We start from the raw sequence: 72,089 nt of genomic DNA, 5'->3' as shown, positions 1-72,089 counted from the left end.
TAAAATGATTTGTACAGCATCCATATCTCGATCCATATAGATATTACAGATTGTTTTATTGGCTAAAAAATTTTTAAATGTGTATTTAAGCGACTTTAAATATAAGAATAGATTATAAACAAGCCTTAGTGCGCACTCAGTGTGCACTAGTGCAAGCGACCGAATTCGCTATTAGATTCGAATTTCTGCGCCTTTCAAAATCTGTAGCCGCGCGAGTGTAGAAGGCCAGACCGAGGGCCAGACTGCATTTGCACAACTTGCTGTCCAACTTCTTGATTCCATGCTTTCCTATTTGATTCAGTGTACAAGAAAATCAAGTGATCTTATTAGAACTGAATGTAGAATTATTTAGAAGTAAATAAATATTTTTTTAGCAATATAAGCATGTGTATCTTATCATTATTTGGATGAAATCGTTAACGCTGCTATTCTCACCATACTAGTTTGAGACTTTGAAAATCTTCTGGCGCAACATTTTTCATTCTAGGATTCTAGGGATTTTTAGACATTTAGTCTAAAGTAACGGCTGCAGCTGTTCACTGAGTTTCTTCAGTTATCTGCTGCAGTGTTTTTTCTATTTTTCGTAGTAGAAAAACTACAACAGATAACTCAAGAAACTCAATAAACAGCTCTAGTTATTACTTTGTAATGTAAAAGAAAAGTAGGGCAATAAATGTAGCTTTTAAACAAGCTTTGAAAATTTAATTTTTATTTCTGAACTTACACATTAGGAAACTGACTACAAGTAGTAACATTATTAATTTACTACTTAGACTTCTGAAACACACTGCAATTAAACTTATGTCAAACTAAAACAGCAGAACAACAAAACTAAACATAGATACATTTTCAATCTTTAAACATCATCTGAATAAAATATAGTATAAGTAGTATGACTATGCCGGTTCTAACCCAGGTGCTCCGAGGGGGGGGTGAGGTGCGCGGGGAAATGTGGGTGCGGGGTAATGACGTCACCCCCGGGACTTACCGTTATCTGTTTACATAAACAGAGATAACCGTTATCTATGTAGATAGTAATAACCATATTTGTTTATGTAAATAGATAGCCGAAGGGGGGGGGGTAACCCTCGGTGCCTGAGTTAGAACCGGCATAATATATATAATTCGCGGGCCTGACGTCACCGCAGGGCAATATCGCAGGCCTGACGTCACCCGCGGACCTAAAATTCGCGGCGCGCGGGCCTGACGTGGCGTTCGCGGAACTGTCCGCCGCCGCGCGCACAAAGAAATAAATTTGCTCACTCCCCTCGACCTCCACTTCGTCCTCACCTGTAAAGGTGGTGGTGCTCGAAGAGGATTACCCGGGGAGGCTGTCCGTGGGAACGAACTCCTTGAAGAAGACGTTCATCCACGTGCCCCACGTCATTTTTTCTCACTCACAATGTTTGCTAATCGAGAGCTCGGCTACGACTGAGGAACAAAGGGCTGTGCGAGAGCATCCTCCGTCGCACTGCGTATTTACAATTAATCGCATGTATAGAGAATGACGAGTATCTTTTATACGTTCCCCGATATGTGGGGGTAGATTTTCATGAAACGATGATTCAAGGGATCGATTGCCGCTGCATGACGCAAGCTTAGACAAAGAAGATGCGGATAGGCAAAATATCGATGCAAATATGACCTGTTGTCAAATACATGATCCCCGATATAGGTGAGGGGGGGGGGGTAGATTTGTTGGCAAAAACGATTCAAAACAGGTATCAACCGCCGCTGCATGATGCAAGCTTAGACAAAGAAGTCGCAAACGTCGGTGCGAACATCCCTCGATATGTGGGATAGATTTTTATGAAACGATGATTCAAAACAGGCACGGACAAGTTGCATTAAACAAATCGCGAGGCAATGACGATGCTTCCCCCAGTTGAATAAAGGGACAAAGGAGTTGCAGATAAAATATATAATAAGTCAATTAGTGCTCAGACCTCAGTAGATGTCTCGGAAGCATACCGAATCGGTCGCAATATGCAGTGTTAAAAATGGCTGAGCGTATTGAAGACGTTGAGTTCGAAAATGTTGGGAACATAGATAATAATATGGACATTGATAATGAATCGTTCGAAAATATGCGACTGAATTTTGAGAATTTAATAGACGAAGAATCTGACGAAGAGTTACCCGATGATAATGATTGCAATCAGAGTGAACATCCTGAGAATTTTGTGGAAAGAGTCATGTCAAATGCGCAAATCCGTGCTTTGAATCAAAGTACAAAATATTGTATGATTCATGTTTATTATACGTCGCATGATTCTCGATCACTGTGTGCAACGTGCATGATTGAAAGGGCGCAATATACATGGAGAGTAATGCGCATTATTCGAGATCATGAAACAGGTTCTTTTATTGCGTTAAACGGTCGATCTTGTACCAACTGCAGGCAATCAACGTTTCTGAAGATTCCATGTGACATGTGCCCAATATGTGTGTCTACGCAATAAGAAAGACATTTATTATCAGTCAACGCATAGATGTCGATTTCTGAAGCAAAGTTTGCACAAGATCAATATCGCGTTCAAAGCATCAATCGATATTGTAATCGATCGTGTAAACTATATACGTGTAAGTGCTGCTTGACATTTTATAGTGCGTGTTAATAATTGAAAAATGGAAAATAGTGAGCAAGTGGAACGCGAACTGCTCGAGCAATGCTCACAGGTCACAAATTTAGCAGAATGTTTCACGTGGTTGCAACGATGCGACGAGTGCCTTGCGCAGCTCGAAGAATGTTGTAGTAGTGCTAAACGTCCACGGCTCACCGTCGGCTCTAAACAATCCATAGTGGCGAGAATCGCGCGACTCGCGGGTGCAAAAGCGCAGTTAGAAAAGCGTTTCGTGCACTTTGGTGGTGGTGATGGGCACGCTAGTAGTAGCGCCGATGACAAAAAATCGCTTGTGTGGCGCGAGATCGACGTTGCGTTTGAGTCACGTATTCTTACGGGTGCTGTAATAAACGCGGATTATATTGAGCCGCGGCATTTCTTGGAAGACGCTAGTGATTTGGTGATCAAGCAAGTGCGAGACGTTATCGCAAAACATGGAAGTGTAAAAGTGAACACTGTATTCAACGGTGAATTTATAAACATTCGTGACGATCGCGATAATAAAAGTCTGGCGACGAAAAACTGTGAATTGTACAGAGCATCAAATTTGCGCGAGTGGTATGAACGACGCGTTATTGAAGTAATAGTAGCAATGCTCGACGAGTTTCAGGAACGCGATAGTGGTTGGGCGTTATACCGAATACAGAACTTGATGGTGAATATAAACAAACTTAATCCCATGCACGCGGGATGTTGCATCAAAATGCCGATGGAAGCAAGTGACAAACGTGCGGTAATTAATGTGCAATCGAAAGACAATGCTTGTTTTGCATGGTCGGTGGTGGCTGCCCTATACCCCGCAAAAAATCATGCCGACCGGGAATCGTCGTACCCACATTATTCGACTGTTTTACAGTTTGATGATATACAATTTCCAATGAAAGTGAAAGACATTGGAAAATTTGAACAATTAAACGACGTGTCGGTGAACGTGTACGGTACCGAACTTGATAGAAAAGAAAAGATACAGTACGTTGTACCGTTACGTCTGACTGAAGATAAAAAGGAGAAACACATCAACCTTTTTTACGTGGAAGATAAACATGACGTCACCCACGGCCACTTTGCGTGGATTAAGAACCTGTCGCGACTGGTCAGTTCACAGCTGAGCAAAAACGAACACAAGAAATTCATCTGTGATCGGTAAGTGTAATAATAATAATAATATTAATAATGATAATATTAATAATACATGTATTAAAAATATTTATTACAGATGCCTGCATTACTTCCACTCTGAAGAAAAATTGCAGTCGCACGTGGTGGAATGCAAGAAAATAAATGACTGCGCCATCATTCTACCGAGAGAGGACCAGAAATGGCTAGAATTCGACTCATACAACAACAAGGAGCGCGTCCCCTTTGTAATTTACGCCGATTTGGAGTGCGTATTGAGGAAGATGGAGAATGAAACAGAGAACACGTTGAGTTTCGCGTATCAACATCACAAGGTATTTAGCATAGCTTACTATGTTAAATGCTCGTTCGACGACGCGTTATCAAAGTATCGCTTTCGCCGCGATAAGGACTGTATCGCGTGGTTCGCGAAAGAATTAGAAAATTTGGCGCATGACATGAAAGCCCGAATATCCGCCAATGTTCCAATGGAACAATTAACAAGACAGCAACAAGAGGCATTCTTGAACGCGACGAAGTGCCATATATGCGAAAAACCGTTTGTATCAGATAAGCGCCTTATCCGTAACGAGTGGCTTGATAATCAACGGGTGCACGATCATTGTCATCTGACCGGCAAGTACCGTGGTCCCGCTCATAATAAATGTAATCTAAATTATAAGAATACGTACGTTATTCCAATCGTTTTTCATAATTTGAGCGGTTACGACGCGCATTTTATAATAAAAGAAATTTCTACCGCGTTCGAAGGCAAGATTGATCTACTACCGGTAAATAAAGAAAAATATATTTCTTTTACTAAACATGTCGCAGCTACTGGCGTGGGAACAAAATCAGGCGAAGTACGAAATTGTATACGATTTCGATTCATTGATTCATATAAATTCTTAAGTTCGAGTCTCGAAAAATTGGCGTCATTTCTAAATATTGAACAATTAAAAATTACTCGTTCTGAATTTTCATCGTTATCGAACGAGGATTTCGAATTGCTCACACGCAAAGGTGTCTTTCCGTACGAGTACGTTGATAATGTCGACAAACTTTTAGAAACGCGTTTACCTCCGCGTGAATCGTTCTACAGTTCACTCACCGAGCAGACGGTATCAGAGCATGATTACGCTCATGCCGAGAACGTATGGCAGCGGTTCGCAATTGAAACCCTGGGCGAATACAGCGATTTATATTTGAAAACGGATGTTTTATTATTAGCCGACATTTTTGAAAACTTTCGTGATAAAAGCATGCAGAGTTACGGTCTAGACCCTGCGCATTACTATACATTACCAGGCTATACATGGGATGCAATGTTGAAAAAAACTGGTATAAGATTCGAATTGCTTACGGACATTGAAATGGTACTTTACGTGGAACGTGGGATCCGTGGCGGATTAAGTCAATGTTCGGGCAGATATGCAAAGGCCAATAATAAGTACATGAAATCGTACGATCCGTCAAAACCATCAATATATTGTCAATATTACGATGTGAATAATCTTTATGGATGGGCAATGTGCCAGCCGTTGCCATACGGTGAATTTAAATGGGTCGAAAACGTTGAAAATTTTGATGTAAACGCGATCGCATTAGACTCTAACACCGGGTATATATTGGAAGTCGACCTTGCATATGAGAATCATCTGCACGATCGACACAGTGACCTACCGTTCTGTCCTTCGAGCGATAAGCCTCCAGGGTCAAGGCAAAGTAAGCTTTTAGCGACAGTGCATGATAAAGAGCGTTACGTCATCCACTACCGCAATCTTCAACAGTGCACGCGTCATGGGCTTCGAATCGTAAAAATACATCGCGTACTTCAATTCGCTCAATCCACTTGGCTCAGAAATTATATAGAACTAAATACAGAATTTCGAACGAACGCGAAAAATGATTTCGAGAAAAATTTATACAAATTAATGAATAATGCAGTTTTCGGTAAAACCATGGAAAATGTACGTAATCACGTTAATATAAAATTAGTAACGCAATGGGAAGGCCGTTACGGGGCAGAGGCCATGATTGCTGCTCCGAATTTTCATAGTCGCAGCGTTTTCGCAGAAAATCTGGTTGCCATAGAAATGCGTAAACTATCGGTAAAATTTAACAAACCAATATATGTCGGTATGTGTATTCTCGACATTTCGAAAATCTGCCTTTACGAATTTCACTACGATTATATGCTGCCATTGTATAAAGATAAATGTAAAATACTCTATACAGACACAGACAGCCTCATCTATGTCATTGAGTGTGACAATGTGTACATGGATATGAAACGTGATATCGCGAGATATGACACGAGCGATTATCCCGCCGACAATGAATATAATATACCTCTTGCGAATAAGAAAGTTCCAGGGCTAATGAAAGACGAGAATTACGGCAAGATTATGACCGAATTTGTAGGGCTAAGAGCAAAAATGTATGCGGTGAAAGTAGAAGGGAAAAAAGATACAAAAAAGGCGAAAGGTGTAAAGAATAGCGTTGTAGAACGAACTATAACGTTTGAAGATTATACGCGTTGCTTGCACGACGGGATAGAAATGACTCGTCAGCAAGCGTGTATACGTTCGAAGCTCCATGATGTACACACAATCAAAGAGAAAAAGATTGCTCTCAGCCCGTTCGATGACAAGCGTTACATCTTGCCTGATTCTACTGAAACATTGCCTTGGGGACATTGGCGTATAACATCGTAACACAGTTTTTATACTCTTTAATACTTTATTTATAACATTGTGTATTACTATAAGACAATTAATGCGATGCTTATTACTAATTTAAGTTGATTCTGCGTGACTCATTAAACAATATATAACAATGTAAGTTGATAATACTTCGTGACTCAATATTATTGTAACAATAAAAGGTGATACTTTTGTGTGACTTATTGTAAAAAAAAAATAAAAAAAAAATGAAGGGTGACAATTTTGCGTGACTTATTATTGTAATAACATTTAATGTAGATTAATTTTTGCGTGACTTAGTACGAGTATATTCTTTCCGCTCTTTTGTATATGTTTGTGTATTTTTCTTACAAATATATGCGTGTATAAAATCAAACAACGTCTCTTTTATTTATCCACGAATTATGCAATCCATCGAATCCCTGCCATTTCACGTAGACTCTATCTCCTTTCTTCCTCCGAATTTTCTCGACAAGGAAAACGTCCGGTTACTTCGCTTGATGTAATTCATGTTCGTAGAAAGCGCCCGCGATGTTTTTTCCACGATAATCTTCGAAGAGGTGACAGTTAATGCGATGCTTAAGCTTATTACTAATTTAAGTCGATTTTGCATTACAATGTTTATTACAAATATATGCGTGTATTACAAAATATGTATGTATATAAATCAAATAACGTCTCTTTTATTTATCCACGAATTATGCGATCCATCAAATCCCAGCCATTTAACGTAGACTTTATTTCCTTTTTTCCTCAAAATTTTCTCGATAAGGAAAACGTCCGGATACTTCGCTTGCAATTGTACATAGTTCAAGAGCGATGCCAAAAACTGTTCAAACGAGCGACTGATGCAATACTGATCGTTAAATGGTAATGTTTGCAGTTATTAATGTTGTATTGGAAACGTATAGATGGAGAGGGGAGGCTTCCCCCTCTTTTCAATAATTGCATCATCATCATCATCATCATCATCATCATCATCATCATCGTTATCGCTTGAACATGTGACTACACGTTTTTGCGTTCCGAAAACATACAAGAACGTTAAACGAAATATGAACAACCTATATGAAACATGAAAAAACGTTGGAGAAACGTCTGACGTATGTGAAACATGTATAAGAACGTTAAACGAAATATGAACAATCTATATGAAACATGAAAAAAAACGTTGGAGAAACGTCTGACGTGCGTGAAACATGTATAAGAACGTTAAACGAAATGTGAACAACCTATATGAAACATGAAAAGAAACAGGTTGATTGTGTGTACATCGTGGAGCTTCGAACGTATACGCGTTCAAAATTTTCTCGATAAGGAAAACGTCCGGATACTTCGCTTGCCATTGTACATAGTTCAAGAGCGATGCCAAAAACTGTTCAAACGAGCGACTGATGCAATACTGATCGTTAAATGGTAATGTTTGCAGTTATTAATGTTGTATTGGAAACGTATAGATGGAGAGGGGAGGCTTCCCCCTCTTTTCAATAATTGCATCATCATCATCATCATCATCATCATCATCATCATCGTTATCGCTTGAACATGTCACTATACGTTTTTGCGTTCCGAAAACATACAAGAACGTTAAACGAAATATGAACAACCTATATGAAACATGAAAAAAACGTTGGAGAAACGTCTGACGTACGTGAAACATGTATAAGAACGTTAAACGAAATGTGAACAACCTATATGAAACATGAAAAAAAACGTTGGAGAAACGTCTGACGTACGTGAAACATGTATAAGAACGTTAAACGAAATGTGAACAACCTATATGAAACATGAAAAAAACAGGTTGATTGTGTGTACATCGTGGAGCTTCGAACGTATACGCGTTGCTTGCACGATAGGATACGTGTATACGTTCGAAGCTCCACGATGTACACACAATCAACCTGTTTTTTTTCATGTTTCATATAGGTTGTTCACATTTCGTTTAACGTTCTTATACATGTTTCACGTACGTCAGACGTTTCTCCAACGTTTTTTTCATGTTTCATATAGGTTGTTCATATTTCGTTTAACGTTCTTGTATGTTTTCGGAACGCAAAAACGTATAGTGACATGTTCAAGCGATAACGATGATGATGATGATGATGATGATGATGATGATGATGATGCAATTATTGAAAAGAGGGGGAAGCCTCCCCTCTCCATCTATACGTTTCCAATACAACATTAATAACTGCAAACATTACCATTTAACGATCAGTATTGCATCAGTCGCTCGTTTGAACAGTTTTTGGCATCGCTCTTGAACTATGTACAATGGCAAGCGAAGTATCCGGACGTTTTCCTTATCGAGAAAATTTTGAACGCGTATACGTTCGAAGCTCCACGATGTACACACAATCAACCTGTTTCTTTTCATGTTTCATATAGGTTGTTCACATTTCGTTTAACGTTCTTATACATGTTTCACGCACGTCAGACGTTTCTCCAACGTTTTTTTTCATGTTTCATATAGATTGTTCATATTTCGTTTAACGTTCTTATACATGTTTCACATACGTCAGACGTTTCTCCAACGTTTTTTCATGTTTCATATAGGTTGTTCATATTTCGTTTAACGTTCTTGTATGTTTTCGGAACGCAAAAACGTGTAGTCACATGTTCAAGCGATAACGATGATGATGATGATGATGATGATGATGATGATGATGATGCAATTATTGAAAAGAGGGGGAAGCCTCCCCTCTCCATCTATACGTTTCCAATACAACATTAATAACTGCAAACATTACCATTTAACGATCAGTATTGCATCAGTCGCTCGTTTGAACAGTTTTTGGCATCGCTCTTGAACTATGTACAATTGCAAGCGAAGTATCCGGACGTTTTCCTTATCGAGAAAATTTTGAGGAAAAAAGGAAATAAAGTCTACGTTAAATGGCTGGGATTTGATGGATCGCATAATTCGTGGATAAATAAAAGAGACGTTATTTGATTTATATACATACATATTTTGTAATACACGCATATATTTGTAATAAACATTGTAATGCAAAATCGACTTAAATTAGTAATAAGCTTAAGCATCGCATTAACTGTCACCTCTTCGAAGATTATCGTGGAAAAAACATCGCGGGCGCTTTCTACGAACATGAATTACATCAAGCGAAGTAACCGGACGTTTTCCTTGTCGAGAAAATTCGGAGGAAGAAAGGAGATAGAGTCTACGTGAAATGGCTGGGATTCGATGGATTGCATAATTCGTGGATAAATAAAAGAGACGTTGTTTGATTTTATACACGCATATATTTGTAAGAAAAATACACAAACATATACAAAAGAGCGGAAAGAATATACTCGTACTAAGTCACGCAAAAATTAATCTACATTAAATGTTATTACAATAATAAGTCACGCAAAATTGTCACCCTTCATTTTTTTTTTATTTTTTTTTTACAATAAGTCACACAAAAGTATCACCTTTTATTGTTACAATAATATTGAGTCACGAAGTATTATCAACTTACATTGTTATATATTGTTTAATGAGTCACGCAGAATCAACTTAAATTAGTAATAAGCATCGCATTAATTGTCTTATAGTAATACACAATGTTATAAATAAAGTATTAAAGAGTATAAAAACTGTGTTACGATGTTATACGCCAATGTCCCCAAGGCAATGTTTCAGTAGAATCAGGCAAGATGTAACGCTTGTCATCGAACGGGCTGAGAGCAATCTTTTTCTCTTTGATTGTGTGTACATCATGGAGCTTCGAACGTATACACGCTTGCTGACGAGTCATTTCTATCCCGTCGTGCAAGCAACGCGTATAATCTTCAAACGTTATAGTTCGTTCTACAACGCTATTCTTTACACCTTTCGCCTTTTTTGTATCTTTTTTCCCTTCTACTTTCACCGCATACATTTTTGCTCTTAGCCCTACAAATTCGGTCATAATCTTGCCGTAATTCTCGTCTTTCATTAGCCCTGGAACTTTCTTATTCGCAAGAGGTATATTATATTCATTGTCGGCGGGATAATCGCTCGTGTCATATCTCGCGATATCACGTTTCATATCCATGTACACATTGTCACACTCAATGACATAGATGAGGCTGTCTGTGTCTGTATAGAGTATTTTACATTTATCTTTATACAATGGCAGCATATAATCGTAGTGAAATTCGTAAAGGCAGATTTTCGAAATGTCGAGAATACACATACCGACATACACTACTCAAAAGAAAATAGGGAACACTTTCCAGACACCAAAAATTAGGCTATTTTCAAATGACTGTAACTCGGTGAAAAATCATCGTAGATAAAAAATAAAAAAAGCATTTTGAAGCTTGAAGATCCAACTTTAACGCTCTATCAGCAGATTTTCAAAATTCTTTTAACTTCCTTGTCTTATGCAGTAAAAAAGCACACCCTGTTTTGTTCCTTAAAATTTCGTATTTTTGACACTTTGCAGCTCGACCAACAAATTTTTTTCGAACAATTCAAGTAAAGCTTCATAAACTACAACATTTTGCCTACAAAATGCTTTTTTTAAAATTTCTCTACGATTTTTTTTGACCGAGTTACGCTACTTTGAAGCTAAACCTGCATTTTTTACAAATGATATCCGTACTCCGTGAAAAATCATCGTAGACAAAAAATCAAAAAACCATTTTAAAGCTCGAAGTTCCAGCTTTAACATGCTGTTAATGGTTTTCAAAAATTTTCTCAATTTCTTAGTACTATGCCCCAAAAAAGATACACTGTTTTTTCCTTAAAATAACGTATTTTTAACAGCCTGTAGCTCAATAAAAAAATTTTTCTCGACAAATCCAATGCAAGTGCCATAAAGTATGACATTTTCTCTACAAAATGCTTTTTTTAAAGTTTCCTCTACGATTTTTTTGACCGAGTTACAAGACTTTGAAGATATACATTTTTTACAGTACATTTTTCCGAAAAATGACGTCTACCGCCGACATTAGCATTACCCAATGTGCACCACGTGGAGGTTGTCGGTCGGATTTTTGCACATCGTGTGTGTGTGTGTGTGTGAGTGTGTGTGTGTGTGTGTGTGTGTGTGTGTGTGTGTGTGTGTGTGTGTGTGTGTGTGTGTGTGTGTGTGTGTGTGTGTGTGTGTGTGTGTGTGTGTGTATGTATGTATCACAGCAGAGATAAGGACCCCGCAGTTCGTCACTTCTGCAGTATTTAATGACTCCAAACCCTCTCTGCTGTGTGTGTATGCGCTCGCGCGCATGAGAGTTCAATAGTGTGTATTTCCTCCTCTCTGATCAATTACTGCTTGCAAGCGTTCTCGCATATTTATACATCTTGCAATACGATCTTGCGGAATGTTGTGCCAAATTTCCGTTAAAATTTCTCCCAATTCTTCTAAATTTCGCGGCTGTTCCTCGCGACGCCATAATCGTCGTTCCATTTCATCCCAAATGTGCTCGATTGGATTTAAGTCCGGGCTATTGGCGGGATGATTTAACAGTCTAATTGCGTGTCGTTGAAAAAAACGTCGCGTTATATTCGCCGTATGAGGTCGAGCGTTGTCCTGCATAAAACTAAAGTTCCGACAGGTTCGATTTAATAGCAAAACGTGTGGTCGTAGAATATCGTTGATACAACGAACACCCGTCATTGCCGGAGGTGGCAGGATCACTAGATCACTTCGTCTTGTAAGTGATATACACCCCCACACCATCACGGAACCGCCGTTGTAGGATCGTATTGGCATAACGCAACGTCGATCATAGCGTTCATTTCGTCGATGCCAAGTACGTATACGAGCATCATTGCCATAAAGGCAAAAACATGATTCGTCGGAGAAATATACATTTCTCCAATCCCTAGCGGTCCAATTTATGTGATCGCGCGCAAATTGATAACGTACTTGGCGATGTACGAGTGTGAGTCTTGGTACTTGTGCACGAACACGAGAACGAAGACCGGCTTCTCTCAAACGGTTGCAAATTGTTTGTTCGCACACATGGCGCAAATGAATGTCATTACGAATGTTTCTTGCGGTAATTATTCGTCTTTCTAATGCATAACGAACAATGGCTCGATCTTGTCTATTTGTCGTTAATCGAGAACGACCACTACCTTCACGTCTCGTGTAATTTCCCGTGTCTTGATATCGTAACCAAGCTCTACTCACTACGGACACAGATGCACCAATATCTTGCGCCACATAACGCATACTAAAACCTTGTTGCAAAAGCGCAATTATGCGTGCAACTTCTACGGCCGATAAATGTCTACGCGGCATTTTGAAAATTCCGTGTCGCTTATCACACTGCGAGAATCGCCGGCGTACTAAACAAAATTTTATTGTATTGAGCATGCAATGTTTACATATGGTCATCTTTGTCTAAAAAGAGATTTTTTTTAGACTAAGACGACTATATGTTTACAGTTCACAGGATTGGAGAAATGTATATTTCTCCGACGAATCATGTTTTTGCCTTTATGGCAATGATGCTCGTATACGTACTTGGCATCGACGAAATGAACGCTATGATCGACGTTGCGTTATGCCAATACGATCCTACAACGGCGGTTCCGTGATGGTGTGGGGGTGTATATCACTTACAAGACGAAGTGATCTAGTGATCCTGCCACCTCCGGCAATGACGGGTGTTCGTTATATCAACGATATTCTACGACCACACGTTTTGCTATTAAATCGAACCTGTCGGAACTTTATTTTTATGCAGGACAACGCTCGACCTCATACGGCGAATATAACGCGACGTTTTTTTCAACGACACGCAATTAGACTGTTAAATCATCCCGCCAATAGCCCGGACTTAAATCCAATCGAGCACATTTGGGATGAAATGGAACGACGATTAAGGCGAGGAACAGCCGCGAAATTTAGAAGAATTGGGAGAAATTTTAACGGAAATTTGGCACAACATTCCGCAAGATCGTATTGCAAGATGTATAAATATGCGAGAACGCTTGCAAGCAGTAATTGATCAGAGAGGAGGAAATACACACTATTGAACTCTCATGCGCGCGAGCGCATACACACACAGCAGAGAGGGTTTGGAGTCATTAAATACTGCAGAAGTGACGAACTGCGGGGTCCTTATCTCTGCTGTGATACATACACACACACACACACACACACACACACACACACACACACACACACACACACACACACACACACACACACACACACACACATCACACACACACACACACACGATGTGCAAAAATCCGACCGACAACCTCCACGTGGTGCACATTGGGTAATGCTAATGTCGGCGGTAGACGTCATTTTTCGGAAAAATGTACTGTAAAAAATGTATATCTTCAAAGTCTTGTAACTCGGTCAAAAAAAATCGTAGAGGAAACTTTAAAAAAAGCATTTTGTAGAGAAAATGTCATACTTTATGGTACTTGCATTGGATTTGTCGAGAAAAATTTTTTTATTGAGCTACAGGCTGTTAAAAATACGTTATTTTAAGGAAAAAACAGTGTATCTTTTTTGGGGCATAGTACTAAGAAATTGAGAAAATTTTTGAAAACCATTAACAGCATGTTAAAGCTGGAACTTCGAGCTTTAAAATGGTTTTTTGATTTTTTGTCTACGATGATTTTTCACGGAGTACGGATATCATTTGTAAAAAATGCAGGTTTTGCTTCAAAGTAGCGTAACTCGGTCAAAAAAAATCGTAGAGAAATTTTAAAAAAAGCATTTTGTAGGCAAAATGTTGTAGTTTATGAAGCTTTACTTGAATTGTTCGAAAAAAATTTGTTGGTCGAGCTGCAAAGTGTCAAAAATACGAAATTTTAAGGAACAAAACAGGGTGTGCTTTTTTACTGCATAAGACAAGGAAGTTAAAAGAATTTTGAAAATCTGCTGATAGAGCGTTAAAGTTGGATCTTCAAGCTTCAAAATGCTTTTTTTATTTTTTATCTACGATGATTTTTCACCGAGTTACAGTCATTTGAAAATAGCCTAATTTTTGGTGTCTGGAAAGTGTTCCCTATTTTCTTTTGAGTAGTGTATATTGGTTTGTTAAATTTTACCGATAGTTTACGCTTTTCTATGGCAACCAGATTTTCTGCGAAAACGCTGCGACTATGAAAATTCGGAGCAGCAATCATGGCCTCTGCCCCGTAACGGCCTTCCCATTGCGTTACTAATTTTATATTAACGTGATTACGTACATTTTCCATGGTTTTACCGAAAACTGCATTATTCATTAATTTGTATAAATTTTTCTCGAAATCATTTTTCGCGTTCGTTCGAAATTCTGTATTTAGTTCTATATAATTTCTGAGCCAAGTGGATTGAGCGAATTGAAGTACGCGATGTATTTTTACGATTCGAAGCCCATGACGCGTGCACTGTTGAAGATTGCGGTAGTGGATGACGTAACGCTCTTTATCATGCACTGTCGCTAAAAGCTTACTTTGCCTTGACCCTGGAGGCTTATCGCTCGAAGGACAGAACGGTAGGTCACTGTGTCGATCGTGCAGATGATTCTCATATGCAAGGTCGACTTCCAATATATACCCGGTGTTAGAGTCTAATGCGATCGCGTTTACATCAAAATTTTCAACGTTTTCGACCCATTTAAATTCACCGTATGGCAACGGCTGGCACATTGCCCATCCATAAAGATTATTCACATCGTAATATTGACAATATATTGATGGTTTTGACGGATCGTACGATTTCATGTACTTATTATTGGCCTTTGCATATCTGCCCGAACATTGACTTAATCCGCCACGGATCCCACGTTCCACGTAAAGTACCATTTCAATGTCCGTAAGCAATTCGAATCTTATACCAGTTTTTTTCAACATTGCATCCCATGTATAGCCTGGTAATGTATAGTAATGCGCAGGGTCTAGACCGTAACTCTGCATGCTTTTATCACGAAAGTTTTCAAAAATGTCGGCTAATAATAAAACATCCGTTTTCAAATATAAATCGCTGTATTCGCCCAGGGTTTCAATTGCGAACCGCTGCCATACGTTCTCGGCATGAGCGTAATCATGCTCTGATACCGTCTGCTCGGTGAGTGAACTGTAGAACGATTCACGCGGAGGTAAACGCGTTTCTAAAAGTTTGTCGACATTATCAACGTACTCGTACGGAAAGACACCTTTGCGTGTGAGCAATTCGAAATCCTCGTTCGATAACGATGAAAATTCAGAACGAGTAATTTTTAATTGTTCAATATTTAGAAATGACGCCAATTTTTCGAGACTCGAACTTAAGAATTTATATGAATCAATGAATCGAAATCGTATACAATTTCGTACTTCGCCTGATTTTGTTCCCACGCCAGTAGCTGCGACATGTTTAGTAAAAGAAATATATTTTTCTTTATTTACCGGTAGTAGATCAATCTTGCCTTCGAACGCGGTAGAAATTTCTTTTATTATAAAATGCGCGTCGTAACCGCTCAAATTATGAAAAACGATTGGAATAACGTACGTATTCTTATAATTTAGATTACATTTATTATGAGCGGGACCACGGTACTTGCCGGTCAGATGACAATGATCGTGCACCCGTTGATTATCAAGCCACTCGTTACGGATAAGGCGCTTATCTGATACAAACGGTTTTTCGCATATATGGCACTTCGTCGCGTTCAAGAATGCCTCTTGTTGCTGTCTTGTTAATTGTTCCATTGGAACATTGGCGGATATTCGGGCTTTCATGTCATGCGCCAAATTTTCTAATTCTTTCGCGAACCACGCGATACAGTCCTTATCGCGGCGAAAGCGATACTTTGATAACGCGTCGTCGAACGAGCATTTAACATAGTAAGCTATGCTAAATACCTTGTGATGTTGATACGCGAAACTCAACGTGTTCTCTGTTTCATTCTCCATCTTCCTCAATACGCACTCCAAATCGGCGTAAATTACAAAGGGGACGCGCTCCTTGTTGTTGTATGAGTCGAATTCTAGCCATTTCTGGTCCTCTCTCGGTAGAATGATGGCGCAGTCATTTATTTTCTTGCATTCCACCACGTGCGACTGCAATTTTTCTTCAGAGTGGAAGTAATGCAGGCATCTGTAATAAATATTTTTAATACATGTATTATTAATATTATCATTATTAATATTATTATTATTATTACACTTACCGATCACAGATGAATTTCTTGTGTTCGTTTTTGCTCAGCTGTGAACTGACCAGTCGCGACAGGTTCTTAATCCACGCAAAGTGGCCGTGGGTGACGTCATGTTTATCTTCCACGTAAAAAAGGTTGATGTGTTTCTCCTTTTTATCTTCAGTCAGACGTAACGGTACAACGTACTGTATCTTTTCTTTTCTATCAAGTTCGGTACCGTACACGTTCACCGACACGTCGTTTAATTGTTCAAATTTTCCAATGTCTTTCACTTTCATTGGAAATTGTATATCATCAAACTGTAAAACAGTCGAATAATGTGGGTACGACGATTCCCGGTCGGCATGATTTTTTGCGGGGTATAGGGCAGCCACCACCGACCATGCAAAACAAGCATTGTCTTTCGATTGCACATTAATTACCGCACGTTTGTCACTTGCTTCCATCGGCATTTTGATGCAACATCCCGCGTGCATGGGATTAAGTTTGTTTATATTCACCATCAAGTTCTGTATTCGGTATAACGCCCAACCACTATCGCGTTCCTGAAACTCGTCGAGCATTGCTACTATTACTTCAATAACGCGTCGTTCATACCACTCGCGCAAATTTGATGCTCTGTACAATTCACAGTTTTTCGTCGCCAGACTTTTATTATCGCGATCGTCACGAATGTTTATAAATTCACCGTTGAATACAGTGTTCACTTTTACACTTCCATGTTTTGCGATAGCGTCTCGCACTTGCTTGATCACCAAATCACTAGCGTCTTCCAAGAAATGCCGCGGCTCAATATAATCCGCGTTTATTACAGCACCCGTAAGAATACGTGACTCAAACGCAACGTCGATCTCGCGCCACACAAGCGATTTTTTGTCATCGGCGCTACTACTAGCGTGCCCATCACCACCACCAAAGTGCACGAAACGCTTTTCTAACTGCGCTTTTGCACCCGCGAGTCGCGCGATTCTCGCCACTATGGATTGTTTAGAGCCGACGGTGAGCCGTGGACGTTTAGCACTACTACAACATTCTTCGAGCTGCGCAAGGCACTCGTCGCATCGTTGCAACCACGTGAAACATTCTGCTAAATTTGTGACCTGTGAGCATTGCTCGAGCAGTTCGCGTTCCACTTGCTCACTATTTTCCATTTTTCAATTATTAACACGCACTATAAAATGTCAAGCAGCACTTACACGTATATAGTTTACACGATCGATTACAATATCGATTGATGCTTTGAACGCGATATTGATCTTGTGCAAACTTTGCTTCAGAAATCGACATCTATGCGTTGACTGATAATAAATGTCTTTCTTATTGCGTAGACACACATATTGGGCACATGTCACATGGAATCTTCAGAAACGTTGATTGCCTGCAGTTGGTACAAGATCGACCGTTTAACGCAATAAAAGAACCTGTTTCATGATCTCGAATAATGCGCATTACTCTCCATGTATATTGCGCCCTTTCAATCATGCACGTTGCACACAGTGATCGAGAATCATGCGACGTATAATAAACATGAATCATACAATATTTTGTACTTTGATTCAAAGCACGGATTTGCGCATTTGACATGACTCTTTCCACAAAATTCTCAGGATGTTCACTCTGATTGCAATCATTATCATCGGGTAACTCTTCGTCAGATTCTTCGTCTATTAAATTCTCAAAATTCAGTCGCATATTTTCGAACGATTCATTATCAATGTCCATATTATTATCTATGTTCCCAACATTTTCGAACTCAACGTCTTCGATACGCTCAGCCATTTTTAACACTGCATATTGCGACCGATTCGGTATGCTTCCGAGACATCTACCGAGGTCTGAGCACTAATTGACTTATTATATATTTTATCTGCAACTCCTTTGTCCCTTTATTCAACTGGGGGAAGCATCGTCATTGCCTCGCGATTTGTTTAATGCAACTTGTCCGTGCCTGTTTTGAATCATCGTTTCATAAAAATCTATCCCACATATCGAGGGATGTTCGCACCGACGTTTGCGACTTCTTTGTCTAAGCTTGCATCATGCAGCGGCGGTTGATACCTGTTTTGAATCGTTTTTGCCAACAAATCTACCCCCCCCCCTCACCTATATCGGGGATCATGTATTTGACAACAGGTCATATTTGCATCGATATTTTGCCTATCCGCATCTTCTTTGTCTAAGCTTGCGTCATGCAGCGGCAATCGATCCCTTGAATCATCGTTTCATGAAAATCTACCCCCACATATCGGGGAACGTATAAAAGATACTCGTCATTCTCTATACATGCGATTAATTGTAAATACGCAGTGCGACGGAGGATGCTCTCGCACAGCCCTTTGTTCCTCAGTCGTAGCCGTGCTCTCGATTAGCAAACATTGTGAGTGAGAAAAAATGACGTGGGGCACGTGGATGAACGTCTTCTTCAAGGAGTTCGTTCCCACGGACAGCCTCCCCGGGTAATCCTCTTCGAGCACCACCACCTTTACAGGTGAGGACGAAGTGGAGGTCGAGGGGAGTGAGCAAATTTATTTCTTTGTGCGCGCGGCGGCGGACAGTTCCGCGAACGCCACGTCAGGCCCGCGCGCCGCGAATTTTAGGTCCGCGGGTGACGTCAGGCCTGCGATATTGCCCTGCGGTGACGTCAGGCCCGCGAATTATATATATTATGCCGGTTCTAACTCAGGCACCGAGGGTTACCCCCCCCCCCCCATTGGCTATCTATTTACATAAACAAATATGGTTATTACTATCTACATAGATAACGGTTATCTCTGTTTATGTAAACAGATAACGGTAAGTCCCGGGGGTGACGTCATTACCCCGCACCCACATTTCCCCGCGCACCTCACCCCCCCCTCGGAGCACCTGGGTTAGAACCGGCATAGTCATACTACTAGTATAAGTAGTTAAAATCAAATAGAAACTTGCAATCTTTAAACATCTACTGATAAACTTAAATACTAAACATCTTTGATACGTAACTTATACATTAGTGAACTGACTACATATTGTAACAAGTGTTAATTTACATAGACTTCTGAAACACGCTGCAATTAAACTTATGTTTAATAAAAGCAGCAGAACAGCAAAATTAAACATAGAGATACTTTCAGTCTTTAAACATCTGAACAAAATATATCACAAGTACTTAAAATCAAATAAAAACTTAAAATTTAAATACTGAACATCTTTGATATGTAACACATGGTAAACTAGTTACTTCATGGTAATGTCAATTTACTATAAAAGACAAAATCACACTGCAATTAACTAACGTCAAGCAAATGCAGCAGAATAACTAAGTAAAAACTTACTTACTAATTATCTCTGATAAATACTTTGAAATTGGTGACAAGAGTAGACTAGGAATCAATAACTAAGAATTAGAGGCAGCTACTAAAAGCTCATCGATCTTATTTATAATATCATCATTAAGTCTCAAACTACCGTCTACAGAGCAAGGGCGAGGCAAAGAACAAATATAATTTGACAAATTAAAGAAGGAATGTTGTTTTCTGGACGGAATAAGAACACCACTTACAGATATTTTAAACCATGTACACAAACATCCTATACCCTTAGCATTATTTAAAGGATCCTTTGTTGGTGCAAAGGTAGCTGAGTAGTTTGTAGCTTTCCCTGTTCCTGTTAAGTAAGAAAAACTTAAGACACGTCCAATTAAAAGTTCACAATTATTGTTGGGATCGTTAAAAGCACACCAATCACCCAGATGAACATTCTCACAGTGACATACGTTATTGATTGTTTCTACATGGCCTTCAAGATTAAAATTGTCCTCTTTTTGCTTCACCCTGTGGACACGATCAGAACTAAGCCTAGAGTGACCATTACTTAGGAGCCAACAAAGCGTTGTTTTGCGAAGAACAATCTCTTTTCCAGTATTGTCGACATAATTTACAAATGGACTTTGAAGATTCAACTGTGCTTCTTGTTTAGCAGAAATATCTGCCAGCAATATGTCTTCTTCAGTGTCTGCTTCTTCACTTGCTGGCACAGTAAGATCGAAAATAGGCTCGTCCTGAGTGACTTTAGGTTTTAAATGGTAGAGATGAAGAGGCAGAGGAGGAGGAATTTTTTGACTTATTTTTGGTTTCATGCCTAGAATTCTAGCTTCAGAAATAGCAAATGCTCTGGCCTCCTGAATTGACTTAATTATATCTTTATCACAAGGGAGTTCACATATTGGCAAAGTTGAGGGATTTGGTTTGTTTCTTGGAAAAACAACATCAGAGGACAGCTCTTGCATAAGGTGTAACTTAAGTTGGATTCTCCTGATTTTGTACAAGAGATCAAGCATATTAAAGTTAACAACTGTGCTAAAAACAGTTGTAAAAGACCTCATAGCACGGAAGAATCCTTCACATGGTTGGGAACTGAACATCCATGGTAGGAAAAGCTCTGGTTTCCCTTCTTTTCGCAGTCTTCGGATTACAGCTACAAGTGCATGTGCATTAAGTTTTATACATAGATAGGTATACGTAGTCAAGAAATTTTTATTTGTGCTGTAACCATTTTCTTGAAGCCATCGCTTCCAGATGCGGAGAAAAAATACGCTTTTCCAAATGACACTTATACGTTCAGAAGGAGTAAGTTTTTTTAGGAGATATGCATCAGAAATGTTTCTCATAACTTCTAGGTACATCTTCGTAGCTGCAGCGCCAGGTATATTGGATAATAGATGTGACACCCTTACTGACATAATTTTCTCTGCAGCATTGAAATTCATCTTGTCATCAGCTTTCAAATAAGACTCAACCGAACCGTGCTCTAGCTTGGATTCCTCCTGCATGAGTATTCTCAAATGCGTTGGAGAAACAACATGGCTACCCTTAGGCAAAACTATTGAAGGTTTTAGAAATCTTGTTTTCAGCTTGGTTATAATGTGCACGGTGTCTTGAATATAGGACGTCTTCTGGTCAATATCTTGAACAAACCAATCATACCACACAAGCGGATTGTCAACAGTCACTGGGAAGGCATTTGACTTCATTGCACTCAACAGTCGTGTATCAGCGTCTGAGGAGAATCCAAGAATGTCAATTCCATGAACAGAGGCCTCTTCCTTTATCCACTTCCACCGTTTCAAAACCACATCTGAATCAAATCTGTTGTTTGTTCCAAATACACACAAACAAAATGCAGGAGCTGTTGAAAAGAGAGGTTGGGCCATGATACCATAAGCGTAGTTCGATTTGGAACATGAATTAAAATAACCTTTAATAATATTGCTGGATGTAGCTTTGTAGTGGAACGTAATAGGAAGTCCTGTATAAGAGGTGGGAGGAACAAAACCAACAATCGTGTTGGATGACACATCATACCTAATCCTGCTTAGAATTCGAGTTCCATCTTCGCTAATCATTACTGCTGGTGGGTAACCGCCATCTTCAAGATGCCTTTTTAGTTCTTTGAAACGAAATTCCCCTTCTATAACAGGCTGAGTGGCAGAATTAGTGACCTTGCTCAAAGTTGAAATTGAAGGAAGTCCGAGGTTTTTCTGCAAAACTTCATACAGCCATCTACCGCCTACAAGGAATACAAGACTAGCAAACTTGGGAACAATTTCTTCTTTGTACCTAAACCCATGGACATTTCTTGCATTTTCCGTTGCTGTTCTAACGAGAGCACTAAGAATTTTTGATGGTATGCTAGATAGGTGGTCTGTTTGCTTTTGCTCTACCAACTGTTCTGATAAATTCAATAAAGTTTTCCGAAGTTCTGAATTTTCTGTCAACAGCTTCTCGTGATTATTTAAGCAGGGAAAAAATGATGTGATGCAAGGATAATTCTGCGATACCCTCTCTAGAGATCGCTTATTTCTGGCAGCACGGGAATACTGTTCTAATTTCCACTTATTTGAACAAGGTTGGAGCTGAGATGACTTCACTGACTTTGCACGGAGGTGTCCTGCTCCTTGGATGCCCCCGGAGAAACAAAATTTTCATTTTCATCGTCAGAAAGGAGATTATAATTATGTTGCCTTCTTATTTTGGGATTCACAACATCATCATCATCAAATTCACCATCTTGAGGAACTGTAGATGAAGACCCTGAATTTGAAACTAGGCTGTGAGACATTTCTGCATTTGAAGTGCCTGCAACTGGTCCTCTTTCAAGCATACTCTTGATGGTAATCTGTGGAGCAGTTTTAACATTTTCGACCGAATGAAAGCGTAAGCAATGCCGACGATAATTAGACAAGAGCCACCGTCCCTGATTAAAATATACAGTTACATTTGAATGCTTTTTAGTTGCACAGTTTCCAACTCTACATACAGGACAATTAATTGAAGCACTGGAAGGCTTTTCATTCTTATGTGCAATGGTGAAAACTGGTTTCTCTAAAACAGACTGATCACTCTCAACAAGATTCTTTAATCGATAGATTGATGACAAAATGGAAGCTGCTAACTTGTCTTTTTCACATTGATGGGCTGTGGTTGCAGGCACAACAGACAATTGACGTGATGATTGTGATTCGGATCCTTTATTCTTACTTCTTCATAAGATTTCCTGCTGATTGATTCTTTTCTTGCAGAAATCACTTACTTGCTGAAACATAATTTTATGGCCACTTGCTATTGTAAACAATTTTGGGCATTTAGCAAACATACCAAGGTAGTTTTCTTTAATTTCAGGAGGACAAACTGAATTGGCATATTCTGACACAACATTGCGTGCAAAAGTTTCAAGTTCTGGCAAATGTTCAGAAGCTTCAAAGCCTTTCATAGAATGATCATTGTTAAACCCTGTCATATTTAATAGATTCTTCAAGTACATAGGTAATATTACACCTGTTTCTTCTTCTATGACTTCCCAAAAGTCCTTGCTAGTCTTCTCCACCTCTTCTACTTCCCCCTGATCGTTTCTTTGCTCGATCAGCTTCTCTTGCTAGTTTTCACTTTCATCCTGAATCCTGTGTTGTTCCAAGCTCTTCTCTACAGTTATATTTTCAGCCATCTTGTGCTTTTTGTTTATTGTAAAAAGCTGTAAATAAGAATGTAAGTGGAATGTGTCTATTAATTAAATTAATTAATTTTATAAAATAAATTGTTTTAATGCCTTAATAAAAAATCTACATTGCACGAAAACTAATAAATTTTTTAATCTAACACAGTGCTTACATTTTATTAAACATTTTAATAATATTTTATAATATTTTATAATTAACAGGGGGGGGGGGTTAAATATACATTGCACAATCAAGTGTAGTAAATGTGGCACTGATGTAATTATTAATAAACATTTCAAATTTCGTGCATATTTCTATCACAGCGCATGCACAGTTCATTACAATACGCCGAGATGACAGATGTCCTAACCTGTACAATCGTCAACTTTGGTGCTTGATATCTCGGTACGCGAGGCAGTCCGACACTTTTTCCTGCCAGATTCGTTCATTTTGAGTGAAAACGCATCGAATGAGCCTAGGTTCGTCAAAATCGGAGGTGGAGGGGGGTATTCTGAATTACCGTATTCTGTATCACTGCGTGATTGTCCTAAAAATTACTCACCACGAACGATCTCAAGTCAAACTACCAAACGCTTTGGCTCACACAACTCACAACTGCTCACAACGCTTGCTACGCTGCTGAAAGCCGGGTGCCGCTCGCGCTGAACGTAGTGAACGTTCGCTTCTGTGTCAGCAAAGCGTGTTGGCGGCACAAAAGTCTTGCAGCGTCTTGCAGGGCGCGCAAAACAAACGTTTTACCCACCGAGTCCAAAAAGATTTCGCAGGATAACAAAAAAAATGTGTGAAGGATTTCATAGAACTTTACTCGGATTTCAATCGGATTTCAATGATTTCAATCGAATTTCAGAGGATTTTAGTCGGATTTCAGGAGATTTCAACCAGATGTCAAAGATTTCAGTCGAATTTCAAGGATTTCAGCACGATTTCAAGGATTTCGTGGATTTCAGTCGGATTTCAGCCGGATTTCATGGTGGCCTGTACACCGGATTTCAATAGTTGTGAACCCCTCGGGTCTGTCTTATTGTGGAGACAACTAATTGATCGCTGTACAGAATAATACGTAAGTAAATGCGTGTCCAAACTTGTTCACGCAAGCACGCGCGCACGTGCGCGCGTGCGTTTGCTTTCTCTCTCTTTCTCCCTCCCCCCCCTCTCTCAGTAACAAAAAAAGTACTACTGTTTCTAAAAACTCGAGATGTAAATACTTTTGTAGATTTCGTGCAATTCTTTGTTCAATTCTTTGACTGTACAAAGAATTTCCCGGCACTTCTCTTATTAAAATCATTAAAATTAAGATAAAAATTAATTACATTTTTAAGTTAAAGCTAGCATTGTGATGTGATAGAGAGAGAGAGAGAGAGAGAGAGAGAGAGAAAGTGAGAAAGGAGAAATACTTGTGTTGTATCAGTTGAGCGCAGCAGGCACCTCACGACACACTCGCACGTAACGGTGAATGTGCCGCCCCTGCGTACCATCTGTATTCGACCCTTGATACGCTAACTTAATCGGCTGATATTTTAAAATCTAAGCGCCTGACAAATTTTTGGCAAAGGAAAAATCGTTTTCGAATTCGACCAGGAATACGTCCCTTAAAAGACAACGGGTTATTCTGAATCACCCTGTATGTTTTCAGCCATCGTGCAAAAAATTTTTAAAAAAGAAAATCCTTGTAAATCACTATTTAAAAGGTGTTAAAAATTTAAAAATACTTGATTTAACATAATTAAAGAGTGTAGAATTAAAAAATATCAATTATGTTGTGATATCTTTTGCGGTTTATTGTAAAAATTGTTCCAAAATTCAAAAAGACTCGTATCCAAATCGGACTTTTACGTCGGAATTGCAGCTTGATCGTAACACTGGTTACCGACCAAAACTGGTCCTAGAAATGTTAAATTAGTAAAATATTGTTAACCGAAAGGATTTCCGGATAGATGCCACGTGCGTGTTGGGTACTTTGCCGACGTTTCGCAAACATTGCAGCTTGCATAATCAGGGCTGAGAGTTCCGATATTGAGCTCCCTTTGGTTGTGGTAGTTCTTATATATCCTCGTTGCACCCGGTGGGAGTTGGGGTGGGGAGTTTGACTTGGTCAGCCAATCGGAGCGTTTTGATTGACCGGCCGGTCAATTAAAAAATCAATCAAAACGCTCCGATTGGCTGACCAAGTCAAACTCCCCATCCTAACCCTCACCGGGCGCAACGGGCATATATAAGGACCACCACAACCGAAGGGAGCTCAATATCGGAGCTCTCAACCCTGATGATGCAAGCTGCAATGTTTGCGAAACGTCGGCAAAGTGCCCAACACGCACGTGGCATCTATCCGGAAACCCTTTCGGTTAACAATAGCAATGGCCACGAAAGCCTCAAGACTAGTAAAATATTATTAGTCATCAGACTCAGAATAATTGAATTTTATTGATTTCAACTCTAATTATGTAATAATAATATCATAACATGACCGAAAAACGTCTAACTATATAAACTGTTACTAATTTGTTTTTTTTAAATAAAATTTTCATTTTTTACTGTCAAATTGCTCGTTTTTATTTAATTCTAAAAAAAATACATTATAATCTTTTGAAATTTTATTTAAAAGTTGATAAAAATAGGAGTGTCCAATTTGATCCAGGGAGTGGTCCGATTTGGAACCAGTAGTTCAAAATCGGACCGGATAAAGCGTTTTTACATTTTACGTTATAGTTCAACACGGATGAGAGATACGTCAAAATGGTCTGAAGCAAAAATGAAGAGAATTATATTATTTTCCATTGGCACCTTCAGTTTTACGATGGGACTTTATTTGCGCCTTATAAAGAGCAAAAACTGCAGCTAGATCCGATTTACCCCACTCTCCCCTATACATATATAGGATTCTCTGTCTAAATTTCTTTATAGTGAACAAACTTTATAGTGAAATTTTCATATCACAATAAAGTGTTTATGTAAATTATAAAAAGGAATAATTCACGGATTTTTGAAATAATAAATAGGATAATGTGGCAAACATCGAGTGTAGTCGATGCGTGTGTATTATACTTGAGTACAATTTTCTTACAATTTTAGTGTAGTATCTGTAATCGAACAAAAATTATTTATTTTACTGATGATTCTCAAGTTACTTCTCAACAAAGTCAGTATTGAGATTTAAGAATTTGTAATAATAGCTGCAGAAAAAGCAACTTTGCAACTATTCTAAGATTCTTTAGTTATTGGCTTATACTTTTAGATTCAACTGGAACTCAGGGAAAAAGCCAGCAGACGTATTAAAGAATCTTACAACAGTTGCAAAACTGTTTTTTCACTGAATGCAACCAATGTAACAGTTTTCAATACTAGTAATATAAAAAAAACGTAATATAAAGAAACCTGGATTCGGGTCATTTTATTTCAACCACCGTCTGTATTTCAGACTTCATTTTGCCATTGTCAAAACTTGCCAAAATCTAAATGGATCTATCACATTTCAAAAATAAAGAAATAAAGTATGATATGAAAAACATCTGAAAAGTTTTCTAAAAAAATACAAACTTGTCCACCTTGTTAAGATATACCAACGATTTTGTTGAAGCAGTAATTGTGTTATTTTGGTTGATTATAATGTTTCGTTTATTTGTTTCTGGAATGTGGTGGACCAATTTGGATGCCAAAGTTTTATGAGCGATGATGAAGTCAAGGTGTGGTGAAATTATGGTTCCGATTCAAGGACATATTTTTTATATCATTAGTTTTATTGAAAAACTAATGTTACGTTACTATAAGCGTTTAAATCTCAATGGTGACTTGAAGCAATTTAAAAATCAAGTTAATAAAATAAATAAGTTTTCTAACTTTTCTTTCATTTTATTTTCTTGGGAGAGGGAAACTTACTTTCAAGATGTTCATCGTACTTTTCAAAATAATACATATACAAAAAATATTTGAGAAATGTTAATAATATCAAATAAAACTTACTTGATTATAATGATACCAGCAGCCATGAATATTAGCATTTGGAAACAACTTTTTCCAAAACTTTTAAAGCAGCTGGTTCATAGTCGCTCATAATAAATCTGACATTAATTTTCAATTCTGGAGCTAACTCTAATATTTTTAACCACATTGCTTCATATAATACACTAGTCCGTCCTTTGCATAAACAAAATATTGTCCCAACTGCCTAAAAGTAAAATTTAGAAAACATATATTACTAAATGTATACATTTTTACATACTTCATTTAGTTTAAATTATAGGAAAATGAATTAAAACTTACTTTAGTCATATATCTAATATGAATGGTATAAAGTTGATCTATTCGCGGATAACGGGGAACAATCTAAAATAAATTAATAGAAAGATTAATGAATTTCGAGAAAATAATAATAATCTGACAACTTACAGAAAAGGTTCTATCGACAAACATTTCTTTCGTTTCTTGAAGTGCTGTAATGAGTTTATCACTTGAAAATATAAGAGCTATACTTTCATCTTCTGCAACTATGCTTTCTTTATAGATATTTTTCAATTGACAAGTAGTTAATTTTTCAGATAATGCTTCAAGATTATGCGGTATAGTAGGTCTTTGCTTAGCTCTCTCACGATTTATAACTTTTTACAGAAGTATATGATACATGTACAGCCGTTTCTGCATTTCTACAAAACATAATTACTAAAGCCATACACAACATCAAAATAACGTTATATATCAACGTTTACTAGAAAATAGAAACATACATTCGACACACATTATTAAAAATCTCTTTCAATGGCAATAATGATTCTCGCGACAAACACAACATTTTGCTTCGCAACTTATATTTTTCCAATATTTTGTAATATGGTGGGTGCTCTTTATGCATAGTTTCAATATGCACTTGTCCATCAATAATTTTTGCCATACCAGGACACTTTGTTACACGACGAGTTGAACATCGATAGGTGTTCTTCAGCCGCTTATCGCAATTATAAGTGTATCCATCGTATATATAAAGAAGCATCCTTTTCTGTCTACCTTCGATTGTCTCCATGTTGTACGATCTATTGCGACAATTCATAAAAAAAAAAATTTAATTTGCTACATTATAAAACAACAGTAGTAGAAGAATATACGATGCACATATTTTATAGCTTGCAATAATACTAAAGAGTTAATAGATATTGCTATATTAACAAAAATTGATCAGAGAAATAATCTTTTTACTACGAAGAAAGGAAAAAGGAATTCTGCTGCGCATTCTTTATTGTTAGTTACATTTTCAAAATTTTTAGTACCTGAACTGTTTTTATATCAACTACTATTTCTAATTGAGCATGCTGTGAATTTCATTTTGTCTTAGTCTTTTAAATCTCACCTATAACACTTAGACACCCAACAAACATCAACAATAGTAATATAACAAGCTAATATTAGGAGTACAAATTGAAAACCGTCGTTTTTTGTCAAAATTTGAGGATTGATTGTTGAAAAATGGTTACATACTTATTCTTGAAAGTATTGTCCATCGCTGGCCACTACTTTCTCCCACCTTTCGGGCAGCATACGAATCCCGCGTCGAAAAAACTGCTCGTCTTTTGCGGCGATCCACGAATCGACCCAGTTTTTGGCCTCTTCGTAATAATGGAAGTGCTGCTCAGCCAGGCCATGCGCCATTGATCAGAACAAGTGGTAATCTGAAGGGGCGATGTCAGGAGAATACGGCGGATGAGGTAAGACGTCCCATTTCAATGTTTCCAGATAGGTTTTAACGACCTGAGCAACATGTGGCCGAGCGTTGTCGTGCAGCAACATCACTTTTTCGTGTCTTTGCTCGTATTGTGGCCGTTTTTCCTGCAATGCTCGGCTCAAACGCATTAGTTGTGTTCGGTAGCGAGCTCCTGTGATGGTTTCACCCGGTTGCAACAGTTCATAATAAATCACGACGAGCTGGTCCCACCAAATACACAGCATGAGCTTCGAGCCATGGATGTTTGGCTTGGCCGTCGATGTTGATGCATGGCCGCGGTAGCCCCACGATTTTTTTCGCTTTGGATTATCATAATGGATCCACTTTTCATCGCCGGTTACAATACGATGCAGAAAACCCTTCCGTTTTTGCCGTTGGAGCAGCTGTGCGCACGCGAAAAAACGCCGTTCGAACGTCTCTCGGCTTTAATTCGTATGGCACCCAGTGTCCATGCTTTTGGATCATTCCCATGGTTTTCAAACGATGTGAAATAGCTTGTTAAGTCACGCCCAATGAATCTGCAAGCTCCTGTTGCGTTTGAGATGAATCTTCATTCAGTAGAGGAGAAGCGGGTATTATGGCTACTGTCGACAATATGGTTACCCCTATTATCTCCGTTATTAGATGACGTATTCTAACAATTGCTTACAGAGTTATTCATTTAGTAGCCCGCCGTTTTTTAGTGATGTTAATATGACAATACATAATAAGTGACAATTGTTATAAGGCATTTTTACTTTTGAGCACTTCTAAACTTTTTCAAGGTTCACCTTTAACCTTTAAGTACTCATACTTTCTCATTATTCGTAAACTTGAGTGTATTATCACACGAATGTTCATACACTTAAGTGTTTTTTTTATTATTTACCTTTTTATTCAGCTATACATATTTTGAATTATACAAAGTTAAAACAATAACATGGAATTTCATTAATATGGCCTTTTAAGCGAAATTTTTATATTGAAATATTTCTTCGATAAATCGATCATTCTAGAGAGGTGTTTAGAAACATTAAACATTATTTTATGCTTGTTGTTTAATGTTAAACAGGGATAAAATGACATTTCTAACTAAATTTCTAATGGTATTTTTAAAGTTACTGAACGCAAGAAAATTCTATATTAGGAAAATTCTAAACAATGGAAAATTAAAAATACATCATTTTGTAACAAGATACTGTGTTTCTTCTAAACTAAACTAACTTTTTTAAATTATTCTTATGGATAGCCATATTACAACCACTTTTTTTCTGCCACCGATTATGCAGAGCATTAGATTTTTATAAATCACGTCCTAAATAATAAATATCTCATTACTTTGAGCCTAGAATCTGTCAAACAACATTTTGACGAATGTAATCGTTCAAGTTTCAATAGAAAATATTAATTATAAACAAAATGATTTAATAAAATGAAAATGGGTGCCATATTACCCTCTTCTCCTCTAATGTTTCCAATTGTGCGTCTTCAAACTTTTTCACCTGTCCGGGACGCTCCTTGTCTTCTACGCCGAAATCACCACTTTTGAAGCGTTGGAACCATTCTCGACACGTTCTTTCACTAATGGAAGCCTCACCATAAGTTTTTACAATCATTCGACGCGCCTCAGCCGCAGATTTTTTCGAATTGAAGGCAAAAAGCAAAATTTCCCGCAAATGACGCTTATTGGGCACAAATTTCGACATTTTCGATCACAAAAAAATATATAACGCCGATAAAAATTCACAACTGCAATGATAAGGAATTGTTGCCAGATGCCCAACCTTACATTTAAAATTTTTGATCTAACGTTTGGCGCCAGCATTTATCGCTGGCGCCATCTACTGGAAAACGGCGGTTTTCAATTTGTACTCCTAATAGTAATATAATATTACAATTTGTACTCAACCATAAATGTTGTGTGCATGTGTCTTACACTTTGACTAGATAAATATATAACAGATGGTACTAAGGTTTTATTAATATGTGCTGCATATGCATTGCTATAACTTTGAAAAAATGTTTGCAAAACAAACAACATCATTGCTTATCATTTTGGAAGTATTCTTACTGCTAAATACAAAATAAGGTTATATTACACGACAATACTCTAGCCTATTATCTTCTAAATATCTGTTGTTAACAACAATCATATTTAAACAATATAAAATATTGCAGTTAATCATCAACATCTCTTTCAGAGATAGCAGAATTATAGCTATAAAATACATAAATTTAATGTATAGGTTACTGTTGCAGAAGACAACTCCCAATTCTTTTAACTTACATTGCGCTTTTACAAGTATAATATCAATTAGACCAAATTATAGATATCTACAACACATTAAACTTTGCATGTGGTTCATTTTGCAATATATGTGCAAAACTAATGTTCATGAGCATAATTATCTTACCTCACTTATTTCATTCGCAATAAGAAAATTTCTGTTCTCCTCTCTCTTTCTCTCTCAAATTTAAGTGTAATTTTATAAAACTGAATATGATAATAAACATTTAATGTAAAATATTTCCATTTTTTATTCTTATTTTTACATTAATGACCGAAGAAATATTTCACTACTTATCTTTAAAAGTAGTCTTTTGTTCTGTCCTACACACGTATATATTATACACGCGTGATATAAAATTTGAAAATATAAAAACACGTTTTATCTAAAACAGTTATTACTCACATAGCACGTAATATTGCAGTGATATCACAGCAATATCACTTTTTCATTGCAATATTACAAATGAAATATTGCAGAAATATCACGAAATCTTACTGTGATATCACAGTAATATCAAAATGTCCGCGAAAACGCATCACAGTAATATTACTGTGATATTTCACAATATTTCTGTAATATTTAAATGATATTGCAAGGAATTAATTATTATTTTAATTATTTTAATTAATTATTTTAATTTTTTTTATTTTTATTATTCTTAATATTATTTTCATATTGTTACATGTAATATATATTAGACATTAAAAAAAATAATTGTATTTATTAAAACAGAATACAATAATGTAAACGTAATAAATGTTTAATTTACAAAAAATATCTCTTGTGTTCTTTTTCATTTTTGTTAAAAAATGATTTAATTTGAATTATAATTTTAATTTATGTTCAAGATTAAATAACAACACAAAATATTATTTACATGTAAAAATATAAAATTTTATGTGGAACAGCGTTCCACATGCACATCACATTGAGAGAAGAATCAGAACGAGTATTCGTCTCCAAATTACAACAAGCAAAAATTTTCCTTAAAATCTCACTGAAGTGTGAGCTAGCGAGTCGGCCGCGGTGGCGTCTAGATATAACACCTGTGGCTGCACTTGACTCACGAGAAGTTTCCAGCGGCCACTTAGGCCCAGTTTCACAACTTTGGATTTAACCCGAGCTTAGTTGAACTACCGTCAAGTTTAACGCCACGGTTAAACTTCTATCGTGTTTCACAACCAGATTTTAACTCTAGGTTACGTAAACCTATAATCTATGCGAAGAAACTTCAACAGACTTATCTTTCTTCTAGAACAAGTAGTGTGATTGGTTGTTACCGAAGAGTAGGGAATGAGATATTACAGGTTCTATACACCAAGACAAAAAATAATGAATAAATTTAAAAGTTTTAAAGTTTTCTTCTTACATGTTTCCAAATCAGTTTGAACTAAACAATTAAATTCAATTGTTACTGTAAAAATTTACACTTTATTAATTACATTAAACATTGGAACACTAATTATAAAAAAATTTCTCATAAAATAAAGAACAACAGATTAGAATAAAAGATGAAATTGAGTTTTGAAAAACATAAATAAATCTAAAAGACTGCCACTCGAAATAAAAAAAAACTGTTCTTTGGAAAAACACATATATGGTCATCGTAATTATAGTATGTAATCTATAAGTACTAATTTAATAATATTACAAAACTATTTTTATTGTTCTGTTTTATGAGAAATTTCTTCTTTGATTTCTCTTAAGACTGCAGTAACAGATTCCTTGGTTAAGCGAAATCGAGCATAAAAATCAATGTCATCAAATTCTTCAAAATATGACGGTCGTCTTCTAATTATTCTCGGGCGTCGATTTATTTATGATTTGAACAAAATCTTCATCGTCAGATGACGATAACATATATTCCAGAGCCATATTTTGCAACATAACCTTTTTACAATTCCGTGGAAATATCAGCCATGAAGTACAATACTCGAAAGATTATTGAAAGCAGTGGCGCTGCAGTATTAAACCTCGGTTATCTACCTTAAACGCCCGAATTTCGCCGTTCAACTTTAACCGCAGTTTAACAACGTTAACCGAGGTTTAAGACAGTTGTGGGACACAATATTTACCGTAAACCAAGTTTAAAGGTTTAAACTCCGGTTAAACTAAGTTGTGAAACTGGCCCTTTTAGCGGTGGTGCCAGCACTCACTTGTTTGCGTGGAGTCTTATACATACGGCGGGACCGCATAGCGGCTGTGCACGCGCTTGCTTGTTTCATCGTATGTTGTGACGATCGGTGACCGAGCCGTAATGTTATATAAAAACATATAATTAATGAACATTGTAAAATACCTAATTAATGATGGAATATATATTCATATTTTTTAATAGAGAAAAAAAAGCGAAATCTAAAGAAAAATTTGTTGGAAATTTAATATTTTAATTAACTTGAAAAACCTTTTACTGTGGTGTATAATAGTCTAATCAATATTAATGAATAAATTATTTTACAAAATAATATACCAAGCAGTAAATATTAAACGACGTAAAAATGTATATTTTTTCAAAAACTTCTAAATATACCTTAAAATATTTATTGTCAAGTGAATAATAAATGTGTATTGACAAAACTTTTTGTAAACATTTTCTTTAAAAAAATTCCTCATAATAAAAATTTTTAAAAATTTAAATCGATTTTTGTGCTCCTGTAAAAATTATAAATGGCAATAAGACAAATACAAAGGTTTTTCTGTAATTTTTTAATAAAATTATTATTGATCGAGTTGTAAAACAATAATTAAATTGATAGATTACATAGAAGAGCGTACATTATAGTTTATATATACAGTTTAAGGGATAAACTAAGTAAATATCTAAACTAATAATAAAGTTAGTTAATTTTTTTTCTTAACTTTCACTTTTATTCCACGAAAGAGCAAAGACATAATTATTTTATTTGTAAGTTGATTTCTTCTATAGGATACCAAAATTACCAAAAATATTATGGATATTGAAAATATCAAAATTAATCAAAAAGATAGTGACGTTGCATTAACAAGACAAAATAAAAGTCATTTGACATTACCTTGTTCTTTGAAATTAAATATTGCAACAATATATTGCACTGGAATATTTTAATGTTATTATCACTGTGTAATATCACAGTAACATTTTTGTGATATTTCTGTGATATTAGTGGAATATTTCAATGTCATTATTACTGTGTAATATCACAATAATATTTCTGTGATATTTCACAGTAATATGTAATATTTCTGTGATATTGCAATATTTCTGTAATATCACAAAAATATTACGTGCTATGTGGGTAGTAATATTAGGGTTAGAATCGAATGAAAGTTGTAAGAGTCACAAACAAAAGAATTTTAACAACGAAGCATAGATTTCAATAATAAACTAGATTGCTAACGTCGTCATTGGGATCGGCATGATTTGTGTATATACAATAGGGTTTCCGGTGTACGCGAGAAAATGGCCGCTGCCACCATATGTAAGAGTAGGCATTGGCTACGTTCAGCAGAAAAAGCAGCTTTGCAATTATTGTAAAATTAAAACACAATTAAATTAGAAATATGCTAATGAGAGTCAGCGCGGGTAAAAAGTGCGCAATCGCATTAATAGGTTTGTTCTTTTTAGCTGAACTGGCTGCACTAGTTCAGTGTTTATCTTTCTTCTTTCAACGTGAATGGAAGAAGATAAACTAAACTAGTGCAGTCAGTTCAGCTAAAAAGAACAAGCCTAATATATAATCATTTATTCATTTCTCTTACAATCGAATGTTTCGACTCACTTTGGAGTCATCTTCAGCGTATCAATACAGGCTACGTTCCAAAATTCACTGCCAGTATTAAAAAACTGTGGTATACGTAACTTAAACTATAGATTTTTAGTGCTTACAGTAAATTTCAAAATACAGCCATAAGTAATAAAAGTCAAAATATCTAGCCATTAGCAGTCACTGAACACGGGAAGCAGTCGAGTTACCAACGGTTTGCCAAATCCGTCATGGCAAACATGCTTTCCCTTTACCCGTGGCCGTGCGTAGGTTATTGTAAAATTTTTTGATATGATTGGTTTGTTCATTTAGATCCGGCAAGAATCAAGGGCAAGAACCAGTCGTATCCAAGAATTTCACAATTCGAAAGCTGCTTCTTCCCTCGAGGTCATCCCTCGAGTAAAATGTATTATAGTGTAAACAAAATCAGTTATAGTACGCAAAGCACGGGGGACAACAGCGGTTGTGTTCCCGGCAGGCCGATTGTGATGCAATCGATTGAAATGTTCAACAAATCAAAAACTGCGGAAAATATCTGTGAACCAATCAGGAGACGTAAAATCAATATTTGTGTTTGTTCTCTATTGCTGTCGCTATTCTCTCGCATTGTGCAAAGACCTTAACTCATTCGTAAGAAAAACCAATCCGTTTGGGGCCGTCAACGTGTTCGGACGTGTTCGCCCGTTACAGATATTTTTTTAACCGTCGATTGCATCACAATCGGCCGGCCGGGGACAACAACCGCTGTTGTCCCTCGTGCTTTGCGTACTATAACTGATTTTGTTTACACTATAATACATTTTACTCGAGGGATGACCTCGAGGGAAGAAGCAGCTTTCGAATTGTGAAATTCTTGGATACGATTGGTTCTTGCCCTTGATTCTTGCCGGATCTAAATGAACAAACCAATCATATTAAAGAATTTTACAATAACCTACGCACGGCCACGGGTTAAGGGAAAGCATGTTTGCCATGACGGATTTGGCAAACCGTTGGTAACTCGACTGCTTCCCGTGTTTAGTGACTGCTAATGGCTAGATATTTTGATTTTTATTACTTATGGCTGTGTTTTGAAATTTACTGTAAGCACTAAAAATCTATAGTTTAAGTTACGTATACCGCAGTTTTTTAATACTGGCAGTGAATTTTGGAACGTAGCCTATATTGATACGCTGAAGTGAGTCGACTCTAAAGTGAGTCGAAACATTCGATTGTAAGAGAAATGAATAAATGATTATATATTAGGCTTGTTCTTTTTAGCTGAACTGACTGCACTAGTTTAGTTTATCTTCTTCCATTCACGTTGAAAGAAGAAAGATAAACACTGAACTAGTGCAGCCAGTTCAGCTAAAAAGAACAAACCTATTAATGCGATTGCGCACTTTTTACCCGCGCTGACTCTCATTAGCATATTTCTAATTTAATTGTGTTTTAATTTTACAATAATTGCAAAGCTGCTTTTTCTGCTGAACGTAGCCAATGCCTACTCTTACATATGGTGGCAGCGGCCATTTTCTCGCGTACACCGGAAACCCTATTGTATATACACAAATCATGCCGATCCCAATGACGACGTTAGCAATCTAGTTTATTATTGAAATCTATGCTTCGTTGTTAAAATTCTTTTGTTTGTGACTCTTACAACTTTCATTTGATTCTAACCCTAATATTACTAATAACTGTTTTAGATAAAATGTGTTTTTATATTTTCAAATTTTATATCACGCGTGTATAATATATACGTGTGTAGGACAGAACAAAAGACTACTTTTAAAGATAAGTAGTGAAATATTTCTTCGGTCATTAATGTAAAAATAAGAATAAAAAATGGAAATATTTTACATTAAATGTTTATTATCATATTCAGTTTTATAAAATTACACTTAAATTTGAGAGAGAAAGAGAGAGGAGAACAGAAATTTTCTTATTGCGAATGAAATAAGTGAGGTAAGATAATTATGCTCATGAACATTAGTTTTGCACATATATTGCAAAATGAACCACATGCAAAGTTTAATGTGTTGTAGATATCTATAATTTGGTCTAATTGATATTATACTTGTAAAAGCGCAATGTAAGTTAAAAGAATTGGGAGTTGTTTTCTGCAACAGTAACCTATACATTAAATTTATGTATTTTATAGCTATAATTCTGCTATCTCTGAAAGAGATGTTGATGATTAACTGCAATATTTTATATTGTTTAAATATGATTGTTGTTAACAACAGATATTTAGAAGATAATAGGCTAGAGTATTGTCGTGTAATATAACCTTATTTTGTATTTAGCAGTAAGAATACTTCCAAAATGATAAGCAATGATGTTGTTTGTTTTGCAAAAATTTTTTCAAAGTTATAGCAATGCATACGCAGCACATATTAATAAAACCTTAGTACCACCTGTTATATATTTATCTAGTCAAAGTGTAAGACACATGCACACAACATTTATGGTTGAGTACAAATTGTAATATTATATTATTATTAGCTTGTTATATTACTATTGTTGATGTTTGTTGGGTGTCTAAGTGTTATAGGTGAGATTTAAAAGACTAAGACAAAATGAAATTCACAGCATTCTCAATTAGAAATAGTAGTTGATATAAAAACAGTTCAGATACTAAAAATTTTGAAAATGTAACTAACAATAAAGAATGCGCAGCGGAATTCCTTTTTCCTTTCTTCGTAGTAAAAAGATTATTTCTCTGATCAATTTTTGTTTATATATCAATATCTATTAACTCTTTAGTATTATTGCAAGCTATAAAATATGTGCATCGTATATTTTTCTATTACTGTTGTTTTATAATGTAGCAAATTTAATTTTTTTTTTTTTTTAATGAATTGTCGCAATAGATCGTGGAGACAATCGAAGGTAGACAGAAAGGGACGCTTCTTTATATATACGATGGATACACTTATAATTGCGACAAGCGGCTGAAGAACACCTATCGATGTTCAACTCGTCGTGTAACAAAGTGTCCTGGTATGGCAAAAATTATTGATGGACAAGTGCATATTGAAACTATGCATGGAGAGCACCCACCGGATTACAAAATATTGGAAAAATATAAGTTGCGAAGCGAAATGTTGCGTTTGTCGCGAGAAACATTATTTCCACTGAAAGAGATTTTTGATAATGTGTGTCGAACGTATGTAGAAAAGTAAAATTGTAATTATAAGTTTGTATGTGTGTTAAATAAATATCTGACATCTAATTTCATTATTTTAGAAATATAGAAGTAGCTGCAGATATATCATACATTAGTATGAAATCAGTTATGAATCGTCAACGTGCTAAACAAAGACCTTCTGTACCTCACAGTTTTGAAGCTCTGTCATCTGAATTATATAAGTGCGCGTGGATCAAGGAATATTATAAAGGAAGTGTAATTGCTGATGATGGTAGCATGGCTGTCATATTTTCGAGTGACGCACTTATTAATTCCTTAAAAACTGCAACAGAAATTTTTGTTGATGGAACATTCTATGTAAGCATGTTTCTTCAATGATTTTTTTTTAATATAATGGTCATAAACAATAATAAATCATATTGGACGAAATTAAAACGTATTATTAGAAAGCCAGCGGTTACAGCGGTTCTTAGTGCCGAAAAATAATATTTAATTTTTACGATTTCCAAGTTATTCAAACTGCGCGCCACGTATTCGTCGGACTTGAAACACAGTTTTACGAAATATGTAACATTAATATTTTAGAAACGTACGTAAAATTCTTCCCCTCTCTCCTGAGAAATTAAAGAATTTTATTGCGAAAAAGTAACACCTCGTCGAAGATTCAAACCTGGATCTCCCGAATTTCGTGAAGGTGTCCTACAAACTCGACTACTGAGGCATGTACTTGTATTAAAGTTACATTAATTATAAAGCATTAATATTACATATTTCAGCTTCACTTTGTGTTTCAAGCCCGACGAATATGCAGGGCGCAGTTTGAATAAGTTGGAATAATAGTTAAAAATTATTGTTTGGTACTAAGAACCATTGTTACTGATAGGCTTTCTAATTTTATGTATAAATCATAAGACTAATGTTGATCGTACTTTAGTGCTAAGTCATAATTTTTGTGTGAATTTTAAAAATTTTTCTGACTTACCTAAATTGTGCTGAATATTCATCGGTTTTGAAATAGTTCTAAATTATATCCGAAATAAGTAATATCACAAATTAAATTGACAATAATTTTGATGCTCATGAGCATTATAAAATACTGTCAAAAATTATTTTGTTTTGGATGTCTATAGTAATTTATTCTTTTTAACATTACGTTTACAACATTAATATGTTAAGGAATATTTATAAAATAATTATATTATTTGTACATTAGGGTAACATATTTATTTTATTACAGGTTGTTCCTCGTGATCCACACATTTGTATACAATTGTATACTGTTCATATGCGATTTAAGGATAAAGTACATATTTTAATTATAATATTATATATAAAATTTATTATGTCATGATTATCATGTTATTATATAAATACTTTTTAATATTTTAATTTGTTCATAATATTTTTCAATATTAATTTAAATCTTAATTCAACCAAATGGAATATGGCTTATAGTCGCCAATGATAAAATAATAAATAATTCAAAATTTCGTCAACTATTTAACAAAATATCTTTATTAAATTGTCGCATATTCGTTTAACAAAGATACACACGCTTTTAACTTGTACTGACATTCTTTGTAATTTTTAATACCTTGTCAAAGTTTAATTGCTTTATATACTTTTGACAATAAAAACATTACTGAATTTTTGGATTCGTTGATAAGAGTTCACTGTTGAATGTAACACCGTGATTTATTTATTTTAATGTCCATATTGCAACCTATTCAATTGAAAAGAATCTAAATCTGAGGTCAAAAAGTTGTGGATTCATTCTAATAAACGCATTTTCCCAGAAAGTTAACGGAATTTTGAATTATTAAATTTCTTCTTAAATCATATATTCTTTTATTCTTACTGTTTATACTATTATATCCTCAGTGTTCATATAATTTAACAAGTAATATAAAAATTGTTCTTACATGCAAGATTTTAATTACAGGGAATTGCTTCTGTTTTTATATTATGTGAAAAACGGACATATGCTCTGTACCAAGTAATATGGGAAAAAATATTAGAATTTGTTCCAGAATTGAAGAGTAATGTAAAATTTATAATGAGCGATTATGAAAAAGCGGCGAACAAAGTTCTTCAGAAGTGCTTTCCTGAAGCCAGTATTAAAGGATGCTGGTTTCATTATAATCAAGTAAATTCATTTATAATCAACATATTATTTATTAATTTTTATTTCTATACTTTGTTCAGCCAGAGAATATTCTTGGTTTTTGCATGCAGGTAGCAGCAAGCAAAGTAGGGCAAACAATGCATGTTACTTCTAATCGCTCTGTGAGCAGAATATGAGCAAAACGGACAAATTTTTATCGGATCCGAAGATATTCTCTTGCTGGACAGAGTATAGAACTTTATATATTTTCCATCTTAAATCCTAGATTTATCATATTTCTTTTAATAATTTTAAGGCTGTAGTACGTAAATGGCGGCAACTTGGGTTAAAGCACTCTCCAAACAAATTATTAACTATGGTAATGTCAGTACCATTAGTGCCACATACGCTTTTTGAAGAATGTTTTACAATATTGCAAAATGTAGCTGATACTATGTATGATGACTACCCTGCAGTGCTACAATTTATTTACGTAAGACATGGTTGCCTGCTGCTAACCAAGTCTCAGTGTATGATTGTCCTATTCGTACAAATAATTTAGTTGAAAGCTTCCACAAAACACTTTTACATAAATTTAAATATAAACATCCAAATGTGTGGATATTTATTGGTAAGTTTATATTAAATAATAAAAATGTATGTTGTTCTGTATACAGGGTGTTTCAGATCACCCGTACACCCCTTTTCTCTTCGCAGGATTAGGACCAATCAAAAATATGTTCAGACGAAAGTTGTAGAGTTTCAAAAGATCTATTAAATGATCTTATCAGTTTGACCTTGGATGGCGTCGCCAAGGTCAGATCGAAATCACATTAAGTTTTTTAAATGGAACACCCTATTTTTGATTCCAGAATCTAATAGCTGGTGTCAAGACCTTTCTAAAACACTATAAGAATGTTTATTTTCGTTGACTACTTTCCGAGTTGTGCGGCTTGAAAGTTACACTACCGCCAGCATCAGCATTACTCAAGATGTACCATGTGGTGGTTACTTAGTCGGATTTAATCTTGTGTGTGGGTGTGTGCATACGTGCATGCGTATGTGTATGGGGAAGGAAAAGGGGAGTCAAAGTTTTATGTACTCTGCTTTTGTTTATTAACTGGATTGATTATGTTTGATGATCAATCATGTCCAGATTGACTGTATGCATTTTCCCGTGCTTAGCATTATCCAAAATGAACGACGTGGACGTGACGAGAATTTCATCCCATTGGGGTGCTTGATTCACGTGAGTCCCCTTGCCTCTCACGTTTGTGGTGCTTGATTCACGTGAGTCCCCTTGCCTCTCACGTTTGGGGTGCTTGATTCACGTGAGTCCCCTTGCCTCTCACGTTCGGGAATGAATGAGTGTATGTTTTGTTAAGCGACTAAATGTTCAAAGTGAGCACCATTCTCTGCGATGCAAGCATCAACTTTATTTTGAAAATCATTGGTTGCTCGAAGAATTTCCTCGGCACGTAAGGTTCGAATTGCTTCACTTATTCGAATCATATTATCCCTCGTAGTCGGACGTTCATGATAGACCAAGTTTTTTATCCTTCCCCAGAAATAATAATCAAGGACGGTGAGATCTGGTGATCGGGGTGGATAATTGATTGGACCGTATTTGCCTATCCACTTGTCGGGGAACATAGTATTTAATGCCGCACGAGCAACTCTCGATGTATGAGACGGACATGCATCTTGTTGGAACCACATGTTCAGGCGCAATTGCAGAGGAATATTTTCTAGTAAGACAGGAAGATCTGTCATTATCAAGGCGGAATATCTATCACCGTTTAGATTTTCGTCAAAAAAAACAGGACCTATGATTTGACTTCCAATAATTCCACACCAAACATTGACTTTCCAAATGGTTTGATGATCTATTTCTCTCAACCAGTGAGGATTATTTTGTGCCCAATAACGAGAGTTCCAAGTATTAACAGATCCATCACTTTTAAGTGTACATTCGTCAGAAAATAAAATTTTCAAGTGGAAATCAAGTGGTTGCTGTCTTATAAAGTTGCAAAATACAAGTCTCTGTCTAATATCGTTATAATTCAACGCTTGATGAACAGACATTCTGTAAGGGTGAAATTTGTTATTTTTTAGAATGCGCCAAACACTGATTTTACTAACACCAGAATCTTGTTCTCGTCGTCTTAAAGAATCATAAGGGTTCAATTCTGTCGATGCAAGAATTTCCACTGTTCTTTCATCCATAATCGGACGACGAATTTGTGTACCTTTGTTATGTTGAGGCTGAACGACACCTTTAATTTTGATTCGTTTAGCCAAACGTGAAAAAACATTTCGCGAGTGAGGAGTCCGATCAGGATAACGTTCCCGCCACAATCTTTCCGCTGCAATGAATGTACCTCGACACTGACCTAAAATTAGCAGCATATCATATGCTTCTTCATTGGAATAGGACATGGCTAAATAAACCTAGACTAATAAAGAGGGTCGGATTTTTGTTGCGCGATTGATACTGATATGACGGTTATTGAAGACGTAGGTGACAAGTTTGAGAGAGTTATTGTCACTCGTGTTGAGTTGAGTCACAATAGCGTTGTGGTGAATACATCTCTACTACATCCTATGCAAATAACAATATGTATAAAATCACGAGTTAGACATCGTTACGCAGAAAGCCGCGCTCGTTATTGCTCGTGTGCTACCGTTAAAGTAATAATGTAATTACATAATATTATGACATACATATGTATGTGACTATTTACGGTCGCGACAGCTAACTTTCACGATTTTTCGTGATCTGTTTTTGTTGGCCCGGCTCGCGTGTTTACTTTCTTTGTGTCGGCTGCATGGCTTTCTGCGTAACGCGTGATTTTATATTGTTATTTACATGGTGTTGGCGGTAGTGTAACTTTCAAGCCGCACAAATCGGAAAGTAGTCAACGAAAATAAACTTTCTTGTAGTGTTTTGGAAAGGTCTTGACACCAGCTATTAGATTCTGGAATCAAAAATAGGGTGTTTCATTTAAAAAACTTAATGTGATTTCGATCTGACCTTGGCGACGCCATCCAAGGTCAAACACTGATAAGATCATTGAATAGATCTTTTGAAACCCTACAACTTTCGTCTGAACATATTTTTGATTGGTCCTAATCCTGCGAAGAGAAAAGGGGTGTACGGGTGGTCTGATATATATATATATATATATATATATATATATATATATATATATACGCTCGGTCGGTCAAGCCGGAGTGGGAGCATTGTGGAACGCCACGGTCGGCGCGCGTGTCGTCGCGTGGTTAGGCTATGCGCGCACGTGGCTTCTTGCCACGCTAAGTGTTTGTCGTTTGGTGGACGGAGCGGAGGCGCGCGAACGGTGGAGGGGCGTATCGTTACATTACCCCTCCCTGTTGTAGTGGCGAACTATAGTCACTACGCTGGGAATTCCCGCACGTAGTAGCAACGGCCGGTGCGGTCAAAGCGCAACGTGTATCGTCGAGTCGCAAGTCGCACATTGTACACCCGCGAAATCCGAGCAGCGTGATACGGCACGTGAATCACTAGGTCCTCGCGCACTCGCACTGATATGGACGGGGGAGTACGGCGCTCGGTGGTTGCAGCGGTTAGCGTGGTTGGTACATTGGCGTATCCGGCGGTGTTTTTCGGTGTGGTGGCTGGCTTCATTGACGCTGGCAGTGTCGATAGGCGGTTCTCCGGTTGACACGTTATTGTGGCTGATTGTCGGGTAGCCTGGCTGTCGACTCGCGTAGGGGGTACCGTCGGGGCGGTCAGTGGCGTGACGTTTGTTTCCGGTACGGTCTCCCTGGCGCTGGTTGGTGGTACCGGGGCGTCCTCGTCCTCCAGGTCGGAGAGCGTGCGGTTGCGTTGACGGTCGATGGAGCCGTTGAGCTTGCCGAGACCACGTCCTTCTTGGTCGCGGATGTAGCCGTCCGAGGTTGGGTTTGGCTTGGCCGTGACGGTGGCTCGGTGAGGAGTGCAGCGAGCTTCCTGACGTTGGTAGCTGAAGACCCCTGCACCCGTACCCCTATCACCGGGGCATCCTTCCTTGGGTCCGGTGTCGGTTGGTCCCGGGCGTGCTGCTGACGGGGGCCTGCTCTCCTGGTTTCCTTAATCAGTTTGCGCGGTGGTGCTTGCACACTGATGACCCGACGTTTCGGTCGCCCGGTTGTCGTCCTGGACAGGCTGCGCGAGTCGGCGGTAGAACGTGGTGCGGCGGGCTGGTGGTCGGCCGTCGCCAGAAACAGGTCCGGGCGAACAGGCGCTTTGGTCAGGCCTGACACCATAACACCTCGAACTTCTCGTCGTTGGTAGGCTCCGTTAATAATGCGTCCAGTTGCTCCATTTCCTGGGATAATTTTCTGCGATTTCATGGTTCACCAGCCCGCCTTATATACTTCTCCGGGCCTGAAAGCGGGTGCTTCTTCCCTAGAGACGGCATGACTCCTGGGCGTGATTCTCATATGCTCAATTCCTGGCAGGGTCATCGGCATTGGTTTCCGCTGCCTCATAGTTGCCGTGAGCATCGTCTGCTTGGTCGTCGTCTACTCGGTCGTCATCTGCTCGGTTGTCGTCTATAAAAGAATTAAAAAACCATAATTTATATATTCATTGATTGTTATATTAGAGCAGTTATTACACAAATTCTTCAAATGCGAAAATAATATTCTTACAATTATTTCTTGCAAATTGCATATAATTTAAACAATAAAAGATATGTTATTAACATTATTTTACATGTTTATAACGTCTTAAATTATTTTATTTATATTTTTGTTACTTTTATTTTTTTATAATGTACTTTTAAACAAGAATTAATAAAAAACATTTTTAAACGAATCTAACTGGATAGCCTCTAGACATATATATTATTTTATGTAAATGACTCATGTAAAAAAAAAGAGGAGGAAAATATATCGGTACTGCCTATTTTGTCGGGTTTGTCTCATTTTGTCAGACGCTCATTATTACTTACAAAGAACTTAAGCGTTACATAATTCTAAATGATAATTTAGAAAAATGCTGTATTATCTGATACAAGATACTTTTTTGTTTATATTAATGTTTCTGAAGTATTTGTTTGCGTTTATGTTTTTTTGCAATTTTTGTTTAAGAATAATAATTAAAAAGTAAAGTGGTATGTTAATATCAGCGATCTTTTTTTAATATATTATTCATTTAATACGATAACCGTCGTAACTATCATGATAGAAAAGCATGTTTTTAAAATAGTAATATAAATCATTCTCGAACAGTTATTAAACGTTCTTATTCAGAAATTTATTCTTAAATGAGATTTTAATCCAATAAAAGAGATTAGATGGGTAAGAAAATTTATTGAGGGAGTGATCTTTTTATTTTATCAATACTGATACTACGTAATACGTATAATAATCAAATTTTGTTATTGTATAATTATTAGGTATATTGTAAATATAATTGTTTTATTAGTAAAAAGAGGATGAAAGTATACTAAAAGTTTTGTTGTGTGAATTTATTTGAAGAAATTAAAAATTTTTTCTAAAATAAAATTTCTCTTTAACAATTCTGATTAAATTTCATGAAAAACTGTTGTTGTTAAATAAAATTTGTCATTATAATAAAATGAAAAGTTCACAGGTTCAATAAAATTATTTTTGTTAAATGATACTAATAGTCATAAAAATATGTTATATGTTTTTTTTTTTAAATATCATATTATATCCTTTTCAATCATTTATAGCATATATTACCCTGCACCATAAATATCACAAAAGGGTCGCGTTATGATTTGCTGGAATCCTGGTTCGGCAAGGGACTTCTAACGTCTACAGGTGAGTAAATAATAAAATTATATGAATCATTTATTGTATACATATTTCTTATAAACTTAGAATTTTATTAAAAATTGGAGCTTAGTTGCTATTTTTTACTGAGCTATGCTTAAGTAGTCATTCATGAAAATATTTAGATAAGCTGTAAAGAACAAGTTTTATTTTCTGTTCAATACAGATATATGTACATGTGTTCAGTGGGAAAAACTTAATTTTCGTCACTGTGTTTTCGTTTATTTATTTGTTTGAGAGTTACCACTTACAGTGCGTTTCTTCTACTATATTATCGCGTTACACTATCACGTTAACGACAGTTGCGCGGTCCGAGTATTCTCGCTGAGCGAGAGGGCTACGACGCCATGCGACGATCGCCCTTTGTTATCGGCTCGGGAGCGTATTTCGCCCCGAGTTCGTATTAGAGGTACGACTCTTCGCTTGGTTATCTCGAATAGGCGAGCTCGCGGAAGCACGGCAGGGAGAGCGAACACTTGGTTGCTACCGCGACGAAGTCGGATTAAAAAAGGTAACGGAGAGCCTTCCAGACCCTTATTTATTAATTCAGGAATCGCCACGTTCTCACCCCACTTGGTTCCGATTTCCGAAATCCTCGCCCGATTGGGCGATTCGGATGTTTGGTTTCCAAGCGCAGCGAATAAAGACGATCGGCCGACGAACGATTGCCGACGGTCCCAGGACTAGTGACGCCGATATTGTCACAGGACAATTATTTACAATCGCCCTGCAATTGTAATATCGGCGCCGCATCGTCTAGACGATGTTTATGGCTGGGGGATAACCGCGTGCGACCCGGAAAGATTCGAACCCGTCCAAGCTTCGCTTCTTTGTTTATTTGTGTCCCTTTTTTGCTGCTTTGTTATGCCGCGTCATCCGACCGTCGCCTATTCGATGTGATGCACGTATGCATCCGCATGTGTGTGCGCGATGCGCATTTCTCGTCGTTACATCCTCCCCCCGTTAAGAGGAATCGATCAACCCCTTTGAGGAAGATCGCTTACGCATAATGGATCGATCCACGCTATATTATATAGCTAAACGCATGCCCTTTTTGTAACGGGGTTTGTATTTATATGTGATATGTATTATCGGGCAGTATGTCGTATCTCTATCGCTAAATTGCTTATATTATTATTATTATGTTATTGTCATACTATTGTATAGCCATTATTGGCTTGACGCACGAATTATGTGAGGACGCTTGCTACTGCTCGATCGGCAGGGGGCACAAATGATTGGCCGCTCTTTTTATTTGCCCGGCCGGAGTTTTCACAGTCGCTGTCCGCACCACTCCGTCTTCGCCAGGGTGGACCATTATTACCTTGCCCATCGCCCATCGAGTACATGGCGCACCCTTGTCTTTGATGAGAACGATGGTTCCGACGTCAAGCCTTGGTCCCTCTCTGATCCATTTGTTGCGCGTCTGGAGCTCGTTCAAATATTCAAGACTCCAGCGCGCCCAGAAGTCTTGCCGCACCTTCTTAATGTGCTGCCATGTTGACAATTGGTTGGCTGGAACAGACGACAGGTCGCCCTCCGCGAGGGCCGTCAGAGGTTTACCGATCAAATAATGAACCGGCGACAGTACCAGTAAGTCGTTCGGATCGGAAGAAAGGAAAGTGATCGGTCGGGAATTCAGAACGCCTTCTATTTCGACGACAAGAGTATTTAATTCTTCGAAAGTAAATAAAGAATCTCCTACTACGCGCTTAAAGTGATGCTTAAATAGTTTTACGCTGGATTCCCACAGACCCCCGAAATGCGGCGCCGCCGGCGGAATGAAATGCCATGTTACGCGATGATCGCTTGCGAATCTGCTCACGCGTTCTCTATGCTCATCAGAATTAATTAAGACGTATAACTCTTTTAGTTGATTATTCGCCCCTATAAAATTAGTCCCGTTATCGGAATAGACGTGCTGCGGTAGTCCTCGTCTCGCTGCGAACCGTCGCAGCGCTGCAAGAAATCCGTCCGTTGATAAGTCGCTCACGATCTCGAGGTGCATCGCCTTCACGGACATGCATATGAAAACGCATACGTACACCTTGACTCGTGCTCGATTACGGTATTTCTTTTCCTTGATATAGAATGGCCCGCAAAAATCTATTCCGGTATTCGCAAAAGGTATTGCCTCGCGCACACGAGCCGCCGGCAGATTCCCCATTCTATATTCGATTGCCTTAGCCTCGAATCGAAAGCATCGAACACACGCACGCACGATTTTTCGTACTTGATTGCGCCCGTCGACTAACCAGTATTTTTGACGCAAAGTGTACAGCGTCGTTTGAATGCCCGCGTGATGATGCACCTCGTGAGTCTCGCGAATGATACGATCGGTTAACTTGTGTCGGCTATGAATCAAAATCGGATGCTTACGTGAGAATGACAAATCTGCCCTTTGGAGACGTCCTCCTACGCGAATCAAGCCGCGGTCGTCCAAAAATGGATTCAAATTCGCGATTCTGCCCTTGCTCACGGAACATCCGCTCTTGAGTTCCTTAATCTCGGAGCAAAATCGATCGGCCTGCATGATTCGCAATATTCGCGTTTCCGCCTCGTCTATTTCACTCGAACACAACGAACCGGTGTGTTTATTGTTAGGTAGAAATCTCAAACAATATGCAATAACCCTGAGTAGTTTCGAATGCGAAGAGTATCTTTCGAACATTTCAGAGTCGCAATGCGCGGTCAACAAACAAACATTTCTTTTTAACTCGAGTGTCTCGTTCATATGTATAAGTTCGTTAGGCCAATCGTTTTCGCCCTCTCGTAACCACGCCGGTCCGGAAAACCACGTCCGATTTTTTGAAAATGCATGAGGTAGCTGACCTCGCGATATCGCGTCGGCGGGATTGTCCTCTGATCTGACATGCCGCCATTTCTTCGGATCCGTAAGCCTTTGTATCTCCGCAACGCGATTCGCCACGAATGAATTGAGCAGATGAGGCGCCGTGCTCAGCCAGTGCAAAACGACGGTCGAATCGCACCAGAAAAATGCTTTGGAAGGGGTTAAGGGTTATGCGCTGCTTACTTCACTATACAATCGGGCCAATAGTAACGCGCCGCAAAGTTCGAGACGAGGTATGGTGATAACCTTTAACGGCGCGACGCGTGATTTGGCGCACAATAATTTAATGACCACATTGCCGTCCTTTCCCGCCGAGCGTATATACAGACACGCGCCGTATGCAACGCCGCTAGCATCACAAAATCCGTGGACTTGAATGCCTTGATAATTGTCGATCAAGAATCTTCGATCGATTGATATTTGATCTATTGTCTCGAGTTGTCCAACAAAATCCAGCCATTCGGTGTATACGCTTTGCGGTACGGACTCGTCCCAATCCAATTTGCATTTCCATACGTCTTGCATCAATTTTTTGGCATATAATACGACGGGACCCAACAAGCCCAAAGGGTCGAATATCCTCGCTATTTCCGATAATATGCTCCGTTTTGTTAATTTTTTCGCGATTTTGATTGGCCGTATGGAATAGCATATTTCATCGTTCCGCGCGCACCACACTACGCCAAGTGTTCTTAAGGAGCGATCCCCGCCGAATGTGAATTTCGTGTGAAGCGCGCCGACCGCGAGATCGTTTACGCAACGCTCATCGTTGGATGCCCATTGCCTGATCGCGAAACCGCCCCTTGCGAGCAGCGCAATTATTTCCTCTCTAATTGCTCGGACTTCTTCAACGCTATCGGCTCCGGTTAAAAGGTCATCTACGTACAGATGGGACTTAAGAATTTCAGCTGCCTTAAGATATATCTCGTGTTCATCGTCCGCTAATTTATGCAAAGTTCGGATCGCAAGAAAGGACGAAGACGAGACGCCGAACGTAAGAGTATTAAATTGCAAAGTCTCTATCTTGTCATTTCGTCGCCATAGCAGTCGTTGGTAACGCCGATCGTCTTCGTGCAATCTTATTTGCAAATACATTTTTTCAATATCCGCGGTGATGACATATTTATATGCACGGAATCTGATTAAATGTGTAAATAATTTGACCTGTATTAACGGACCTACCATCACTACGTCGTTCAAAGACACGCCGGTACTCGATTTAGTGGACGCGTCGAATACGATTCGCACCTTGGTGGTACTGCTCGTATCCTTGATCACCGCGTGGTGAGGTAAATAATATCCATCATCGGAGGGATCCTTAACCGGGGAAATATAATTTAATTTTATATATTCGACTATTGCACGAGTGTATTCGACTCTCAATGACTCAATCGCGCTGAGTTTTCATTCTAACGCCGAGAAGCGCTTGAGTGCGATCGCGCGCGAATCGCCAAGGCGCCTATTTGTTTCGCGAAACGGCAAGCGAACCGTATAACGCCCGCTATCATCCCGGGAAACGTTTTTTATAAAATGCGCCTCGCATCCAACTTCCGTTCTCGTGCTTGATCTATCCGTCGCGACTTCCTCGATTGCCCAGAATTTATCTAACTGATTTTCCAATTTTGTCATACCACACATTTCTAATCTTGACTGTATACGCGCGGTCGTTTCTCCAGCAAGTACCCAACCTAGTCGTGTTTTCTGCAGATACAAGTCACGTCCTGCTCGCGACAGATTAATCTGCCCTATGGAGAATAGCGATAATGTGGCTCCGGCACCAATTAATAACTCGACCGGACGCGGTATATGAAAATCGGAGTCTGCCAATCTGATATTTGCGGGTATGTCGACTGAATTTCGAGGGAAAACCTCGGACGGTATTAAATCCGCGATGGCCGGAATAGTTAGACACGTGAGCTCCTTGTAAAAACTATCATGCGTCGATTGTATCGCGACGCGTACTACACCCTTCGAAACGGTATTCATTGCGTTAATCGCGCCAATCGGCGACGAATGTACCTTTACGGGTAGGTTCAAACGTCGCACAACGCGCTCTGTTATGAAGTTAGCCGTCGCGCACGTATCCAGTAAGGCACGGCACTTAATAGGATCACGTTCGCCGCCGTGGATGTATACCATCGCGCTCGTCATTAATTGCGGCGCCATCGCGTGCGATATCGACGCGAGGCTTATCACCCTTTTTGTAATCGGATCGGCTAGTCATGCGGATTGGTCGGTATCGGGCTTAGATTCGGATTTGCTCGCGTATCCTTCGAGATGAAGAAGCGTGTTGTGACGTTTCTGACAGATCGAGCAGCCTGAGAACTTGCAAGGGCGATCCCGATGAGAGCGCATGCAATTATAACAAAGCCTTGCATTTTTTATGGTCTCAATGCGCTTAGGTGTCGGTAATTGCTTAAATTTATCGCACAAGAATAGCGGATGCCGCCTTGCCTTGCACACAATGCAGTTTTTTTCTTTACGTCCGATATTTGACACAAAGGCCTTGTTTTCCGGCTGAAATCGTTTCCTTTTCGCGGGAAGTTCGCCCTTGCACTTCTCCGTTTCCTTTGCCCTTTCACGCATCGACACGCATACCGCCGTTTTGTATAAGAAATCGTACATCTGTTCGAGCCCTGGGCATTCGCCCATTTCGAGAGTCGCTTCCCACCTTTCTAACGTCGTTTTCGGTAATTTACTTCTCAAGACGTGGACGACTACCTCGGGCGTGATGGAAATTTCTAGCGCGCTTAATGCTGCGACGTGTTGCTGTGCGTCGTCAGCGAGCTTCGACAATCCGCTCGTAGTTTCTTTGTCTAACGTAGGCAAGTTCAAGATCGAGGAAATATGACGATCTACCAAAATGCGTTTCACCTCGTAGGAACGCTCAAGCAAATCCCACGCCTTGGAATAATTAATCTTATCCACCGCAAAGATGTTTATTTTATTTGCAGCGTCGCCGGTTAACGCCGATTTTAGGTAATGTAATTTGTCGACGTCCGACAAATCCGCTTGCGAACCGATCATATTTTGAAACGCGTTTTTAAAGGATAGCCAGCCTTCGAATCGGCCGTCAAACGTCGGCAGAGACGCATCAGGTAATTTGATGCGCCTTTTCTTTATCATGCTTACATCGTCGTTCGACCGCGCCTCGTCGTGCGACACGCTGGAACCCGCGCTCGAGGTGCCCGCAGCACCTTAGGAGCTTAAAATGTCCTCGATTTTACTCGCGAGAGCATAGAAGCGTTCTTGAAGATTCTTAAATTCTTCCACGTGCGCGTCACTTGAATCTAACATCGCGAGTTCCTCATTATATCCCTCGTACGCGTGGTGCAATTCGGTTAAACGCGCGCTTCGCAATCTTAACGCGGTGCCGCTAATCTTGCCCTTGTCGACAAGATTACTCAAATTGGTGATTTGGGATTTCAAGTACGTTCTTTTATGGACGAGGAGTTTAACTCGGTCTGTCAGCGTTATTGTATGGGAATAGGCTTGAAATCGAACGACTTACTTTGACTCAGCTACGCTCGGCGTGTGATCGTGACCTGTCGTGTCGCTGATCCGTTTCTTGTCGAAGCGTGTCAGGCTATCGCCACCGGCCGTTCCTTGGGTGTAGTTCCGACGATCCTTTCTCGCCGAATCGTGCCAGGCTGCCGTTATCGGCTCTTCCTCGTGCGAAGTCCCGACCTCACAGGAGGCACCAAATAATGTTCAGTGGGAAAAACTTAATTTTCGTCACTGTGTTTTCGTTTATTTATTTGTTTGAGAGTTACCACTTACAGTGCGTTTCTTCTACTATATTATCGCGTTACACTATCACGTTAACGACAGTTGCGCGGTCCGAGTATTCTCGCTGAGCGAGAGGGCTACGACGCCATGCGACGATCGCCCTTTGTTATCGGCTCGGGAGCGTATTTCGCCCCGAGTTCGTATTAGAGGTACGACTCTTCGCTTGGTTATCTCGAATAGGCGAGCTCGCGGAAGCACGGCAGGGAGAGCGAACACTTGGTTGCTACCGCGACGAAGTCGGATTAAAAAAGGTAACGGAGAGCCTTCCAGACCCTTATTTATTAATTCAGGAATCGCCACGTTCTCACCCCACTTGGTTCCGATTTCCGAAATCCTCGCCCGATTGGGCGATTCGGATGTTTGGTTTCCAAGCGCAGCGAATAAAGACGATCGGCCGACGAACGATTGCCGACGGTCCCAGGACTAGTGACGCCGATATTGTCACAGGACAATTATTTACAATCGCCCTGCAATTGTAATATCGGCGCCGCATCGTCTAGACGATGTTTATGGCTGGGTGATAACCGCGTGCGACCCGGAAAGATTCGAACCCGTCCAAGCTTCGCTTCTTTGTTTATTTGTGTCCCTTTTTTGCTGCTTTGTTATGCCGCGTCATCCGACCGTCGCCTATTCGATGTGATGCACGTATTGCATCCGCATGTGTGTGCGCGATGCGCATTTCTCGTCGTTACAACATGTATTCATACTCTAACGTAACAACACGTTTTAGTCCTTGTAATTTATTAAACATATTCGTATACTTCTTGAAAATATGAAAAACATTTATTGAATATTACTACTTGACCACATTTGAAAATTCACTGATTGTTTTATAAATGGACTCAAATTATTCTCATGTAGCAATAAGAATTGCGCATTCTATCGTACAAATTTATTAGTAATCGTGAATAATTCAACATTTATTATTCGAATTTCGCAAATTAATATATATTTTATATTCTATTTGACATTTTGATGTAACCTTCTATATGGTTTGACACATCCGCTTCATTTATTTATTTGTTTATTTATATTTATTTAAATCTATACGTCTAAATTTGTTTAATTTTTACGTTACTTATTAAGACTGCTAAGACTAAGTTGAAATATTCAATTTACCGATTTATCCCTGCTGATCTGTTCGGGTCTATTTGACCCAAAATGATTTTTTCTCTGTAACATTTTTATGTGACAAGTGAGCAGTTTGACCTTTCATGACTTTGTTTTATATCTTAAAAACGTTACTGTGATTAAGAAAGTTTAAAAAAATTTTTCCTTCTTTTCCTAAAATTTTTAGTTGTTACGTACGTTACGTTTGGCTCAATATGAACCCAAAAAAATAATTAATAACGCTAATTAAAATTTAACAGTGTTTTATGACAAAAAGGAACATAATATTAAATTTAGTTATTATTATTGTATTATAAATCAATGTTTGGCAACAAGTTTATTGTTTTCAGGAATATTATCAAATATTGTGAGAAAAGGGAACAAATTTCATTACTTTATTATTTATTTATATTATTATCTGAAATAGCACAAAATATTCCGAAACAGCATAAAACATTTACTAAATATTTATAATATTTATTTTAATATTTTATAAACGTATATCATAAACATTTAATAAATATATTTATAAATTTAGATTTGACAAATCATAAATGTTTATCATAAACGTTTCAAAAATATTTACAATAAATATTATCATAATTATTTTGAAAATGTTTATTAATTGTTATGACAAAAATATATCTGAAAAAGTGCATTGCATCGATATTCGATTTCTCGAAGTTTATTGTCATCACTTTTCCGATATGTTGGTTCTCATTCAGTGCTTACTTCGTGGCGGCTGTTATCGTGGAGATCGCGTATTTTGACTATGTGTATTGAGAGATTAATAGTGTAACATTAAATTTGTAATGTATATAAGAAATTATGTAATATTAAAAGCTTTGTTACACAGTCCTGTTTTTTTTTTTTTTTTTTTTTGATAACGGAGAGGAAATGCGTTACCGCATACCCCAGGCCTCGGGGGAGGCCTGGTGGTTATGTGGGGCTCTTCCCCGCCGACGACGTGTCGGCGGGGACATACCCACTAAAACCTCTCCGGGTGTCCTGCCCTGGTCCATGACTGGGGGGCTCCGGGAACGCGTGCAGCATACTTCCGGAGCCCCCCGGACCCGATCGGCCATGGGCCGATTCGTCACGCCGGGTGCGCTCTGGGAACACCCGGCAGGGCTCTTGGGCCTGGTAGCCCTAGGTCGGGGGAAGGGGTGACACCAGCCCCCCGCCTCTTCCCCTGTTGGTTTGGGGGTAGAGCCCGGGGTATCCGGCCCCCGCCGTAACCCCGGGCCTCTTCGCGCCGCCCTGTGCGGCGGCGCGGCCCTCCTAACTACCCTAGGGGGGGGAGGGGGAGAATCCTCCCACTCCCCCCTCCCCGGCGTGGCAGGGGGGGTACGGCTCCGCGTTACGTCACGGAGTCGACCCCCCCGGACCGTCAGGTCGGGTCTGCCTCGCCGGGTTCACTAATACGGTGGGGGGCCCTCCTCCCACGGCTGTGCGTCCCAAAAGCTGGGCCGGCAGCCTAGGGGAGGGGGGTCGCTCCCTTTCATCATCATTTCCGTGGCGGTCGCCGTCGTCCCTCTCCTCCTCGATAGTGGGGAGGGAGGGGGCGACCGCCACGGCTCTTCTGCCCCTCCGCCTCCGTACAGCAGGGCCACTAGGGCCCGGAGGACGGGGGGCAGTTTTTCTTCGCCTAGGCGGCCGGGGCGGGAGCCAAGTTGGGTCATGGCTCTCGTCCCTGCCGCCCCTGCCACTGTTGGCGTTGCCAGGGGGCATTCGTCCCCCCGGCCGCCTCTCTCTCACCTTCTCGGCCTCCTCCTTCTGCAGCATTACTTGCTCGCAGAAGGAGGAGACCGCTTTCCAGGCACTCTCCCTGCCGACCATCTGACCAATGATGGCCGGCAGGGTGAGGTCATCTCCCACTTCGGCCCTCAGGACTCCGCGCAGCCCTTCCCACGCTGGACACTCTTCCAGCGTGTGCTGCGCGGAGTCCCGGGCGGTGCCACAGTGATGGCACCGTGTCGTCGGTTCCTTCCTTATCCTGCACAGGTACTCACCGAAGCAGCCATGCCCGATGAGCACCTGTGTCGTCCTGTAGGACAAACCGCCAAACGGGCGGCCCACCCAATCGTCCAGGTGTGGTAGGACGGCCTCCAAGATCCGAGATCCGGCCGCCGGCGGGTTGTCGATGAGGCTCCTTTTCCATGCCCTCATCACCCGCCGACGGGCCCTCTCCCGTAGCAACGCAGCGGCCCTGGGGGTAACTACCCCCCCCTCGAGGCGGATGGCTTTTGCCCTGGCGCAAGTCCACGCCAGGGCATCGGCCGTATACTCCGCCGGGGGGAGCCCCGCCAGGGCCATGATTGCCGCGTTGGGAGCGGTACTAAACGCGCGCGTTATCCTTCTCGCCAGCCGCCGCTGCACGTCGTGCAGCACCTTTTTGATGCGGCGGCTGGCCAGCGCCTCGCGGAACCACACCGGGGCGCCATACAGCGCCCCGGACATGACCGCGAGGGCGTACGCGCGTCTAGCACCCACCCTCGGACCCCGGAGGTTGGGCATCAACCCATTGAGGGCGTCTACCCTCCTGCCCAACCGCTGGGCCAGCTGATCAAAATGATCAGCGAAGGCCCAGCGACCGTCCAGGTGCAACCCAAGGTACTTCAGGGTTGCACCCACCTGGACACGGGTGTTGTCCACCAGGACGAAGGCCTGGGGCGGTACCCCGGAGGAGCCATCATGAAAGAAGATGGCCTCTGTCTTCTCCGGGGCCACCCTCAGGCCCAGGCCTTTAATGGCACCGACGACACAGGCCACAGCCCAGTCGCCATTGGCGACTGCTCTTCCCCAGGAGGTCCCCCCCGCTACTATGAACGTGTCGTCGGCGTAGCCGACGACGTAGCAGCGAGGGGGGAGGGCCGTGCGGAGCACTCTGTCATATGCGGCGTTCCATAGCAGGGGGCCCAAAACAGACCCCTGTGGAACGCCGCAGGACACGTCCCTCAGCTGCTGGAGTCCGTCTTTATCGCGGAACTCCAGCTCCCTCTCCCGGAAATAGTCCTGAACGATGGCGACGAGGTAGGGCGGCAAGCGAAAGTGCTCGCTCAGCGCCGCCACTACCTCGCCCCAGGGGAGGCTATTAAAGGCGTTGGCGATATCCAATGATATCGCCAACGCCACCATCCCGTCCCCCGTTAGGGATTCCGAGAGGGACCGAACTTGACGTATCGCGTAGATTGTCGATCGCGCCTCTCGGAACCCGTATTGTTCGGGGGACAGCTCAGGACCGTTCCGGGCCATATGCCGGATGATGCGGTTAGCGATTATTCGCTCGAAAATCTTGCCCGCATCATCCAGCATACAGAGGGGCCTGAACGCGGAGGGACTCTCCGCGGGCTTGCCCTCCTTTTTGAGGAGGACAAGCCGGGCCCTCTTCCACCTCCTGGGGAAGGTACCTTCTCGGAGGCACTTCGTGTACGTGGCACGAAGTGCCTCCCCTACGATGGGCGACGCCCTGGCCCAGACCTTGGCATAAATGCCATCTGGCCCGGGCGCCTTCGCTTTGCCCCTGATGCGGGCGAAGGCCGCGACCATTTCGTGCCTGGACACCTCCAGTTCCTCCGTCCATTCTGGGGGAGGGCCGGACTTTTCCGGGATGTCCCTCCCCCGGGTGGGGAACAGTGTGTCCACCACCTTTTGGAGGAACTGGGGGTCCAGCGTCTCCGAGACTGGAGGCGCCCATGGGCGAAGCCTTTTCGTCACAATGCGGTATGGCCTGCCCCACGGGTCGCGATCCAGCTCGGAGAGCATGTCCTGCCAGGCCGCGGCCTTCGCCCGAGCTATGGCGGTCCTCAGGGCCTTTCTGGCATCCCTGAGGACCGCCGTGGCGTTTGTCAGCACTTCCTCCATGCCCCGCCGCTTGGCGCGCGTGTGCGCCCGCCTGGCGGCCACGGTGGCTCGTCTGAGTTCAGCGAGCTCCGCGGACCACCAGTAGACGGCGCGGCGCGCCATTGGTCGGCTGCGGGGCATGGAGGCGTCGCATGCGCGCGACATCATGTCGCATAGGCGCTCCGCCTCCTCCTCGGCTCCAAGGTCAGCCTCTCTTCCCGGCCAGGTAGATGCCAGGAGGCTGACCTCGAGGGCTTCCGGGTCGAGCTTCCTCAGAACCCATCGACGTCCATCGCGTTTGCGGCGGCGTGACTCGCGCGTCTCCGCGGGGGGGGGAGACGAGCTCCATGGAGATTAGTCTATGATCAGACAGCTCTCCCAAGGAGCCCGTCTCCACGCGCCATCCCTTCACCCTGTTAAGGGCGTTGGGGGAAGCCCACGTCACGTCAACGATGGACTCCCCCCTTGCCCCCACGAAGGTGCTGACCCGGCCCCTGTTCAACAGGACCAGGCCGAGCCCCGCCGCAAACTCCAGGGTGAGGCGGCCCCTAAGGTCTGTGCGAGGGGAGCCCCAAGCCACAGCGTGGGCGTTGAGGTCTCACCCCACGACGACCGGCCTAGGAGAGCGAGCTATAATCTCGCTCTCCATGGCATCCAGGGCCGCCTCGTATTCCCCCCTGTTAAGGCTAGGGGGAAGTAACATCCCATAACGTCGATGGGTCCATACTCGACCATCACGAAGCCCTCTCCGGCCGATATCGGAATCATCGGCGGAGCGCCCGGCACGTGATGGCTGACCATCGCCACCTTTCCCGAGGGATCTCCAACCCAGTTGGGGTTGCCCTCGGGTATCCTATAAGGATCGGCGACGATGGCCAGCCCGCCACCTCCCTCCGCCAGGCACTGCGCAAGCATGTCCTGCGCAGCCCTGGCGTGGTTGAGGTTGGCCTGGAGGAGCCTAGGGGGCATCGTTGGCTTGCTCCCGAGGCTCCTCCACCTCCTGCATCTCTACGCAGTCTGTTGCTGCTTCCTCCTCTCTGACTCTCCTCTCCCTTTGCGGAGAGGAGCTTCTATCTCCGAGGGGGCCGCGATCTGCGGCGGGGTTGGCGTTGCTGTCGACCCCGCCTCGCTGCGGCCCCCGGCGCTCGGGGGTGCCTTTTGAGGCTTGTTCGCCAGGCACCCCTTCGCACCAATCCGATGTTCGGCGGGCTTGCCCGCGTCTTTACAGACCGGGCAGCCCGCTTTCTCCTTGCAGGCATTGGCCAGATGGCCAATGCCTCCGCATCTGTAGCAGCAGCCGGATCTGTCGATCCGGCTGCTGCACTTGGCCTGGACGTGGCCCGTGGCCAGGCACCGGTGGCACTGGAGTCCCCGCGAAGGGAGCAGCGCCACTCGGCAGCTTGACCAGCCCACCCTAACCCGGGGGGCGGCCAAGACTGCCTTGCCCGCCTTTGCTGGGCAGCGCACCCAGCAGGTGCCCAGCCCATTGGGAGCCATACGGATATCCCCCACTTTCAAATCGTGGGGGGAGCATCCTCCCATGGCTCCCAGGACCTCGGCCACCTCGCTGGAGGTGACCGAATCGTCCAGGCCGGTCAAGCGTAGCTCGACCGTCTTGCATGGTCGAGCTACCTTGACGTCGTCCCGTCCCGTCAGGGCAGCTCTGATCCCCTCGGCCAGGGCATCGGCTTTTGTACCATTATCGACGCCCCTAACCTCGAGAATCAGGGCTCCCGTGACCGCTCTGCGGGGGCGCAGGTCCTCGATTCCGAGGGAGGAGAGATCAACTCTCTCCCTCGCGGTCTTGAGGACCCGCGCATATGCTCCCGGGTCGGCACAGGTGACCGTGACTGCCGCTGTAGTCGGCGGCTTGATTCTGGTCACCCTAGCCGGGCCCTGGGAGCTGACACCGCTCGGTGGGGGTGGCCCCCCGGGACCCCCTTGGCCCCCTCCACAACCGCCCCTTTTCTTCTTCTTCTTCTTCGAAGAAGATTGTTGGGGGGGGTTTTTTGGGGCGGGACCGGAAGGACCCTTGTCGGCCTCTTCACCGTGGGGGCCGTCTTTGCCGCCTCCTCGACGGCTCTAGCGGCCTTCCGTCTCGACTTTTTGGAGACCACCTCCGTCCATAACTCCAGTATGGACGGGGTGGTCGTCTTCTGCGTCGGGGCGGGCTTCGCGGTCGTTGCGACCGCGTTGCCCGCTCCCTTCTGGGGGGCAGCCCCGGACTGCTTGGCAGTCTTGCCCGCAGTCGGGGGCGCCCTGGGCCTCTCTGGCACCCTAGGGGCGGGAAGGAGCCCCATCTCAGCGAGGACGGCCGGGAGAACTCTGGAAAGAGCCTCCTTGAGGCCGTCCTCGGTCAGGGCTTTCGCCCTCTTCTTCTCTTTTCTCCCGCCATCCTCCACCCTGGTCCATCCCGACGTCTCCAGAGAACTGGAGGGAGGGGGAAGGGAGGGGAAGGAGGTGCGGGAGGCGGGAGCCGCTACCCGGTCCGCCGCTTTCGACAGGGGGTTCAGCTGTTTGCTGACCCCCTGCAGCGGCGGACGGTAATAGGGCTTTTTGAAGTCCCTGGCTGATATGACCAGGGGCTCTTTTAACTTCTCCACGGACACGACCATCGGCCCTTTTTTGGGTCGCATGGTCGCGCCACCCACCAGCTGAGGGGGTTCCGGGGCGGGAAGCTCCTCTGCTCCCGTGTCCAAATCCTCATTTGGATCTGGCACGTGGGAGGGCGATCCCACCAGGGCCCCCAGGACCTCTTCATCGAGGTCCGTCTGGACCTCGGCGTCGGTGTATTCACCACCTTGGGCCATGGAAGGGCACTGGAGGCGCTCGACGCGGACTCTCAGTTGGCGGAGCTCTGCCTCCAGCTTAGCCTTTTCCTTGGCCCATTTGGCCCTGGCTTTCTTTAGGGCCGCACTTTCCTCCCGTTGGAGTCGCGCTTCATTACTCTCCCCTTGCCTGGCCACGATGGCGGTCAGGCCAGCCGTCAGTTCCGTGTAAGCGGTCCATAGGTCCCTCTTGATGGGACCTTGGATGTTGCCGGACCGCTCTACGGACTTGGCTATCATGCCCAAACTATTGGACATGACAGTCGCCACCGCAGCCAGGGGCTGTGCCTCCAGTTCCTCTGCGCGCTCGAGGGCTTCATTTTGCGCCCTCGAGGCTCGCCCAGAGGTGGGCTTGACCTCAGGGTTTGTGATTGCCCTGTGGTCTTTCTTTAATTGTTTGGCCTTTTCGGCTTCCGCCTTCTGTGCCAGGGCCTGGGCCGTAAATTGCCCCTTATGGGAGGGGTCTTTGGCGGGTCTCCCGCGTCCTCTCTTCGTCGGACCTTCATCCGTCTCGGTCGACGAAGAGATGTAATATGCGGGAGCCGTCTTCTTATGTGCCCTCTTAGTTCCCCGTCCCACCGACTCTACATCGGAGTCCACATCCATATGGATGGGCGCCCCGGCAGGTGTCGGTGAGGGCGGCAGGGAGGGTCTTTCCCTGTTTCCCTGGCTTGGCCCGGGAGTACTTCTCGGCTCGAGGCGGGTTTCATCCGGCCGGCAGTTATCGGGTTTAGCGCCCTTACTGCAGGCCGGGCCCGGCCTCGAGCCAGTGAGGCGTGCCTTCTCCCCCTTGGGGAGGAAGTCCTCCAGTGTAACTTGGAGCTTCCTGGTCTCCTCCTTTTTGTGGGGGAGGGGTTCCCCGGGGAACTGGACGGGCTGAAAAGCTCCAACCCTCCAGTCCCCACAGAGGGTCCCCTCGCGTGTTTAGTGGCATCTCTCCCTTCTGCGGGAGAGATGTCTCCTTTCAATAGGTCAGGAGAGGACGAAGATCTCGTCCCTCCCGATCCAGCACACAAGCGGGCGCCCTTGGGCGTACCGCTTTTTCCTGCCTCGTTTTTAATTTCATGATTCATTTTTGTTTGATCACACTCCCCGTGACGGCTGGACCGACCGGCGTATCTCCCACCCCGCCGAAACATGACCGGTACGGGTGCCCCCGGTACTCCGGGGGGTCGGCTTATGGCGCAGGCCCTGGGGATGTGACATCCAGGGCACGGGCCTCCAGCCCCCTACACACCCATACGGAGGAGCCATCAAGGGCTCGCCCCGTATGGGCTTTCAGGGGTCCCCCGCCTCCGACAGCGGGGGCACCGTCACGGGTGGCGCCACCCGGGGGGCCCCACGGACGGGTCGGGCAACGGAAGCGACGCCCCTTCCGCACCCTAGCCGCCGTGGCGACCAGCACGTCCACCCAGGGGGGTGACAACTCCCCTGGGGGGACAAGACTCCGGCCCGGCACCCGCTTCGGAAGGGACGCCGTCGCGGAATGCCGGGCCAGCCAACACCGCCCCGGGCCCCGCCTCGGAATACTTCCGAGCGGCCCCGGAGCCAGTCCAGCCCGCAACCTCGGGGAGGGTTTCCCACGAGGAACGCGCTGGACCGTCCTCCACCGCTCCGACCCTGACCCGGAATAAATCCGGGCGGCCCGGAGACGGCCCAGCCCGCTGGGTCCGGTGAACCGGGGTCCCAGCGGCCCGTCTCGTCCGATTGGTGGCGGCGGGGAGTTCCGTTCCGGGACAAGTCCCTTCACAGAGACTCCTCGCCGCTGTCCGCACGCGCCCTCGGCCCTGCCTCGGAAAAGTCCGAGCGGCCCGAGGGCCGCCCCGACCCGATGCATCGGGGAGAGTTTCCCACGATGCACGCGCCGGGACACCCCCGCCGCTCCGACCCTGCCCTGGAATACGTCCAGGCGGCCCGGAACGGCCCAGCCCGGCGGGATTGGCAGCGCCAAAACCCGCCGGCCCGTCCTTCCCGGAGGGACTGGCTCTCCCCGTGCCAGGACGCGAGCCGTGAGAACGACACCGTCCCCAGACACAGGGATTACCAGCCCCTCTCCTTCCCGTGCCCGCCGCGCCCGGAGACGCCTTGGGCAAGGCATTTGTCTTCGGTTTGGAGACAAATGCCTTCCACGTGATCTCTTGGCCCCCATCCCCGAGTACATTCGGGGATGGAGTTCACCCTCTCACCACGTTGAGGTGGGTCACATCGAGAGGGTTGTTACACAGTCCTGTTTTGTCTTGTCTTTACAAAATTTATACAAAATTTTTTAGTAAAAAGAAAACAAAGCGCTGCTGGCCAATGATTGAGTTTTACAACATAAATGCAAATTTTTTTAATCAAGCAATGACAACAAAACAAATATTGTATGTAGTAATTGCTAAAAACACATTTATAAGTCACACACAAGTTATTTTTGTCCAAATTGTATCAACTTATAAAATATGTTTTCCTTTATTTTTTGGTGTATTATTTATTTTTTTTTTATTTATCTTTGAATTTTTAGTAATAAAGGTTTATAGCTGTTTGTTTTGTTTTTATATATTTGCAAATATATAAAATAATGACCCGAATAGATCAACTGTATTGTAAATTCGAACAGATCAGCAGGGTTAATGATGAACAATCAGTTTAATGATTATGCGGATATATTTATGTTTATTATGGTAAATAAGTACATCTCTTTTTGCTTTCTGACCTTCTATTTTTTCTTTGATTGAACAAATTTTGTAGTTTTTTTATTTTTGCGGTATTCTAACAACTTGAATATATAACATTTTAATGCTGATTTAGGAAAACAATGGCGCCACGATAGAGACCTCATCCAGATACCATTTAATTCTAATACATTTGCTGTGGTTATGACTGAAAAAGCAAAACTTTTAACTGAGTGTCTCCAAAGAAAAATGGACGAAAATCCAGGGAATGCCGTTAATATTTTTCCTTTTCTTATGAACGCGGCTCTTGATATTATCTGCGGTAATGTATTATTTCTTATGATACACACTACATAATTACAATATTTTTCTCAAAAAAGCATTTTCAACATAATACATTATATACGTTACAATTAATATTATTAGTCATTTTATGAAAAGTAAAAAGAATATACAGTGTTGCATTTAAATAACTTAAAATTATCTAGATAAAGATAAGATAAATTACATTTAAAGTTATCTTAGATAAGATAAAGATAATTCAAATTTAATTTATCTAGATAAAAGAAAAATTTATACATTGTTTTATCTAGATAATTTTAAGATAATTTAACTGTTAAGGAAGAACATAGAATACAGAAAAATTTTTATAAAACTTCTATTTATTGGTTGAACATTGAACATTTATTGATTAAAATAATTAATAAATGAAAAGGAAATTATAAATCATAATTTCTTAAAAATAATAGTTTTTTAAATAATTTGTCCGAATTCTACCAAGTGCAAATATCTACTGTCCGCAACTGAAGAGGCGCTCTACTGCTGCCGATGATGGCAATGATGTATTATATTTTAGCGTCGAATTTGACCCGAGTTCGCCTTCAGTCGAAAACAATATTTGACTATAATAATTGTTGCGACAGCGTGAGATCGACTTGTGGTTTTTGTAGATGCGATTTTTGTAATCCCACTACACGTCATCTTAGATAATTTGATAAAGACAACACTTTTTTAAATCTAAGATAAGACAAAGATAATTTATATTTTGATCATCTAGATAAAGATAAGAAAAAGCCATTTCTTTATCTAGATAACTATCTAGATAATTTTATATAGATAACAGCAAACACTGAGAATATATTTAAAGTCGAGATCAAACCGCCGGTGTGTTAAGATTATACATAATGTTATCGTGCTGCCTCGACTCTGTTCAACATCCTTATAATTTTACTGCATTAATAACGTAATCTGACGGCACAATAGACTAAAAAAGATGACCGCTAATAAGATCGAGATACTGCTCAATGTGGGTGTTTTCTACCTTTAACTGTTTAATCATGTACTCTAGTCATCACCCTACATTTTCATTTCCCCATTGAATCATTATATTTATGTAAGCGACACATTTTAAATTGTAACATACTAAAGAAGGACAAATAAATCTGAAACATGTTTATGTAGTAAATTTATGTATTAAATTCTGCTTCTTAAATATATAATAAATTTAATTTATTATTGATTAGATCTAATAATTGCTTGACTCGACCTTGTTTACCGTTCAAATCTGCATACCTTTAAATTTATTAATATTTATTTTTTTAAATTTGCAAATTATTTGTTGTAATAGTAAAAAAATTCACGAATACATAAAAACACTAAAATCCAACTATGACCGAGGAAGGCCTTCTTGTTTAGATTTGAAAGAAATTCTTATTAAATTACTAAAGTAGTAATAGCAATATAATGTCAGAGATTTATGTTAGACTACTGTAATTCGTGCAAATTCTTGTTCTCACAAGCAAATTTTTATTTAGCAAAATTTTGTAATTAAGAAAGCAGACCTAATTGTTATAAACGACGTAGTAAAGAAAACAAAAATATCAATTATTATTTTGCAGAAACGGCAATGGGTATGGATTTACATGTTCAAGGAAGAGTTCAATCCCCACATATAACAGCAATACAAAAGTCAGTTCCAAAATTTTTATATTGCTATTGTTAATGAAACACTTAGTATTTTAATACTTAATAATGTTAAGAATCAATTTTAGCGGGTCTTGCGAAAGTGTGAAAACCCTTTAATATTTCAGAAAATAAGCATTTTCGAAAGAATTGTTCCGAAAGAATTTTAGACAATAGTTGTAGGGTTTAAAAAGATCTATTTACTGTGTAATTTACCGACTTTCCGCGCGCAGATCAGCTCGTCGGATTCTCGGTGCTAGACCGCGAAAATGGTTCGACGCGGTAGAAAGGAAGGTCGACGGGGCGGTTCGAGATACGTTAGGCGAGATATGATTTTGAACGTATTGACATATATTTGATCGACGACATGTACACGGTAAGCTATTTACATATATATATACACAAGTATGCGTCCCAGCGCTAGATTGTACAAGAGTATATCGGCGCATTCTGGTATGGGCGCGGCCTTTGGCCGGCGTGCCGCGTTTCGCAACGCGGTAAGCGTGGCCTGGCGATACGGTTCGCGGGCTAGCCGTCGCGACGCGATTATCGCGGGCAGGCCGGATTTCCGCGCGGTGTGGTGGTTTTTCGACGGAACCGTCGCAGGTTGGATGCGCGGCACCCTGTCATGTACCTTGACCCGAGAACCCGAACATGGCGGTTGCGGTTTGGTGGGTGTCACGAGGCAAGGGAGGTTGATTCCGAGCAGCCGGGGACCAGCTCGCTGACTAAGGACCTTGGCCCCGAGCGGGTCTCGACTTCCGGGCGTCCGTATGTTCAGGAAGGATCGGTGTCGGAGGCGGAGTACCCTCTCGCCGCGGCCAAGCACTCTTCGATCGGTTTTTCTGACTTCTGGGAGTGGAATATCACTGGCGCAGCGAATCGGTGTCGGAAAGCTGGCTGGTGACGGAGTCGACGTTTCTCGTCGTGACGGCCCTTACCGAGCGACTCCGCTCGCCAGCGTTATCTTTTCGGCGCTTGACGGCGGAGTCGTCGGGTTAGAGAGGACCGCGTGTCCTGCGAGTGCGCGTGCGCGCCGACTCAGCGCGTGCGATGACTCGGCGCGTCTCCTCTGACGGTGTTCGTCGCCAGGCGGTATTACGGTGTTTAAGTCTTAAAAACGGGTACCCGAGGTACCCCCGGTTATGGCCCGGCGGCCTTTCCGGCCGATTCTATTATTTTAACCTTAGGTGGTGTTGCCATGGTCAAATCAAGATTACAATGATTACTTTAAACAAAACGTTTTATTTTTTATTCCAGAATCTAATAGCAAGTGTCAATAACTTTTCGACACACTATAATAAAGTTACTATTCATTAAGTTATGAGACTTATAAGTATATAATGACTTTCAAGCCGCATAACTCGGCAAGTACAAAATAAAAATCAAATTTGTTATAATGTTTTGTAAAGCTTTTGACGTCGGTTAATAGATTCTGGACTCAAAAGTAGAAAATTCAATTAAAAAAATGTATGTGATTTTTATTTGAAGTAACACCATACAAGATTAGAATGATAGAATCAGTAAATAGATCATTCTAAATCCTGCTTTTATCTAAACCTTTATCTAAATCAATTCTTTCGAAATTGCTTATAGCAAATTTGGTTGGATGCACTAGTGAGCACTGGTGCACATTAAAACCGCCGTACACTAATCGATGAACGATATTTATTAACATAAATATATAAACAGATTAAATTGTGAAATACTTATTCGATATTTTATTATGCTATTTGATAAAATATATATTTTATTATTTATGATACTTATATTTTAATTTTTAATTATATTAGATCAGTGTACAGCGGCTTTAATATGCACCAGTGCGCACTAGTGCAGTCCAACCAAATTCGCTATTAGTTTTCGAAATATTAAATGGTTTCCACACTTTTGGAAGATCCTGTATATAATTTCAATTTTCGCAAGCACAACATTGGTATATTACGCTGCTCATGATGTAAAAAAGGAAGGTGAACCGTTGCATATAATGGCGGAGATCTATGAATCACAACCAATCAGAAATTGAACTAATTTGTGGAGCAAACTATTGCACTATTATGCTTTGGCGACTATATTGAATTTTGGAAATAATCTCAAAATTTGAATGACTAACGAGATTCCTACTATCCCCAACTCACTGCACATCTATCGGAATAGTCACCTTTCTTTTTCCGCTATGATGATATTCTTCAAGAACGACGTACTTGTGTTAATTTTTGCTTCCAACTCGATAAAATGCCAATCGTATTTTGATACTTTTAGAATAGCCAAATTAACAACGATTCGAATGTTTCAACCGTGGCTTTGGATTGATTGGCTGTATTATTTAACGCCTGCAGGAAGACAATATAAATCAACACTTAAAATAGTGCATGAATTTGCTGATGAGGTAAAAGAAATAACAGATTTAAAACAGTATCAGTGTTTAAATTTTTTACATATTGTTTATTAATTCACACATTTGCAATAAACATGATAAATTCTAGGTGATAAAAAAGAAAAAGCTGGAACAACATTCAAAAACTGACCTAATCAAACTTAAAAATAAGGATAATGACATAGGTATTGCTGTAAATTATAATTATGCATACATTTTACATTTTTTTTCTTTTTCTTTATTTTATAAAATGTATTGTATTAGGTAAGAAGAAGAAGACAACGTTTCTAGATGTATTATTAGAAGAAAATGCGAAAAACGACACTCCTATGAGTGATAATGAGTTGAGAGCGCATGTCGATACGATTATGAGTGCGGTAATATCCAAAAATAAAATTAAAATTCTTCATTTATCTTAATATAAAATTTTCTCTTATATCACTCAATAATGTATTTATACAATTGTAAAATAATATGAAAATAATAACAGGGACACGGCACAACTGCAGTAGCTGTATGTTGGACACTCTTTCTCTTAGGCAATAATCCCGATCACCAGGAAAAAGTTCACGAAGAACTCGAAGAGGTTTTCAGAGATTCAGAGACACCAGCCACTAAAGAGCAGCTGAATGACTTAAAGTATCTCAGCAGAGTTATAGACGAGACGCTTCGAATATTTCCGAGTGCACCTACAATCTCGAGGAAACTAATGAAAGAAGTAAAATTAGGTAAGACATTTAACTTACCAGTTAAAAAGAAAATTTTAAAGAATTTGTTTTGTAAACGTTTAAATGTGTTTGTAAATCAATTAAATGTAATAATTTTTTTGAAGGTAATCTTTTATGGTTTGGTACTTATGAAACTTTATAAATAAGGTTCTTATTATTCTTTTTGTTAAAAAAAATTAAAGTAATTTCTCTAAAAATACTTGTAGATAATCTTTTAAATTAAAAACTAAACTTGAATTATACTATTGCAAGATTGTTAAATTAATATTATAATCTCACATAATAGTTTAATTTTCAGATCACAAAAGCGATTATATCAATACAAAAAATCAATGTATTTTATAATGTATTTTGTGTATTATTAATCGAGGCAAATGCAATCTATAGTTAATTTATTTCTTTTATTTTAGATGACCATATTATCCTTCCAAAAGATCATGAGGTCGTAGTGCCAATAGTGCTTGTACATCGAAACCCAGAGGTTTGGCCGGATCCATTAAAGTTTGATCCAGATCGCTTCCTTCCAGAGAACAAAAATAAAAAACAGTATGCCTACATTCCGTTCAGCTCTGGACCGAGAAGCTGTATAGGAAAGAAATTTGCTCTAATCGAACTGAAAATCTTAGTGGTTGCTATTCTCAGAAAATGGAAAGTAGAGAGTGAAAAAACAATGGACACGATCAAATACGGTGAAATTATCGTTTTGGTACCCTGCGAGAAATTACTTATACATTTCGTACCCAAGAAACGATATCAATTTGCCAGCAAATAAGTATATGCTTTCTATAATTTGATTTTTATAACTACTGTTATTACTCTTTTACGTATATGTATTTTATACTTACATTTTTGCTTTTGTGGTGAATAACTATCCGCTTTAATAGTTAAATATTAATATAAAAATTTTTTTTTATTTATAATTATATATAAATTATAAACATTACAATGCCATTATTGCACACACACACACACACACACACACACACACACACACCCACACAAACGCACGCACGCACGCACGCACACACGCACACATGCATACACGCACACACGCAAATTATGATAATGTCTATGCGTTTGTTTGTATTCGTGTATAAAAAGAAATGTAATTAGGTTCGATAAAAAAATAAATGAGACCCAAATTTAAAATAATTTATTTTGAACTGATTATCATTTTACGATAAAAGAATGTTGCAAAAGTTAGCAAAAAATTAGTAATTTGCGTAAAAACTGAAAATTTTTTATCTTTAACTTAAAGCAAGAACTCGTGAAAGTTATTTTAATTGATCTTTTGGACTAATAAAAAAAAAGTTTAATATGAATCACTCCAAGAAGTTTAATTATTTGAAGTATTAAAAATTCATATTTTTGGAAAATCGGTAAATTATAATTTTACACTAATGATTAAAATTTCATTATTTGAACAACATAAAAAGGTAGATAAAGGGATGTAATAAATAAATATTGTTATTGTATGTATAATTAATAAATACGAATCTCGAGAATAGTCTAAAAAGTTTTATCGTGTTTGCGCGCGATCGATGCAGAAGGCGAAAGAATATTGTGTACGAATGCACATAATAATGCGTATACACCATATTAAAATAATTCTTTTTAATTTTGTAATTTTACTTATTATTTTTATACTGTTTGAAAACTAATAAACGTATACTTAATCAAAAATAAAGGGTTTCCAGAATGCCGAAAATTTACAAGTTATCAACACAAAGATACAATACTTTTTTCAAATTTTTGTGTAATTTATATAAAGAATAATAAAAAGAAATATGCTTATCGTATCTTTGGATAGTTGAATTTTTTTGCACCTTAATTCTAGTCTTCAAATTGCATTATAAAAAAAATTACAACAATGTAAAAATTGCATAGGGTACATCCTATTCATATGTGAAGAGCTAGAATTAAAATAGTGATTAAAATAAAACTCTATATACGGTATGTTATAGTTTTTTATCTCTGGATTTGTTGGTTTGCAAAAGCTAATTGATAGTGGTGGTACTCAGCATTACAATACTTGCTAAACTGAAAATAATGTATCTGACAGTAAGTTATTGTATAAAGATTTTTACACAATGTACATTTATTTTTATTTTATAAAGTATAGGAAGAGATACGTCTACAGGTATCTTTAAATAAATGTCTTTATAACATAAAATTTATTACTTAATTCCATTACTTTCTATACTATTATAGACTATATTACTTTCTATACTATTCTATACTATACGTTTTATTTAAAATGTCTTAATAATTTATAAAATATCTTTATTGAAGTTTACTTAAAATCAAAGTTAAATAAAAAATGTTTCTTTATTTTTTAATCATTTCTTTAATTTATATAAATTTGTAACAATTATTTTAAAAATTTTTATACATAATCACAAAAAACAATATTTAAACCGTAATGGGCACACTTCCAAATAATAACATAACGGTCACATATATAGAGTCCACTGGAACCCCTGCACAAAATCAGTCGCCAACTTTTTGATATTTCGCAAAAATTTTTCAGGTCATACATTGATATCGGTTCATTATCATCCAATAATTTTTTTTTCTAAATTAGAATTTAACATAATGTTAGCATAATGAAAAAATTCAAATAAAAAGCTGCTAAATTTAACTGTTTATAAAAATATTAGTAAAATTTTTAATTTCTGAGATTATTCAACAAAAATTTAGGGGTGTATTCTTAAGATAGTATATTTTTAGATAAAAATTAGTTTTATAAAGGGTTGTTCGATTTTGCGTAATTAAAAATTCAAATAAAAGACTGCTAAATTTGACTGTTTATTAAAATATTAGTAAAACATTTAATTTTTGAGATAATTCAACAAAAATTTAGGGGTGTATACTCAAGATAGTATACTTTCAGATAAAAATTAATTTTATAGAAGGTTGTTTAATTTTGAATAGTTTGTGTAGCGTTAAAGTTAGAGTAGCGTCCAAAAGATCGCGGGTGAATATTACGGGTTAATAAATAAATAAAAAAATAAATAAATATATATATACATACATATATATATATATATATATATATATATATATATATATATATATATATATATATATATATATATGTATGTATGTATATATATGCATATACATACATACATACATATATATATATATATATATATATATATATATATACAGGGTGATTCAGAATAACCTAATGTCCTTGAAGAGACATATTCCTGAGGTTATTCTGAAACAACTTTTCCTTAGGCAAAAATTTGTCCGAAGCTTAGTTTTTAAATTATAAAAGAAAATAGTTATCCAATAACCGGGCGCGTATAGCGGTAAGACAGAGCCGGTACAATTCCCCGTTCAATATGGGCGATTACGTGAGACGATCGCAATGGTCAGCTGACAGTTCGAACACTGGTTTCCATTCCTCCCCCCTCTCTCTCCCGCTCTCTTAAAACCTGTATTCCATTCTCATTCTCATTTTTTTCTTATTTATTTAACAATTCATGCACTGACACTAAAATAATGTTAGAATTTTAAACGATGTTTAATTATTTGACGTCTTCGTTTTAATAATTTTGTACGAGTAAAAAAATATTTTTTTTAAGTCTAAAATAGCGTATTTAAAATGCGTGATTGAAAAATAAAAAT

The 72,089-nt window shown here is 40.0% G+C and overlaps 3 protein-coding genes across 7 annotated transcripts; 2 read left to right on the top strand and 1 right to left on the bottom strand.

Annotated features, from left to right (window-relative positions):
* The first annotated feature begins 36,891 nt into the window (after nt 1–36,891).
* On the top strand, nt 36,892–41,195 carry LOC105203516. The gene is made up of 6 exons (XM_026141719.2): nt 36,892–37,192; nt 38,101–38,396; nt 38,477–38,735; nt 39,616–39,681; nt 40,321–40,524; nt 40,799–41,195. Exons 2-6 carry the CDS (start codon nt 38,233–38,235, stop codon nt 41,042–41,044), a joined length of 939 nt encoding a protein of 312 aa, XP_025997504.1. The 5' UTR covers nt 36,892–37,192; nt 38,101–38,232; the 3' UTR covers nt 41,045–41,195.
* A 4,979-nt stretch (nt 41,196–46,174) lies between these two features.
* On the top strand, nt 46,175–69,661 carry LOC105207342 (cytochrome P450 4C1). Of its 5 annotated transcripts, XM_039453346.1 has the most exons (8): nt 46,175–46,296; nt 63,520–63,705; nt 65,282–65,351; nt 67,608–67,734; nt 67,832–67,907; nt 67,987–68,099; nt 68,213–68,450; nt 68,861–69,661. In XM_039453346.1, exons 2-8 carry the CDS (start codon nt 63,588–63,590, stop codon nt 69,220–69,222), a joined length of 1,104 nt encoding a protein of 367 aa, XP_039309280.1. In that variant the 5' UTR covers nt 46,175–46,296; nt 63,520–63,587; the 3' UTR covers nt 69,223–69,661. The 5 variants fall into 5 exon arrangements, with proteins under 5 accessions (XP_039309280.1, XP_039309281.1, XP_039309284.1 ...); XM_039453347.1 differs by lacking the exon at nt 46,175–46,296 and having other exon boundaries at nt 63,321–63,705; XM_039453350.1 differs by lacking the exons at nt 46,175–46,296; nt 63,520–63,705; nt 65,282–65,351 and adding an exon at nt 65,842–65,951 and having other exon boundaries at nt 68,861–69,656.
* Nucleotides 47,516–51,325, bottom strand: LOC120358695. The gene is made up of 3 exons (XM_039453732.1): nt 50,648–51,325; nt 49,343–50,476; nt 47,516–49,216 (listed from the first exon to the last, which is right to left on the bottom strand). Exons 1-3 carry the CDS (start codon nt 51,323–51,325, stop codon nt 47,516–47,518), a joined length of 3,513 nt encoding a protein of 1,170 aa, XP_039309666.1.
* Nucleotides 69,662–72,089: the final 2,428 nt, after the last annotated feature.

Source organism: Solenopsis invicta, chromosome 9, assembly GCF_016802725.1.
Source record: "Solenopsis invicta isolate M01_SB chromosome 9, UNIL_Sinv_3.0, whole genome shotgun sequence".
In the NCBI taxonomy this organism is placed as follows: domain Eukaryota; kingdom Metazoa; phylum Arthropoda; class Insecta; order Hymenoptera; family Formicidae; genus Solenopsis; species Solenopsis invicta.
This window is presented reverse-complemented; position numbering and strand designations above follow the sequence as displayed.

Excerpts from the sequence above, each read along its gene's own strand:
- LOC105203516 (XM_026141719.2), top strand. The coding sequence starts at position 38,233 with ATGGCAAAAATTATTGATGGACAAGTGCATATTGAAACTATGCATGGA. Across the intron at positions 38,397-38,476 it reads TTTGATAATGTGTGTCGAAC|AAATATAGAAGTAGCTGCAG; the intron begins GTATGTAGAAAA and ends TCATTATTTTAG. Across the intron at positions 39,682-40,320 it reads ATATGCGATTTAAGGATAAA|GGAATTGCTTCTGTTTTTAT; the intron begins GTACATATTTTA and ends TTTTAATTACAG.
- LOC120358695 (XM_039453732.1), bottom strand. The coding sequence starts at position 51,325 with ATGGCGCCGCAATTAATGACGAGCGCGATGGTATACATCCACGGCGGC. Across the intron at positions 50,477-50,647 it reads ATGATAGCGGGCGTTATACG|GATCCCTCCGATGATGGATA; the intron begins GTTCGCTTGCCG and ends TCCCCGGTTAAG. Across the intron at positions 49,217-49,342 it reads TGGCCCGATTGTATAGTGAA|ATACAAAGGCTTACGGATCC; the intron begins GTAAGCAGCGCA and ends CGCGTTGCGGAG.
- LOC105207342 (XM_039453346.1), top strand. The coding sequence starts at position 63,588 with ATGACTGAAAAAGCAAAACTTTTAACTGAGTGTCTCCAAAGAAAAATG. Across the intron at positions 67,735-67,831 it reads TGCATGAATTTGCTGATGAG|GTGATAAAAAAGAAAAAGCT; the intron begins GTAAAAGAAATA and ends GATAAATTCTAG. Across the intron at positions 68,100-68,212 it reads TCGATACGATTATGAGTGCG|GGACACGGCACAACTGCAGT; the intron begins GTAATATCCAAA and ends AAATAATAACAG.